The sequence below is a fragment of the Talpa occidentalis genome, unplaced genomic scaffold (assembly GCF_014898055.3).
Source record: "Talpa occidentalis isolate TD23 unplaced genomic scaffold, MPIMG_talOcc4v2.1 talOcc4.3, whole genome shotgun sequence".
NCBI lineage: Eukaryota > Metazoa > Chordata > Mammalia > Eulipotyphla > Talpidae > Talpa > Talpa occidentalis.
In genome coordinates, this window is record NW_023603184.1 from 82,024,927 (window position 1) to 82,097,015 (window position 72,089).

The following is a 72,089-nucleotide window of genomic DNA, read 5'->3' on the forward strand; positions in this document are numbered from 1 at the left end:
GCACCCAACACTAATGATAAAGGACTGATCACAAAAATCTGCAAAGAGCTGATGAGACTCAACAACAACAAAGAAAATAATCCAGTCAAAAAATGGGCAGAAGAGCTAAAAAGAAACTTCTCTGAAGAGGAAATGCAAATGGCCAACAGGCATATGAAAAAATGTTCAACATCACTTGTCATCAGGGAAATGCAAATCAAAACTGCCATGAGATACCATCTTACACCAGTGAGAATGGCACATATTAAAAAAACTAGCAACAACAAATGCTGGCGAGGGTGTGGAGAAAAAGGAACTCTCCTGCACTGTTGGTGGGAGTGCAAACTGGTCCAACCACTGTGGAAAGCTGTGTGGAGATTTCTGGACCTACTAAACATAGAGCTTCCATATGATCCAGCAATTCCACTCCTAGGTATTTACCCAAAGGACACAGAAACATCAATTCCAAAGAACACCTGCACCCCTATGTTTATAGCAGCACTGTTTACAATAGCTAAGCTTTGGAAACAACCCAAATGCCCAAAAATAGATGACTGGATCAAGAAGATGTGGTACATATATACCATGGAATATTACTCAGCATTCAAAAAAGATAAACACATGCAATTTGCAGCAACATGGATGGCGCTGGAAGGGATCATGCTCAGCGAAATAAGCCAAAAAGAAAAAGAAAAATACCGGATGGTCTCACTCATAGCAGGAATCTAGAAAACTTAAATAAGGGACCAGGAAAATGAATAACTATAAGAAAGTGAAAATCAAAATCAACAAAAAACTATGAACCAGAGACACTTTTAGGGGGGCGGGGGCGGGAGGGGAGGGATTGGTGTCAGAATGGGGGGGCTGCAATTGTATGGGGAATATAACAATAAAATTTATTATCTAAAAAAAAAAACCAGTGTATTTCAGTAGATCCACCTATTCTGCTTCCCACTCTGTTTCTGGTGAATCCTCTCACCCTACACCTGGACTTCTGACCTACACCCCAGTTCTTGTATGAATAAATGAATAAAAATAAATCTTAAAAAAGCAATAATTCAAAGTTATTTTTCACAGTTCTAGAGACTGGAAGTTCAAGATCAAGTTGGTGGCATGACTGGTTTCACTTGAGGCCTCTCTGCTTCACTCAGAGACGGTCGCCTCCATGCTGTGCCTACAGGCAGCCTTTCCCTCTGCACACCACATCACAGATATGCACACATATCTCTTCTTAAAAGGATACCAGTCCTATGAGATTAGAGCCCAATCCTTATAACTGTAATTAGCTCTTTAAGGTTCCAATTGGGAAATACAGTAAACAATAAGGACTTGCACATATAAATTTGGTATATATGATTCAGACCATAGTAAACTATAAGTAACTATTTTAAGTAGTCTTATGAAAAGAGGATTTTTTTGTTTCATAGTCATCCATCCCGTAAAATAAGCATCACTAAAATATACATTTTAACTTCTCTCTTATAAAATAAATGTAACTGATTTATCAGGTCACCTGTAGAAAACATATTAGAAAAAAATGCAAATGCCAAATAAGATGTTGACCAAATTAATAATTCTAAGTAGCTGACTTAATATAAAAGCCAAGAACACTGACTATTTTGTTAATACACTGTGGAAATGCTATACCAGTGCAACCAAATCACACTCACTTGTTAGCATAGTGACTTTATTTTATAGTAATATCTTCAAAAAGAAAGACCATAATGCCTACATCAAGCTACTAGGAAAATTACCTGAGATTTGGAAATGGATAGTAGTTTATTGGGTTGTCTTTTAAAGTCTGACATTTCTAATTATACTTCTGTAAAAAGTATTTTTATACTTTTTCTTCCGTAAGAATAAAGGATGACACAGATTTTTGTCAGGTAAAGATACAAATAATTTCTGTCCAATGGAAGAGATAACCCCAAAAGTTACAAATTAGTGTGCTGTAAGATCTTAACCAGCTTTATATCTAATCCCCAAAACTGTACATGATTTTTTTAAAATTACCTATATACCTACCTCATAAACTCTTCTTTGAACCAATTTAACTTTACTGGTTATCATTAGTTAATGAGTTAAGTAGTATTTTGACAAATGTTAATTTTACATTTGGCTCAGAGGCATAAATTTGATTCCTGAAAATACTACTTAAACATAGCCAATACGCATTTATTCATGGAGTAATATCCTACATATTATAATAAACAATCTATCCTGGAAATTGAATCCTTAATAGAGATTATAATATCAAATGATTTATAGTTTAATTTTAAAATTACTTGAGCTTTTAGAGAAAAATGGAGAATTAGAAATTCAAAAAAAGCAACTGGAGCATTTAAAAATTATTTTCTTTCATATCTAGGTTTATTAACTATAAATATACCTAGAAAATATTTATGCACATTCCTATTTTTTCTCATTTCTATTGTTAATATTCAAAAAAGACATGTTGATTAATTCTCTATATGGACATCAGCAGTATTAAGTTTATAGAGATTAAATAGGGGACTGAGTGTGATTTTAACCATGGCAACTTATAGAAAAGCAAAATAGGTCTAGTCTCCTGCAGTTAAACGAACAGATTTGAATTCCCTATTATTTTAACTAGTGTCCTACATTGACTCTAGGTATTTTTCAGGAGAAAATTGTCTGGTGGCTTACCTAAAGAAACTTTTATCCATAAATAACTAGTGTCATGGCAGGTGAAGAATTCACCACCGGATGCAAGATACTGTTTGAACCAGTCCTACTGAAATAATTTTTCTCTCTTCAATATTCAGGGTCATGGGGGCCTTCCTGGTGCCACAGGGGTTAAGTCTCAGCACAATGAAGCTATTGGCAGCCACTGCAGCACAAATTCTATCCCTGGCCAGGAAGCTAACCCACGTGGCACAGCAGACCTCACCTGTCTTGCCTGCTGCTCCCCTCAGGAGTGTATTTCAGTAGATCTGCCTATTCTGCTCCCTACTCTGTCTCTGGTGAATCCTCTCACCTCTCCACACCTTTGTCCTATTCCCCTTGTGTGCAAAAATAGATAAATCTTTAAAAAAAAATCAGGGTCAGGAATCCATTCCATTGGAAAGCCATCCATACCTACGAACTTAGACTGAATTTGATGCCTCTGAATTCCATGTCATTTCTTATTTTTTTAATTTTTATAATGTTGTATTGAGGTAACATTGGTTTACAACACTGTATATAATTCTGAAATATAACAGCCCACCTCTTGAGGTATATTGTTACATATCACACTGTAGGGTGAGTGAAGTGTCAGGCTTTTCTGCCCTTCCAACATTAGGATTGATGATGGATCCCTATGGTCCTGAATGCATGGCTGATGGAGGGCACCTGGAGTAAGGTATGGGCATACATAGGTGGATACACCTGGGCTGAGAGACGGAGCTTATAAGGGTGGCATCATGGAGATGCCAGCAGAGTTAAAGGAGCAGAGAAGCAGAGGCCATGAGAGAATGTCAGAGAGCCCAGAAAAAGTGAAGCTTCACCAGGGGCTAGGAGGCCTGCCAGCTTTCTGGTCCCCATGCACCCCTGCCTGCCATGTAACTGGTAAATAGAAATAAAAGCCTGCAAAGGGCACCAAGGGCTCCAGGACTCCTCCTTACCCTGTCTGCTCCAATCATAGATAACCTGCACAGGCCTTCCTGGCACTACACACACACACTACTAAGGCACACACAATCTTCCATCAAAGTTCACTGGATACCCGCCCCACCATAACATCCTTTAAGTACACCTAATTTTATATATTCATGTCACTTACTTTGTGTTTCTTCCTCCTTCCCTAAAAGCTCAATAGAGAAATTGCTATATTTTAATCAAATAATTTATCACTTATCATTTGTATCTAAATAAATAAAAATGAATAAAATATATTTGATTGGCCAGCTAAAGCAAATTAACCAACATGAAATTTAAACTTCAAAATGACTGCATACTCAACAAATTAAACTATTTTTTTTGTTTTGAAGTTTTATCAGGAGTATAAACACAGTCTGAATCTGAAACTGTCAGAGTCTAACATAAACTGTACATTTTACTAATAATTACTATGATGTAGCTTTCACCACTGTCCCATCATACTCAAGAGTTCATAAAGCATTTGTTTTAAATATTTGGAACTTGCAATCACTAGCATATAAAAGTTACAGAAACATGTTAAATATCCCAAATATCACATCAAGTTTAATTTCAAAGGAAGCTTTGTTTGTACATTTACATTCCTGAAAATAAGGCATATAATAAAGAGTCTTGTAGACTTTTTCCTTTGACAACATCCCTGAAAAGGGCTATAAAATTTGACGGAAACACTGAAAGATTATCTCTAAGGGAGACGCAGAATCCATTTTGTTTTTGAACCGACCCTGAAGATGTGTCAAAGCGTTTGTAATATCCACAATAAAGAGTCAAAGCCATGGCTAGAAGATTTCTTGGGCTGGAAATAAAACATTTCATTTAATGATTCTCCCTATTTCATATGGTTGGTAGAAAACTGATGTAGAAAAAAGAGAAAGGGACTTTCAATTTTCCTTTGTACCTACTAATGGCCACATTTAATGGATCAAAAATATCATGACTAAACTATGCAAAACTATTTTTAACAGCCAGACCAGCATGAGAAAATGACAAAGACCTCCCTTCAGTTATAAAATAAGGAAACACAAAGAGTTCATCTTTTTCAGTGCTCAAAAAAATTCCATCTCAAGCCTATCAATAGCTTATCTGATTTGATTGCTTGCTAACATAAGTTAAAATGTAAGTTATTCTCACACCTCAGCAAGGATGTATTTTAAGAATAGCTATGTGAGATAAAAATATCAATAATATGTTCATTCCTTCTAGGAAGATACAGTCTTTTGCAGTCCAATAATTCAATTAGAAGTTGGTTTATGCAATTCAGGTTTTCTGAACTTCTACCTTCTAAGTTTTAGATGAGGATGTTGGTGCTATAGTCTAGTAGTTACTGCTATTCAGAGAGAGAGCTAAAACTTTACTATTTCTAATTTTTTTTACATTTATTAAGTATATATTATTTTAAGTGATGTGCCTTTTATTGTTCTTAGAAGTCTACCTTAGGAACAATACACCAGTAAAACTGTGACTCAGATATGCAGGGAACTTGTTTCTTATAGGATAAACCATCTTCCAACAATTAGCAAGTGTTATTCTCTTCCCAATCTTATGCCACAATGTCATTCAAAAAGTTTGTTCCCTAGTCAAGAAAACACTTATTTATTGGCACTTATAATTCTGGTATGTTTCAAAGACTTCAGTAGTTGTCTCCTTGTAATATTTCAGCTTTTAAGCTGCTTCCCTGCCTCACTGAGCTCACATAAGATACATCTGAAAGCTTTAGTACAAATTTACTTCGAATAAAGTCTTCAATTCATTTTCATGGCACCAAAAAGACAGCTTTAATAACTGCAATGACAAATAAACTGGAAATCATTCCAGGCCTTTTCACTTAACTGACAAGTAGAACACTCTCATAATGAGCCGCAGGTTTTACGTTTTCTCTTTGACCATAATAGCTTCATTTAAGAGCGTCAGACCCTGACACTTCATCATTTATCTACATTATTTCTCATCTTCTTTCAAATAAATTATGGAATACTAGACTGAGCACATAAAAACAAAGTGACTTGTTATCAGTAAACAGCAAGATAAATTGTCCAGAAGTTCCTCATTTAGTTCCCTTTAAATTTAAGGGCAAGTTATTGGGTACACCTTTTTTAACTTCCAGTGTTTGCATTTTTACAACCATCTTATTTCTCTTGCCACTGGCCCTTGTGCACTCATCCAGAGCCCGATGTGGAAGGCATAAAGTAATCCCATTATCCCAAGGTTGGCCGCTAACGTACAAAGAGGCAGAGGGGAGAAAATCAAATAAAAACTTGGACAGTGATTTCTCCACATCTGTAAAACCCCCCATCCATAGTACATCTTGTCATACTAGGAAATGTGACACTTCCAAAGTAATGAACAGTGCAACTGTAACTAGTTTAGCCCTTGGAAATATAGTACTGATTTTAAATGGATGGGTAAATGCCATCTCTTCTCATTGAATCTTCCCCCACCCTGTTTCTTAACTATTGAGAACTGAATAAAATTAAGTAAAATCATTGTCAGATTATATTTTCTTTTGGAAACTGATGATTATATTTATAAAAATTCTCAAATCACTTCTTACTCTTCTTATGGTTTTGGTATTAATTTTCAGAGACTTACAAAACCATATCAACTTAATAAATATAAATATCAATATTTAAGAAGTCATTGAAACATCAGTTTGTATGCATTTGGTAGCAGCCCTTGAATTGTAAACCATATGTAGAGTCTGCCTCAGAAATAAGAAAAATACGGGCCTCCCCTGGTGGCGCAGCGGTTGAGCACTGGGTTGCGAAGCTGCCCGCGGCCTCTGCGGCGCCAGTTCGATCCCCGGCTGCTCCCCGGCCACTGGAGGAGGGTCCCACGTGGCGTGCAGACCTCTCCTGCCGCCCGCTGCTCCCCTCAGCAGTGTACTTCAGTCCTTCTGCCTACTCTGCTCCCCGCTCTGGCTCTGGTGAATTCTCTCACCCTCCTGCGCTTCTGACTGTACCCAGTGCTTGTATAAATAAATGGATAAATCTTTAAAAAAAAAAAAAAGAAATAAGAAAAATACTAAGAACTTTCTAGTTTAGTGGTGATTTCATTGAGATGCATTTAGTAGCAGATTGCACACAGCAGAAAACAGGATTCGTGAACTCAGATTTCAATAGAAAATATCCAAACAGAAATGCAAACAAAATATATAGGAGGGCCTCCCTGGTGGTGCAAGGGGTTGAGATGCAACCTATGAGGCTATGCCCAGCAGGGAGCTCCCCACATGGCGCAGCAGACCTCTCCTGACTCGCCCGCTGCTCCCCTCAGCACTGTATTTCAGTCATTCTGCCTGTTCTGTTCCCCGCTCTGTCTCTGGTGAATCCTCTCACCCCCCACAACTCTGGCCTGTATCCCATTTCTTGTATGCATAAATAAATATTTAAATTAAAAAAGAAAATATAGGGGAGAAAAATGCGAAACTATAAAGGAGTGGGTGAGACTCAACCAAAAGTTCAAAGAAACTTAAAACATAGTTCTAGAACAAGAGGAGAAAGAGATTGTAGAGAAAAAAATATTTGACATAATAATTCAACTAACAATTCCACCCCACATATTCAAGAATCTCAGAGAATTCCATGGAATACAAATATAGCTACTTACAGACGATTCATAGTCAATTTGCTAAAAACCAAAGATAAAATTCTAAAAGCAACACAAAAAAAACACCTTCATATTACTTTAACTGATGGCTGAATATCAAGTCACGTTTGGTAGCTAGAAAGACAAATAATGACACCATTTAAAGCACTGGATGGGAAAAAAATCTATTATAATTGGAATGTGTTATCCACAGGATATATGTCTTTAAAATGATGGTAAGTTTTAGGCCCAAAACACAAAACCTGATTATTTGTACCCTACACTCCAAGAAACACTAATAAGATGTCATCACAGTGAAGAAATATGATATCAAGTAGAAACCCAAAGCTTTAGCTTCAGATGAAATGATGAGAAAAGAAAAATATACACTAAATGGGAATGAAGGTTAAACTTTTAAAATTATATATGATCTGTGCAGAAAATACTAATTTGAAAATGGAAAAATATCAAATTTATAAATACTTCTAACTACTCAGAGATATTAAGAGAACTTTAATATAGGAATAGAAAATGGGATAATATCCTACTTCTAAGGCTGAGGAAGACTACACAAAGAAGAAACAGACTTGGTAGTCCCCTACTTGCCACTGACACCACCAGGTTGAAGAGCTTAAGGCTAGTCTATTGGATAGTTAAGAAGTTCACTGAGTTCCATGGGACAAAGCTGGTTTATAATATGTGGCATTGGACAGAATTATTAAACAGGAAACTTTCATTTCTGAGCAAGTTCCTTTGCTCTTTCCTGGGGTTGCATCAGCACCCAATAATGCAAAGTGTAACATTCAGCCAATTAGTAAAGCTCCAGCATAAATATACAAGGTGATGCAAGGTAGATTAAAAGCTGAAATACATGAAATTTATAACTGCATATAAAAATACTTTGCAGGACATATAAAATAGGTAATAGTAAAATATATTACTATAATAGCACAAAGGAAGAGAGGAAGATAAAATTTATGTTTCTTCTTTTGTTTGAGAAATGGTAAATTTTAAAATTAAAGCAGACTGAAACATATCAGACATGCATACTTTATAGCTAGATATTAATTAAAGAAGTTACCACTAAAGATTTTTTTTTAAAAAAGGTCAACCAACAGCAAGGATATTTGCTTAAATATTGATAATTATGATAAACAATAGAAATTATTTCCAGTAATGGAGAAAAATTAGATTAACCATATAACTGTGAATAAAGTCCAATCATTTTTAAAAACAGAAGTTGTAAATTAATATCTATAGTTATTATACAGATAAAATGATGAAAGTAGATTTTAAAACAGTAAATAATACCTTATAACAGCTACATTGCTAAGCACTTGTGGAATACCAGGAATGCTGCTACATGCTCTCATCTAATCACTTTGGCAGTCCAATAAAGTATTACCTCCTTTATAATGTAATCTCATTTTCATAAATATACACATATTGGCAGAAAAAATATACTAAAGTTATCTCTTATTGGTGGGATACTATTTTTAAATTAGAATCACTTTTGCTTTAGAATATTATTTTCCCCAGATTGAAGATGTATTAGTACTCGGATAAAAAAAATAAGCATTTTAAATTTATAATGTGCAATTTATCTCAACTATTTACTTCAGCCAGTGTACAACTTAATTTATAAATTTAAGGCACATGCATTGAGCTTATGCACTTTATAAAGCTAAATGCACTTTATAATCTAGTAGCTGATCTAGTTTTCAGATTGTTCTGATTCATTTGTAAAAAGCATCAGTGTAGAAGATTGGACTTTTCATCATTCCTCTATCGTTAACAACAGCGAGTTTTTATTTTCTAATTACTCTGAATTTGAAAACTACAAACATCCCTTTCTAGGGATTAACTAAGGTCTCATAACTTGATCTTTTAATTTAGATACAGGACATAAGGTGTCCACAGATTGTTCACTCAGTTGATCCGTGGCTGGAACTACAAAACATGTATTCTATGTGAAAACAAGAAAAAAATGACATCTATTTTCTGCTCACAAAAGTCAACAATCTTTACTTAAATAGTTCCATGTAATATTAATCAAAGAGGAGACAAGAATTTACTACTAAGCAAGTGAAAATTTTATGCAAGATATGTATCACTCATCTCCCATTCCATGTCATTTAAGCAATACATGAATTACTGAATGAATAAAGGAAAGAATGGATAAACAAAACCATGAACAATAAATGACTACAATTTGAGGACTGGATATCATACCGTATAAAAATACATCACTGGGTTCTAAGATGTTGGTCAATAGAGCACTCCAGAAAGAGGTAGCACTTTTCAAGAATATCCAAACTCTGGAAATAACCAAAATATTCCATAACAGATGAGTGAATCAAGAACACACGGTATACTGGTCCTCCCTGGTGGCGCAGTGGGTTGGGCGTGGCTCTGTGAAGCTGTCACAGCCTCTGCAGCGGGGATTCGATTTCCGGGCAGCCGGGGAGATTCCCACATGACACCGCAGACCTCTCCTGTCTCACCTGCTGCTCCCCCCAAGCAGTGTTTTTGGTCTGTGCCTGTTCTGCTCCCTGCTGTCTCTGGTGAATTCTCTCATCCTCCCACTTCTCTGGCCTGTACCCCACTTATCGTATAAATGAAAAATAAATCTTTAAAAAAAAAGAACATGTCATAGATACACAATGGGGTACTACTCAGTGATCAAAAAAGATAAACTTATGCCACTTGCAGTAAAATAGATGGAGCTGGAAGGAATTATGCTAAGTGAAATTCTTGTTTCACATTCAGCATTAACTCCATCAATTTTGTCCATGCTCACATCTTTGTCTTATTCATCATATATTATACCAACTCTATCCCCACTGGATAGAAAACTCTTCAAGGTAAAGACATATAATCATCTTTGTTCTATTCACATTCCCAGAAGTAATGTCTAGAAAGCTACTTTGCTGATAGTGGGCATTAAATAATAATAAATTCCGTGGAGAGTTTATGTCCCCCTTTTTGTAGTATCAAACATTATATAAGAATATATATTGATTCTACTGCAACAACATTAATGCTCTGTTGCACATCATCCAATGTTACTGCAAGTGGCATAAGTTTCTTTTTTGATCACTGAGTATAATCCATTGTGTATCTATAATACATATTTTTGATCTATTCATCTGTTTTGGAGCATTTCAGTTATTTCCAGAGGTTGGATATTCTTCCATATTAAAATGTTTTTTATTGAAATATAATTGACACATAATATTGTGTAAGTTTAAGGTGCACAATATGATGCTTTGTTACTGTATGTTGCAAAGTGCATGGTACAATAAGATTAGATTAACACATCCTTCATTTCATAATTATCATTTTGTTGTTATTATAGAGAGAATATTTAAAATTTACTCTGATAATGACTTCTAACTTTTATTAAACATAAAATACAAAAATTTAACTAAACTTACTTATTAGTTCTCTGGAAGTTTTTCTTTTTTAAACTGGAGGTGAGCAACATTTCCTCACTGCATCCTACTTCCCCACCTCTAGGCCCTGGGAATCATCAACTCAGTCTTTGCTTCTGAGTAGTTTTTTTCCACATATAAGCAAGATCACAGAGTATTTGTCTTTATTTGTCTAGTTTATTTTCAGTTGGCATAATGTAATCAAAGTCATCCACATTGTAGAAAATGACAGGATTTCCTTCTTTTTATTATATATTATACATTCTATATTACATAATATGTGATATATGTACATACATATTATTTGTCCATTCATTGATTGGCTGATGGTTGGTTTTATATTGTGGTTACTGTGAATAATGTTGCAATGAACATAGTAGCACAGATATCTTTTCGAGATTCTTCAGTTCTCCTTGATACTCAGAAGTGGTATTGCTGTGATATGATAATTCTATTTTTAATTTTTAAAGTAGCCTCCATATTTTTCATAGTAAATGCACAAATTTATTTGTTTTAAGATTTATTTATTCATGCATACAAGAGCCGGGGTACAGGCCAGAGGTGTGGGGGTGAGAGGATTCACCAGAGACAGAGCGGGGAACAGAACAGGCAGATTGACTGAAATACACTGCTGAGGGGAGCAGTGTGTGAGTCAGTAGAAGTCCGCTGTGCCATGTGGGTTCCTCCCTGGCTGCTTTACCAAACTCGTGCTGCAGTGGGTACATATAGCTTCATAGGTTGCGTTTTAACCCCTTGTGCTACCAGGGAGGCCCTGAATGCACAAATTCATATTCCTACCTACAGTGAACAAGGATTCCCAATCTCAACATCCTCACCAGCACTTGCTGTCGTTTCTTGTCATTCTGATACTAATCATTCTAAAAAAGTGTGAGGCCATATCCATCGTGATTCTGTTGTACACACCCCTGTGGATTATGTTGAGAATATTTTCATATGCCTTTTAGAAATTCACATATGTTCTTTGAAAAAAATATCTATTCAGGTATCCAATTTCAAAATTGTATTATTTGGCTACTTTACTATTGAATTGAGTTCATAACATATTTGGAATATTAACCCTTTATCAGATGTATGACTTGCAAATATTTCCTCCCACCCCATAGATTGACTCTTCATTTTGTTGATGATTTTCCTTACTGTGCAGTTTTGTTTTGTTTTTGTTTTTTCTTTAGTTTGGTTTAGTACCACTTGTTTATTTTGCTTTTGATGCTTGTGCTTCTGTGTCATAGCCAAAAAAATCTATGCCAAGACCAATGCCAAGGAGCCTTTCACCTGACTTCTTTGAGAAGTTTTACTGTTTTAAGTCTTATGTTAAAGTCCTTATTCCACTTTAACTTTTGTGAATGCGAATGATTGGACTTCTGCAAAATATTTTATACAGCAGATTATCTCACTTTAAAATGTCTATTACTTACTATAAATATATACATGCTAGAAATCTACTACAGCCTTATGCTTGATTCAGAAGGAATGATAGTATATTTAATAGTATTTATACCTTTTTGAAATCTTGGTTGATAACAAGAATTAAGTATTCAGTAGACTATTTCCCCTGTTGCTTAGGAGAACATTTGTCTCAAAATAGCTTTATTTCATATTGATTATAGATTTAGATGTTTATTGGCCTTAAAATGTTTGGGTTAACTGTTATTTTTCCTCTACCCTTGTTTCCACTGATTCTATTTAGAGGTCATCTAGAATTCTTTATTGTTATTCCACTTAGGTAACTAAATCTTTCTCAAAATGCATTTAAGATCTTTTTCTCTTGGGTTTTCAGCAGTTTTGCTGTGCATTGTGTAAGTGTGAGTTACTGCTTATAATTTTCCTTAACATTTCCTGATTTCTTGACTCTAGGAATAGATTTTTTATGCTTTCAAAAATTGTCAGCTATTGTCACTTAAAATGTGGACTCCAAATAGAATGATGCTAGACCTAACAATTGTACCTTCTCTGTATCTTTTCCTTTTTTTCTATAACATTTTTTTTTGTCTCTCCATAATCCACTCTTAATATTGTATTCTGGTCTCTGTCAGACATCACAGATTCTCTTTATTCATATTTAATCTGTTGTTAAAGCTTTCCATCAAATTCTGTATGTTATTTCTTATAATTTTAAGTTCTAGAATTCATATTTGTTTAAGTCTTCTGTCTATATTTTGCCATTTTAAATTAACTGTTAAGCTTGACAATCTTATGTTTTTTTTTTTTTTTTTTTTTTTTTTTTAATAGAGGCATGCTTTATTTATTTGTTTGCTGGTTTGTTTGTTTGTTTTGGTTATACATGCACTGGGTACAGTCAGAAGCGCGGGAGGGTGAGAGAATTCACCAGAGCCAGAGCGGGGAGCAGAGCAGGCAGAAGGACCAAAGTACATTGCTGAGGGGAGCAGCGGGCGGCAGGAGAGGTCTGCACGCCATGTGGGACCCTCCTCCGGTGGCCGGGGAGCAGCCGGGGATCGAACCGGCGCCACACAGAGGCCGTGGGCAGCTTCTTAACCCAGCGCTCAACCGCTGCGCCACCGGGGAGGCCCTGTTTTTAAAATGACTTTAGATATAGCAAACATTGTTTCTATTTAAGTCTTTACTTGATAGTTCTAATATCATGAGTAGCTTTGGCTCTCTTTCAATTTTCTCTTTTTTTCTATTGATTTTCACTCATTTTCTCCTTGGTTATCTTTGATACCCAAAGTGAATATACAATGATAATTTGAAGTCTAGTGGAAAACAGACACCCTGCACACCTTAATCTATCTTGAGCAGTAAATATGTTATGGGTCACATGAATGACTAGTATGTATGGGCTTAAGCATGTATGAGACTGGATTTGCTTCCAGTTCACCTTTACTTCTGGGATCCCATCTTGGGTCCCCATTCAAAGAAAAGGGGGATATCAGGGTCACTATAATGTGAGTCAACTGTACTAAACAGTGATCCCTGAGAGGATCAAATTAATTACTCAGTTTTTAAGTTACCTCTTTGGGAATTTGTAAAACTTCCCCCAGGGAAAAGCAAGCCATTTCTATAGATATCCATTTTAGATCTAGAACTAAAACATCTCACAATTTTTGGTGATCTGATATCTTCTGGCAGATGTTTCTACTAACTGCCACCCCATATCATCTTTAGTTTCCTCAGTGAGAAGGTTGCTAAGTTATTATGTAATTTGCTACTTTGAAAAGGGAAAGTCTAAACAGACAATTTTAAGGATGTAACTTTGGTTCTTCAGAGGAACAGGAAATGTAAGGAAGGTCAATCATGGATTCAAAAATACAGTGCACAGGAATACAAAATAATTGGTGAAAGTCATTTGGTCTTTGGTGATGGAATATTAAAAAAAAAAAAAAACAACCACTTTTTAAGCTAATTGCAGGCCTCTATGGACTTCAGAATTTTCACCCAGTTTGTGAGGATTAATAGTAACACCATTTCTTCCTGTCAGAGCAACATGTTCTGGTTAGAATGATGAGTGCCTTGCTTAAACCACAAAGCACTCAAGACACAGACAAAATTCTCAGACATTTATTGACCTTAAATATGAGCTGTTTTCAGAATTCAGGAAAGACACAAAGTTGACTTTCAAAGAAAATGGAATTCAGTTCATAACAGTTACATTCATGGATAAATATAACTATTAGGAGCACAAACTTTCTCTTCATCAAAACAAATGATCCAGGTAAAGTATGGCATGGTTTTGATTTCTCTTGAGTTTTAAAGTAGTTTTATTCTAATTTGGGAGGCAAGGTTCTAGTTATTATCTGTTAATACATATGAGACACTGATATATAGCTCCCAGATTTGAAGCATCCGATTTGCATACTTCATTAAATTAAACAAATGATTATCAAATCTTCTCTTTATACTATGTCTGGTTAGCCTTTTACGGATAAAAACTAGAACCGTTTCATACTTTGGTATAGGATAAGATTAAAGCATAAAACCTTAGAGATCTTCAACCCTGGAGTCATATATAAATGTCTGATAAAAATGAAACAAAAAGGATTTTTAGCTTTACTTTATGATTCAGTTTTACTTTATGATTCAAATTTATAACAGCACATATATTAAAGACTACAAAGATTAAACAATAGCATGAATTTTAATGAGATACATCAGTTTTGAAAATATTACTCTGAAACGTATGAGAGATTTTGTTCTACTGATAACACCCAAGCAACTGTAGATAAAACATTTCAGAATAGGGGTGCATTTTACGATTGCAAAAAAATAGAAACAAAAAAACATAGACAATTACGTGCTATTTCTAACTCTTAAAAATGAAATGCAACCTACATATTACATGAGAAATCATTAAAAATGTGCAAAAAACATGTAAGTGAGGAAAGTAATTTGATTTTGAATGTTCACTCTATATCTACATTATAGTAATCTTGAAGAATTATCTATTTGTGATTTAAATTTATCAGAGAATCTCTGTTAAAAAAGGATGTTAGAATGTTAATTCTGATAAGTCTCTGATACAATGTAGAGTAAAAGATACCCTTAAAAGAGTATCTTTATATGCATCTTTTAAGAAAACGTATCCAGGCATGTACGATTTTAAAGAAAATGAACAGAATGATTTCGTGAAACAAATTGCGAGTTACATTAAAAGAGAGTACTTACACTTATGAATATATTAAATCAATTCACAATTTGTACTCTCTATGACTGAAATTATGTAATGTTCAGTTCTGTATGTGTGTGTGTTTTACTTGATTGATACCCAAATGAATGTTGCATTGATTATATATTATCCTTCCTAATCCTTTTAAATCTAAATGTAAAATAACACATACACATACAATTTCTGTGTCTCAGGAGTACCTTGGGGTGTGGAATATTTTCAATTAAATTTGGTAAACAAAGAAACATTCAAAAATGTCTACTTATTTTCTGACTTAACTGCTAGTCATACATGAGATTAAAATGAGCAGTAAGAGGTAATGTAATCAAGCATTGAAGTTATAAAAATCTGTGCATGCATTTCTTTCTATAGCTGACATGTTTCTCCTGCCTCCCCTTTTTTTTTTTGAAACTGCATATGAGCTCAAATTTTCAAAAACAATGAACAGAGTGTGTAGGTCTGTCTTCTGAAGTGATGAGTTAGACAATGTTGCAAGAGTGAGTACTTGCCAAATCACAGTACCGTTATTAATTCAAGCATGATGAAATTGTTCATTTTAACTATAATCATGTAATTCATCAAAATACTACTAGAGCATATCATTCTCAACTATTACTCTGATAAAGCACCTTATTCTATTAGCAAGAAATGTAGAAAATTATTTTTGATGTTTATCTATCATAGAAGTAATTGTTTTGATTCTGGATAGACCTGGCCTTCTATTTTGAGAAAAGGAAAATTTCAACATGTTTTTATGTACTTACTTGAACATAGTTATTTTGTGTTTGAGTAACTCCGTCTATTAAACTTTAAAATATGTCAGGTTTTCTTTTTTAGAACTGAAATTGTATGTTTCCCACATGTCAGTTTCTTCCTTCTTCCTGATGAATACAGAACAAACTTCTATGGTAGATAAGTAAGCATCCCCTTAAGTCATAAATCAACAGAATCATGCAAAACCACAATGTCATCACCCAACAGCTCTTTCTTGAAAGTTTCTTTTGTCGTCAAGACTATAAACTTTTCAAACGTTACTCTGAAAATCAGAATGCACTGGACAAAATACCTATTTATTGCCCTTTATCCCCAAAAGAGGAGACTGAGACACAAAAACATCAATTAGTAACAATTTTACAGTATAATTCACTAAGATACACAATCTTTTTCTTATTGTTCAGTTATTTGTTTGATTAAATAAAAACATTAAGCACTATTGAAACAATTAATTATTACTGATAAATCAAGATTCCATATGGCTAGTGGGGAAAAGTGTTTACCAAAAAAGATTGTAAATATTAAAATCAGTAATCTGGTCATTTTCATGCAAGGTAAATAACATGTATATTTACTCTCTTTCCTATTTAATGTATTTTATTTAAAAAAGTAGGGCCCCCCTGGTGGTGCAAGGGTTTAAGAGTCAGCACTATGAAGCTATCCACAACTACCACAACTTGAGTTTGATCCCCGGCCAGGGAGCTAACTTACAATGGCTCATCAGACCTCTCCTCTCACACCCACTGCTCCCTTCAGCAGTGTATGTTCTGCTCCCCACTCTGTCTCTGGTGAATACTCTAACCCCCATACCTCTGCCCTGTACCCCAGCTCTTACATGCATAAATAAATCTTAAAAAAATAAAATATGATTTTTTTTTAATTTAGTATAGTTTTCAAAATAATTCCAAATTATTGCCTAGCTTATTCTTTCTTAGAGCAGTATTCCTTATTTTTATTTTTCCTGGAGAAAAATGTAAGTTTTTTGCTAAATCATTATTAAAAGTTCCAAGCCACTGGGATATTTTCTTGACAAGTGAATTTCCCCACATAGCATTGACCTCACTTCTCATAACTTTTAGTCTGTTAAATTAATCATTATGAATTTTCTGACTACAGTAAATTTTAAGAATTTTTATCTCAGGGTTTTCATCAGATTAGTCTTTTATCTGCTACCAATTAATGTGCATAGTTTAATTAGTTTGAATTTGGGAATTTGCAGTTAAAAATGCAAAAAGACACAGTTGTATTGCTTTCTGACCACAGTTAAAAAAAAAAAACAAAACAAAAACAACCACCCTCAGGTCACCAGGTATGGTTATTTGATCTTTTTCTCTCAAAATTTAAACACAGATTCTTTTATTTACATTCTATACCATCTATCATAACATATTACTGAATATAAAATGCAATCAGTTGGTACTTTGCACTTTTAAATAATAGAAAAGGGTACAGTGTAATAGTAATGGCATTTCAAACACACACACAAAAAAATAACTTTTATTGACATATAGCGGTTTACTCTATTGAGTAATCATTTATAAAACAGAAGGACTGATGTCATTTGCTAAGCCCCTGGAAGAAATGTTCTACCATATAAGCATTAAAACATTTGATGCACCTAAAAAAGGCATAACAACTAACTAGAAACCATTAAGTGTCAAAAATACTTATGTTTTATGAAAATAATAATTTTTTGAGTACTTAAAATCAAGAGGTATGGCAGAGAGACAATGTTTCTGTGTTCATATTCTATTGGAGAAGTAAACAACAAAACAAATAAGTAACTACCTAAGTAAGATAAGTTCCAGATTCTTCTTAAATTTGCTAGAGCAAATAAATGGGGTGACATGCTAAAGAAACAGCAGAGATGTCCTTACATGGCATTGTCAGAGAAGACTACTCAGACACTAATGCATAATTTGTTAGCTCATAGGTTGAAGATGAGAAGCCACTTATTATATCAGGTGAAATAATCCAGCATATTCTTCCCCATGTGTCAAAGGACTATGACTTTGATAGGTCAATAAAGAATGTATCTGTGAGAAGGATCACTGATATCTTACAGAAATTTAGTAAATTCTATTGTCCAAATAAATCCAGAGTTGATAGTGAAAGATGCCATGGACTTGTGACATAGAATTTCAGAAAAGCAGAGACCAACAAGAATCTATTATGTAGTAAGGTAGAGGTAGATGAAACACTCTTAATAAATCACAAATCATCAGACAAGCAGCTTAGAGAATGCAAAAAATCAGAGTATTTTGTCCTCTAAAGATCTATAGAAATGGTTACTATAGTATGTTGGTTTGAAGGGTGCTACTTATAGGTTAGCCAATTAGAATATACATATTTGAATAGGCATGCTCATAATTATAGTAGAAGAGCTGATAAAGAAAAGGTGTATCACAAAGCAAACTTATGGTATTCAATCAGTTTCTAGAACTATGTGAGTTTTCAGACACCAAGTCCACTGATTAAAAGGTAGTTAGGGCCTTTCCTTGAAAAGATTCTACAATACAAGTGCAGAATATAGAGTATAAATGCAGCACTATAATGCTACCCCCAAAGGAATCTGAATCTATTTACCAGAGAATTTCATACTAAAGAAAAGGGAATACCAAGACTTTTCAAGAACTGTCAGATATAGAATTTGAATTGATGTAATACTGAAGGAAATGAATACCATCAAGGTCCTTCTTTTATTGAGGGACTATAAGAGTATTGGACTGAGTCCATCTTCTATTGACTTCAGTGTATACAGTGACCCACCCTGTAGCTATTCCTTGGTTCTCAAGTGGCCCTCATCCAGAAGCAACTTTCTGATTGCATAGGGAATAATAGTAGACAGAAAAATGAGTTTAAGATTCAAATTTTTGCTCAAATGCCTCTGACAGCACCATCCAAGGACCCAACCCATTGCCATAATTATCAGATACAACATTACTGTAAACAAAGTAACTCTTATTACTACAAAAGCTTAAAGTTAGATAATTGTGATGTGCTCTCCTCTGACAGGTTATACAATTGTCCTTATAGAATAGTGGAATTGCGTATTAAAGACTCAGCTAAGACTCCAGCTCAAGAACAATACAGGGTATGATTCAGTAAATGAGTCTACCTTGTAGATTCAATGACAGTGAGGTTTATGTGCTTAACCAATTGCCAATAAGCAGTATCTAGAACATGAAGGAACAAAGAATGGAAGTAGGAATGGCTCTTCTCATCCTTACTCACAGGAAGACATTTGTGGAATTTATTCTTTTACCACCACAACCTCAAGTTCTACAGAATTGTTAGAGCTGTAAAGTTCTAGTATGTGGAAGGGTGGGAAGAGTTGATGAACATTTCTGAACATTATCCGAAGTGTAACCTATAACTACATACTTTGACTCGTTCTATGATTTGACAATCAGGTAATTAAAAGCACCATTTTACTAACTAGCTAATTGTTCTTGGTTACTATGAGGATCTAGATGTAAAGGCACAATGAGTATAGGGGAAGAGGATGTCTGAAACCCATGGTATTCATTGGATGATCTTTGCTATTTTCATACCAATAATAAGTGTATATATGTAACTGTGACAATCACTCACAAAAGAGAAAAAAGAGGATTAGCACTCAGAACCCCTGAATATGAAAATCTGTAGCACATTACAAGAAGAAATATTCAGACCAGTGGGTTTTCTGTAAAAGGGAAAATAAATCTAGAGCTGGTGACAGAGGAATGAACAATGAAATCTCAGGAGCTACAGTTTAGCGTGCTATTGTACTCTATTTTTAGGAGTTATTAACTAACCACTATCATGAAAAACTGTACTTGTAGCTCTATTTTCTGAGAAAAATAAGGACATCAATTCATTTCACATGATCGGGATATCATAAGAAAGTAAAAAGAGCTCTGAGTGTACTGTTCTAGTTCCAGATTATATATATATATATATATATTTCTTTTTCTTTTTTTTTTAAAGATTTATTTTATTTTATTTTTTTTATTAAATAATAAATTTTATTTTTATATTCCCCCATACAACTGCACATGCCCCATTCTGACCCCAATCCCTCCCCTCCCGGCCCCCACCCCCCAACAAGTGTCTCTGGTTCATAGTTTTTTGTTGATTTTGATTTTCACTTTCTTATAGTTATTCATTTTCCTGATCCCTTATTTAAGTTTTCTAGATTCCTGCTATGAGTGAGACCATCCGGTATTTTTGTTTTTCTTTTTGGCTTATTTCGCTGAGCATGATCCCTTCCAGCGCCATCCATGTGGCTGCAAATTGCATGTGTTTATCTTTTTTGAATGCTGAGTAATATTCCATGGTATATATGTACCACATCTTCTTGATCCAGTCATCTATTTTTGGGCATTTGGGCTGTTTCCAAAGCTTAACTATTGTAAATAGTGCTGCTATAAACAGAGGGGTGCAGGTGTTCTTTGGAATTGATGTTTCTGTGTCCTTTGGGTAAATACCTAGGAGTGGAATTGCTGGATCATATGGAAGCTCTATGTTTAGTAGGTCCAGAAATCTCCACACAGCTCTCCATAGTGGTTGGACCAGTTTGCATTCCCACCAACAGTGCAGGAGAGTTCCTTTTTCTCCACAACCTCGCCAACATTTGTTGTTGCTAGTTTTTTTTAATATGTGCCATTCTCACTGGTGTAAGATGATATCTCATGGTAGTTTTGATTTGCATTTCCCTGATGACAAGTGATGTTGAACATTTTTTCATATGTCTGTTGGCCATTTGCATTTCCTCTTCAGAGAAGTTTCTTTTTAGCTCTTCTGCCCATTTTTTGACTGGGCTATTTTCTTTGTTGTTGTTGAGTTTCATCAGCTCTATTATCGAAACAAAAAAAATCAAATATTTGGGAATAAATCTAACAAAAGAGGTAAAGGACCTATACAAAGAAAATTATAAAACACTGTTAAAAGAAATAGAAGAAGACACAAAGAAATGGAAAGACATCCCCTGCTCATGGATTGGAAGAATAAACATTATTAAAATGGCCATCCTACCAAAAGCAATATACCGATTCAATGCTATTCCAATCAAAATTTCAATGTCATTCTTCAAAGAAATAGAACAATTATTGATGAAATCCAAATGGAATCACCAAAAACCCCGAATAGCCAAAGCTCTCCTGAAAAAAAAAGAAGGGAATGGAGGCATCACACTCCCAGACTTCAAACTTTACTACAAAGCCATAATCATCAAAACTGCATGGTATTGGAACAAGAACAGACATACAGACCAATGGAATCGAATAGAAAATCCAGAAATAAACCCACAGATTTATGGTCAACTAATATTTGACAAAGGAGCAAAGACTATGCATTGGAGCAAAGAAAGTTTGTTCAATAAATGGTGCTGGGAAAACTGGGTCGCTACATGCAAAAGAATGAAGCTTGACCACTACCTCACACCATACACAAAAATCAACTCAAAATGGATTAAAGAACTAGACATAAGACCTGAAACCATAAAATACATAGAAGGAAATATAGGTGAAACACTACGTGATTTGCATATCAAAGACATCTTTACAGACACATCACCCAAAGCAGTGATAGTGAAGGCAAAGATAAACAGCTGGGACTACATCAAATTAAAGAGCTTCTGCACAGCAAAAGAGACAATAACAAAAACAAAGAGAAACCCCACTGACTGGGAGAACATTTTTGCACCCAACACTAATGATAAAGGGCTGATCTTATATATATATATTTTTTTAAACTTTTTTTTAAAGATTTATTTATTTATTTATACAAGCACTGGGTACAGTCAGAAGCACCGGAGGGTGAGAGAATTCACCTGAGCCAGAGCGGGGAGCAGAGCAGGCAGAAGGACCGAAGTACACTGCTGAGGGGAGCAGCGGGCAGCAGGAGAGGTCTGAGCACCATGTGGGACCCTCCTCAGGTAGCTGGGGAGCAGCGGGAGATCAAACCGGCACTGCAGCTTCACAACCCAGCACTCAACCACTGCGCCACCAGGGAGGCCCAGATTATTTTTTTTAAAGATTTATTTATTTATATAGGAACTGGGGTACAGGCTAGAGAAATGGGAGGGTGAGATAATTCACTAGAGACAGAGCAGGGAACAGAACGGGCAAACGGACCGAAGACACTGCTGAGGGGAGCAGCGGGTGAGACAGGAGAGGTCTGCTGCGCCATGTGGGTTGCTCCCTGGCCGGCCAGGAATCGAACCAGCACTGCACAGGCTGCGGACAGCTTCATAACACTGCGCTCAACCCACTGCACCACCAGGGAGGTTCCCAGACTATATATATATTTTTCTAAAGATTTATTTATATATACAAGCACTGGGTACAGTCAGAAGCGCGGGAGGGTGAGAGAATTCACCAGAGCCAGAGCGGGAAACAGAACAGGCAGACTGACGATGCACCGCTAAGGGGAGCTGCGGGTGGCAGGAGAGGTCTGCGCGCCATGTGGGACCCTCGCCTCGTGGCCGGGGATCAAACTGGTGCTAAAGAGGCTGCGGGCAGCGTCGCAACCCAGCGCTCAACCGCTGTGGCACCGCGAAGGCCCCCCCAGACCATATTCTTAATAGCTTGCATTAGAGGAGTAATGGAGAAAACAGAAGTAAATCGTATTTGAAATATAATTTTCAGGTCACATTACATCAAAGGAGTGAGATTAAGAAGAGATAAAATAAAATTCTGAAGTTTGTTGACTTGAGCAACTGTTAAGATATAGCATTACTTATTTAGCTGGACAAGATTAGGAGAGGAATAGATGGTGGTGGGAAATTCAAAATCAATTTTTTTATTCTGGATGTATAATACAAAGCTAGTATGATATCAACTAGACAACTATAATGAAAAGTCTGGAGTATAGAGGAGCATTTTGGAGAGTGAAATGTATACTTAAATGGTATGTAGATGGCATTTCAGATCATAGAAACAGGTTAGATTACTAACGATAGCATAGATAGAAAAGAAGGACAAACTGTAAGCCCCAGGGAATCATAAAAGAGGATTATTTTTTTTAAAAAACAAGAGTTTGGTAAAAAATGACAACTAGAGGGCCTCCCTGGTGGCGCAGGGGATTGAGCACAGCACTGTGAGGCTGCCTGCGGCCTCTGTAGCGCAAGTTCAATCCCTGGCTGGAGAGCTACCCACGTGGCACAGCTGAACTCTCCTGTCTCACCCGCTGCTCCCCTCAGCAGTGTATTTCAGTCAGTCTCCCTGTTCTGTTCCCCACTCTGTCTCTGGTGAATACTCTCACCCTCCCTGTACCTCTGGCCTGTCCCCAGTTCTTATGTGTTTAAATGAATAATTTTTTTTTTTTAAATAAAGACTACTAGATTTTGTGACTTAAAGGGCATAGCCAAAGGGATGGCAAGAACACTACAATGAGAAGTGATAGATTCTATTGTATCGCATGCTCTTGAGAGGTCAAATAAGACTAGGAAGTAAAGTTACCATTATATTTGACCACATGCCACATAATGGTCTTGATATATATATATATATATATATATATATATATATATATTTTAGAAATAATCCATATGGTGATAGTTAGGTTGAAAGATCCTTAGTGAAAGAGAAGAAAATGGTGGTTATAGGAGTGAACAGATACTCAACATGCTTTCCCTTCAAGGGAGTAGAAAAACGGGGTAGCAGCTATAGAAAGATGCAGGTTCAGAATTTTTTGTAGCATAGATAATGTTATAGCATGTTAACAATACTGACCAATTGATCCTAGTTGAGGAGTAGGGGGGTGTTTGGGAGAGGAATGAAGAAGACAGGAGGAGAGAAAAGTGGAGGCCAATGGAGGAAAGAGGGGCAGAAGGAAGCATAGGAGAGAAAGAAGAGAGGAAAACGAACAGGGGAGAGATGAGGGAGGGTGCACAATTGGCTTGCGGAATTATTTTTTTTTCCCCAGAAAATATATGTTACTCTGATGTAGGTTTGGAGAAGCTGATATTTAGGTTTAAACGTGGTTGAGTCACAAGTGTAGATTGTAGAGAGTGGAAAAGTTTTGAGAATATTTTTGAGTGTTCATAACAATAGCTATAGATTCTATGGTGAGTGAGGCAAAAATAGTGTGGAGAAATCCTATGTTGTAATAGATATGGGTAAATGGTTTGAGATCTTGGCAGTTCTACAGTGGGAGTGTTACAGTAAGAAAGTAAGGACTTGGTGGTTAGGAAATAAAATGCTTGAGAACAAAATTTTGCAGGTAAGGTCATCATTGGTGATAATAATGTTAAGAATGTGGATACCTAGAGATGAACAACTGAGGTGGTGTGGTTCAAAAGATCTTACAAACAAGGAAATTCAGGATCTGAGAGGCCAGGAGGTTGCATGCAGCATACGTTTGGATATTATTGAGAAGTATGACAAAGAATAGAGAAGGGAAAATCTGACACCACAGCTAAATTTCAATTACGAGAGAGATTAACAAGCAGAAGGAAATATCACAAAAAAGGACAATGATGGTAGCGATGATTGATGATGATAAAAGCAAGAAAATTGAAGTTTGTCTTATTCTATGTCTTGTGGTATTTGAATAGGAAAAGGGAGATAAGTGCAATGGAAAATACAGAGGTACACACTTAGGGTGATCTTTTATTTTGTTAGCATGTGCCTATCCTAGGTTATGACTGTTAGCACAGTATAACTATAACTAGCATTCATTTTCACTTTCTAAATTGTTCTGATTCAGGCAGTATATTATTTAGTCACTTTACTCTGACCACATTTTTAATTCTTCTACTATATGTGTCTCAAATATTTAGCTAGATTTATTTTCACCTCATGATCTACAGAAATTGGAATTCTTCACAATGCTCATATACTTCCTGGCTAGGCAGACAGGTAAGTATTTGCACTGATAGCCTGCTGACCAAGTAAGACTTGACTACTCGTTGACTCCAAGATCCCACGGGCTGATTGGTATAGGTCTGGTTGCTATACCTAAATCCTTGGGAAGAAATTCCAACTAGCAGACCTACAGCAGGTTCTGAGAAACTTACCTATTTAATGTCTTGAATGTCTTGAATAATTCACAAATACTACAAAGTGTGGGCAGCTCTCAATTTTGACTTTAACAAGCATAAGGGCAATGCATGTGCATGTGCATGTGCATGTTATATGTGTACATACAATGTTGAAAGAGAAATGCTCAATACACCAGCGTAATTTCATATCTACATTCTTTGAATTTTCTTAGCAAAGAATTCTAAAATCAAATACCTGAAGCCTTCACATCAATATGACATAGTCCAAGCCTGTCCTCCTAAATTCCCTTTGACAGATAACCCCAATTAACCCTATTGAGATTACAAGCCATTTGAGATTCTTAAAATCCTATAAAACATTCTGTTATGAAATTTCCACATAGTAAGGATTTAGATAGATAGATGGATAGATAGATAAATGCTAGATAAATGACAGATAGATAAATCAATAATTGATGACTCTGACTAGATTATATGTGGAACTAAACCTTCTGTCAATATTTCTTAAGACCCTGGGCTCCAGTGGAGTTCACTAAGCTATCTTTTCCAGTCTACGGCTGAATACTTGTCTTCCACATCTATGGAGTGAGATTTATGATTCTTCGGACTAGAATTTCTTCCTAGCCTCCACAAAGCGCAGCATGATCTCCAGTTAATATTTTCTCTACTTTTTCTATTGGAAATTTATTAGATTAGTAAGCAATTCAGTGTGGATATGTGTGTCCCTTTATTTTGTACAAGTCGGATACAAGTTTGTAATAAAGGCCCAAAATAAAAGACAATTTTATAAATATTGCACATCTCATTTATTTAATAAGAATTCACTAGATATGAAATCAAAATGCATCATCATCCATTTGAACTCTAACTATCTAATTTTGGCTCGCATTGTAGATAACACAGTAAATGTAATTTGTCATCATAAACGTATTATTATTTAATCATATGAAAGTTTTGGTTTATCTTGAGCAAACTTTATAGTGGTTTTAATACATAGGAGCCATTCCTGACAGATATGATGAAATAGATTTATCACTCTTGACAAATTATATTGCAAAATGTCCTCTCATGACTGCCCACAATAGAGACTGCATTGCCACATTCAACAGGAATGTCACCTGTGATTCTTATTTTACAACCTTGTTCTGAGGCAATCTAAACCTGATTTTCAGTGGGACTGTAGTATACTTAAGATGTGAGATGGTTATAAGAATAATTGTATGAATGAAGGAAACCTGTAGTCCTTTAAATCAAACTAAGTAGTGTTTTATTAAAGTGCTCAGCAAATCAATCTAAATCCAAGGGTAATAAAGCCCTAATCAGGTGGTAGAAAAAATAATAGGTTGTCATGCATGAGAAAAAATAGGCAATCATGGAATGTTTTCTTTAATTAGGTCGTGTAAAGTGGAGGAACTGAGTAGGAACTGGCAAGACATTCATCATGAGCAAGGTGGGAAATTATTTAGATTACTAAGTAAGGAAAATTGAGTGTGATACACTTAGATTTGACTGGACAGAAAATTAAAGGCCTTTTTTTTTTTTTTTTTACTATAAAGTACAACTTTGCTGGTGATAGCTATTGACAGGTGTGGGATTTTTCAAAGCTAAATTCAGCCAGTTAGTCATCTAGTTTGCTAAGTCCATACATGTTAATTGTTTTCTAATGATTTTAATTTCATCGGGGCTCTGGGCCACTAGATGTGCTTCTCTGACACTCGCACTGCACAACTGTCTCTCACCTCCAATGGAATTTAGTTCCTAATAAACTTGAGATTGATTAGTAAGCACTTCTCATTTTCTTCTTAAACTGAAAGGAGTAATTAATACTATCTGGGATTGTTAGTACACTGCTCTGTACAAGAATACTGTTACAAATTACAAACATCACTAGACAGATTTCTTGTTAAACAATGTCGCCTTCACAGCTAAGACTATTAAATAAATACATCTTTTTTTTAAGACTTAATTTAGGGAACGCAGTGACATGATTTCAAATATTTGCAGTATTGTGACAACTACCTCAGACAAAATTATGTTTACCAAATTAAATCTGAGAACTCAGCCTTCACACCCACAAATAGCATCACCAAACAATAGGAACATTGTTGGTCTTTATTCCCTTACGCTGCAAATCATTCCTACATCCCTAGTGATATTGCTAATTAAAGACATCATGGCCATTAACTAGCTCTCCTGCCTGTCCTTTTATGTAAACCAACCATGCAGAGGGAACATATATACCACAGAAAAATCTGATGAGGTTAAGTTTCCATGAATTTCAATGATGAAGTTACAATTAAGGGATTGCAAATACCAGTAGACATATCTAGGCTATCTGGGAAAGTACTTTCATCTGTTAAGATGATATTTGACCTGAGAATATCTTTTGAGTTAACGCTATTGATGAAGTCCCCAAATCTCACCTCAGAAGTCAGTTTGCACTTCCGTGGACATTTCCATATTTGACAGTAGTTTCTACCTCAAACACTTATGTCCCTCTAAGGAACCCGTTAGAACAGTGCACAGAATAGATCAGAAGGGTCAAGTGTTCAAGTACCAAGAGTGTATGAGAAACATGACCTTCATTCATTCAAAGATGATAGTATTAATACCCAAGCACTTACCCTCACAGCCACAATCTGAGCCATATTCTACACATTTAAAGAGGCCAGTTACACTGCATGTGAAATTGAACCCCAATTACCTATAGCAATAACTTCCCATAAACTTACTATTAGCTTTCTTCCTCGCCTTTCTTCATCCGATGAAGAAGATACTTGTCTATAGGTCTACTTGAGACAACTTCTCAACACAGTGCTCTATGCAGTCACTGGCACTGCCTATGACATGGGAATTCTCTGCAATCCAGCAGTGGGTCTTGGAGCATGACATTCTGATTTCTGCCTTCACAACTTTCCCATACTTGATTTTCACTTTAGTAGCTATGAATCTAGCATTGCTTTACTAGTTACTTCCTTCTGCTCTGACAGTCATTTCCTTACAATTAATTACAAGACCAAATTACTTTGAGACTTTTCTTTATCATAGTACAACCCAAGTTATTCCACTTGGGAATTAGTTCAAAGGTACCTTATAAACAAGTAGCCCCCTGCCTATTACAAGCATGTCACTGCTAAAATCACACCTCAGAGAGTAAGTTTTCAAAATGATGAATTTGCCATTACTTTGAATAGGAAAAAAATATTTATTCTTGTTTTCTAAAACTCACAACTGTTTTTAAAAATAGGGAAGTATATTTCATGAGACAATTACTCAAAATCCAATATCATCAAAGTTTTCCCTTAATCATGCTGCTTACTAATTTTGTTAAGTACTTTTGTAGCTATATGGATTTCATACTTAAGATTACACTAAAAAACATGATCAACCCATTTATAAATTCACAGAAATCAATAAATATAAAATAAATCAATAAAGCAATGCATGTGGGGTGACATGATGCACAAAATTGTTATTTCATAGACTAGCAAACCAATACATATTTGCTATTACAGAGATTGTGTCACGAAGTCTCACATGAATAAGAAATCCAAATAGTTTAAAATGTAAAGAAATGCCTCATAAGCCCAAGGTAAGGATAATAAGTCCCATGCACAGTTTAATTCCCATAAACTATATGACTTTTCTAAATGCTAGGATAGGCAGGCTTTCCTGAAACCCACTGACACGGTATACTTGTTCTTGTTATCTACACTATCTGGGCCTAACACACTGGTTCTTAAAGTTTAGATTCTACCAGAATCACCAAGGAAATTTTGTAACTATGCACATTTCCAATAGTTTTCACTAACTACATCTGGACGGGGCCCAGCAACATGCACTTTTGCAAGAAAGCCAAGTGATAGTGATATAAACAATCTGTGGACCACACTTTGTGAAACCTAATCTTGGTTTTTAATAAATGCCTGCTGAATTAAAATTTAAATGTTCAAACACATTAAGTATAGATAATCCTCACCTTGCTGAAGAAGGAAGCATGTAAAATATATTAAGATGTATATATCATATAATGTCTCATGATTATAACACCTTATTGACATTCAGTGGGGTGGGTAGATGAACAATTAAAACTACTTTCTGAAGAGCAGATTTCCATTAGCCTACCTGAGATTTGCAGACAATTTAAATCGCCTGGTTTGGCCTCAGGAATGTGCACTGCATGCCATTACCTTCCGGTAATATTAAACGAAGTTCATACTTGCATAGTTTTCATATTTCCATGTGTTGCCTGACTGCATGTTAGCCTGAGCTTCAGCAAGGTCTGCTTGATTTAGTGGTTCAACAAGCCCGCCAAAGAGGTTCTATTGCCTCTCTCCTACCACTCATGAAGAACCAACCTACAAATCACTTGTCAACAACTTTGATCTACCTTGTTTCAGGTGGTTTACTCTCTGTCTATTATTTCTGCTAAGAGACCCATGAAAATTAAATACAGACCCTGCTGATGCTTGACTGACCCGGTGCTCCATCATAACAGCAGTGTAATAGCAATAAATCATTTCAACTTTAATCTATTGTTATTGATGAATGTACAATTATTTGTCATCTAATATGCTGAAAATGATGACCAAAGAAATAGATCAACTTTTTTTCTTCTTCCAAGTGCGGCATTGATGGATTGTATCCCTAAGCTGTTATTACACTTATAATGTACTCCCCTGCACTGACAGCACAGCCAGTTTTTTAATCATTCCATAGTAATCAACTTAAGACAACATAGCAAGACTCATAACTCATGTTCTTTTCTTTTTTGGCAGTGATGGGAAATGAAAATGTTTTTATTCTTTTGAAATAATTCTTACCTGACTAGGCTGAAGATTGCTTTAAAATTGTAAATAAATGGTTGTTTATTGAGCTGGAACTGAAACGTGACATATTAAAATGTCTCCTTCCAAAGGGGTGGTGGGGGAGATTATTTAGGCCTGAGTGAGACAGCAAAAAAAAAAAAAAAAAAAAAAGCATTTTTCTCCTTTTAACTAATTCATTGCTAACTTTATACCTTTAGGAAATATATTAGCCAATACAATGGCATGGGCAAAAACGTTATAAAGAAAAATGACCAAAAAAAGAAGAAATAATTTCACTGAAAGTTCTTTTATCTCAATCATGCTTCTATTACCAGCTCAGGTAGTTGGTAAGGTTTATGATGAAACTCACAGATCAGAAAGAAACTAGAAAAGTGATCTCATCAACAGTTGACTCAAGATCAGGTTTCCTCTTCATCCAAGAAAAATATACAAAGCTAAGTAAGAGGTTCAACATTTTAGAATAAAAAATAATTAACTTCAATCCCTCTCTTAACTGATTCTCACATCATGAAAAAATATTACTGAAAATTCTTGCTAAATACTAATCTAAAATTTATCTTGCTGCCTTCTACTCAGAGGAATGATTTTCCCACAACCACGAAAAAGACTACCAGTTGCACTGTTGGATCTAAGTGAACAAACTTTTGATGTCCATATAGGACATGACTTTCATTTCTTTATTAAATGAAACCAGTAACTGCTTAGAAAAAGTCACATTATCACATTCTCAAAAAAAAAGACATTTGGGATATGTTATAACTAAGGGATGACTTAATGAAATATTATCTAATGCAGTGATATTCAGAGTGTAAGCTATGGGTTAGCAGCACCAGCAACTCCTGGAAACATTATCAAAAGGTAATTTTGAGCCCCTGACTGGACTGGTGAGACCCTGGGCCCCCATCAGGGAAGGATCCAGAGTGGCCAAAGACTTAAAAAACTTTGATGTGACACCACCATCCCCCACCAAGACCAGCAGAGGCCTCATGACCTCCCACAGGACGCATTCATTGCCTGCACAGACCTGTATACAAAGGCCTTGTGACTTCCCACGAGATCCCCATCAGCACCCACACAGACTGGTGAAACTACCCCAGACCCACATCAGGGAGTGAGTCAGAGTGGCCAGAGGCCACATGATCTCTTGTGAGACCCTATCAGTGGTTTGATCAGATAGGTGAGAACCCTGATCAGTGAAGCGGGTGTTGGGGAGGGGCAATCCAGAGGGAACCCCTCATACAACAGCTGGGGTCCCAAAGCTAATGACGGGCAGAAGGAAAAATCCAGCAAATGGTAACATGAATCCCCAAGCAAATAGTACAACACAGAGAACAAATATCCAGAACTCCTCATCAGAAACATGGAAGTTATGTTCTCCATATCAGATACAGAGTTTAGAATTGCAATGGAAAATAAATTCAATGAAATGGAAGAAAATGATGAAAAACAAATGTCCTTAGAAATTAAATCAGTGAATTGACGACAATACAAAAACGGAGTTTCAGGATATCAAAAGAGAAATACAGATGAAAAACTCAGCATAAAGTCACAGAAGTAGAACAGATAATGTGGAATGAGTCAGTATAACAACTGAAGATGCACAAAAGATAAATATTCGGCCTCCCTGGTGGTGCAGGGATTAAGTATCAACATTATCAGGCTATTGCCAGGCACTGTGGCATGAGTTCAATTGCCCCGACAGGGAGCTAACCCACATGGTACAGCAGACCTCTCCTGTCTTGCCAGCTGTTCCCCTCAACAATGTATTTTAGTAGATCTGCCTGTTCAGCTCCCCACTCTCTCTAGTGAATCCTCTTACTGCCCACACTTCTGGCCTATACCCCAGATGTTGTATGCATAAGAAAATCTTTTAAAAAAGATAAATTTGTATTTTCCAGCACACTGAATCTGTGTATCTGGTGAGGAGGGGGGAGGGGCTTACAATACTGTTTAAAGGAGTCTCCAGATGAGGGTGTCCCTGGTAGCCTAAGGGTTAAGCATCAGCACTATCCCTGCTACAGCCTGAGTTCCATCCCCCTTCAGGGAGCTAACCTACATATAGCATAGCAGACCTCTCCTGTCTAGCCCACTGCTCCCCTTGGCAGTGTATTTCAGTAGATCTGCCTGTTCTGCTTACCACTCTGTCTCTGGTGAATTCTCTCACCTGCCATATCTTGCCTACAACCCAGTTCTTTTTGCAAAAATTGAAAAAAAAAATCTAGTCTCCAGATGATTTTGTTTTTTATGAAATTTAAGAAGCAATGACTGTTTCAAAAAAGATAAACATGCAATTTGCAGCAACATGGATGGTGCTGGAAGGGATCATGCTCAGCGAAATAAGCCAGAAAGAAAAAGAAAAATACCGGATGGTCTCACTCATAGCAGGAATCTAGAAAACTTAAATAAGGGACCAGGAAAAAGAATAACTATAAGAAAGTAAAAATCAAAATCAACAAACAACTATGAACCAGAGACACCCAATGGGGGGAGGGGCGTGGGGAGGGGAGGGATTGGGGTCAAAATAAGGGGGTTGCAATTGTATGGGGAATATAAAAATAAAAAAAATTATATTAAAAAAATTGAAGAATAAGATAACTTCTATTCCAAATGTCCCATTTATATTACATGAAGAAAGCTTACTAGTTTCTGCTCTTTCTTCAAGAGGAAAGTTTTGGTCAGTAAAAAATGAGTTTCCTTCAGCAAGATTCCTCAAATTTGAGATATCTCTTTTTGGATACTTTATTTTGCTTATAACTTAAAATTTTTACTTTTTTTTTTTTTTAAAGTATATGTCATGGTTGGGCCTCCCCTGGTGGTGCAGCAGTTGAGCGCTGGGTTGCAAGGCTGCCCGCAGACTCTGCAGCACCAGTTTGATCCCTGGCCACTGGCAAGGGTCCCACCAAAAAAAAAAAGTATATGTCATGGTTCCCTTCGGGATACACATGGCAGAGTAGTGCCAAGAGAGAATCAGGTGTTGTGTTAGTGTTGATTTCCTTTATGAGGTTACGCAACCACTTGAAATGTTTACTCTATCATCAGTGTGGAGTCACATTTTTTAATATTTTGTTTTTTTCTCCAAATCCAATTTGTTGTTATAGATTTTTTTTGATGTATAACAATATAAACATGTATATACAATGGAAAAAAAAAAAGAAGCAATGACTGAATAAGACTCCCTTTACAGGGTATTACCTGTAACAGTGTTCAAGACAGGTAGAGTAGATGCTTCTACTGTAGACCCATATAAGGTAATCATCCAGAGTACAACTCTACAGCCACATTGTCTAAATCTGCATCTTGGCTTTAAGTTGCCAAACATGGGTCCCAGGGAGAATCACTTTGTTTCTACCTCAGGTTTCCAGTTGGTAAAATGAAAATGAGAATACTGGTTATCCCCATAAGGTAGTTGAGAAGATCAGTTAGCTAAAGATTTCGATTAACACTTAGCAATACAATAAATATTCAATACATACTATTAAGTCTATTTCACCCAAATTTGGACAACAATTTAAAGGAATGAAAGTATCTGAGAGAGGACAGTGACTTGAAAGCGGGCAGTTGGTCATATATATTAAATAATGTGTTGGCTCTTGGAAAGTCCAATTTGTAAATAATGCTTTACAACTCACATATGGTTGAAACTATATAAAAAAATAAAACATAAGTAATAACATTCTCCAGGGAGGCCTGTCAAATTACTGATTTTCACAAGCTAAAGAAAACTGGCATGACTTTTCACTATTAGCTTCCCACAAGATAGTTTACCACATCAGTTAAGGACAACAATATTCCAGTATTAATATTGTCATTACTTATTTGATTCACCTTGCTCTGATATATTTTGTCAGTATAAAATGATTGCCTCAGTAGTAGCAATATAAGTGTTTTAAGAAGTAAACTTTATAGTGAGTTACTATTAATCTACCTTTGGGGCAGAATTCCATGCATGTAAGAAATAGTCAATGCAGTCTCCTGAACTAGGAGTTCACAGTCTTCGTCTCAAAGTATGTGCCTGGTATGGAGGGGAGCAAGAACAAACAAAAGGATTGTGTTCTCAATGGTACAGAGATCTTTAAACTGCCAAAAATTAGAAAACATATTGATTGCTGCAATATAAAAATACAACCAAGAACTCTCATATTAAGCCATGTATTAAATAATAGTCTAAGGCCATAGTTTGCCATACCTGACCTGTTCTCTTACCATATAATGATAAATGTATGAGATGGTGTAGAATCAATGACTTTCTAAAGTTACATTAATGAATCACCCTGCAATATCAAATATTCATTTGCTTTATTCTTTAATGGGTCTATCTCTTTAATCATTGTCACTCCCATTATTATTTTTTGTGATGTTCATAATTTCTGAAATGACAAAAATTTGTTGCCTATGTATTTTCAGAGGCAGCATACAGGATATGAGTGCCTTGATTTAATAAAAAAAATCATATTTCTTCTGTAATCCTAACAGATTACTATAATATTATAATTATTTTTAATATTGTTGACCATATATTTTACCTGCCAAATCATCATGCAACTTTTTCTATGCCTCTTCTCAACTTATTTTTGCTGTTATTAATACTAAATTGTCTGCTACCCTTAGAGTCTTATCAGATTATAATACTTTGCAAATGGAATCCTTTCGGTCATGTTATTCCATAATGGTAATATCTTTATTTGTTTGACTTCATTAGTAAAAGTCACACTGCTTCGTTCATTGTGAGGAAATTTTATTAAGATGGGATCATAAGAATGATCCAAAAAAGAACAAATGCCGTTTCTTCATTGTCACTGCTTCCTGGCACCATTCTTATAATTTTTTAAAATATACAATATTATGTTTATAAGGTAAATGAACACAGATTACGGCATTTTATCTTTTCAATGCCATATATAACCTCCCAATGGCTTTGTATAAAGTACAAAGTTATCTGGAAACAAATTTCATTTAATAATAGATAGAATATTAGAATCCTTTTATCTTCATACTGAAAATATGTTTGGACAGTATAAGAAGGTTCAATATTAAAATGGTGCCAAATAAAATGGCTATTATCTGGGCTAAATTTTTGTTTGATTACATGTGCACCTATTTAAATTTCTTCATAATTTTTTCCCTTAGTGATCAAAATGGAAAATGAATGCACACCACACATCTGAAAAGGGACTAATATCCAAGGTCTATACAAAACTCATAAAAGTCAACAAAGGAAAACAAGTAACCCAATCAAAAAAATGAGCAGAGGAACTACATAGACACTTCTCCAAAAAAGACATACAGATGGTCAACAAGCACATGAAAAAATGCTCATCCCACTTATCAATAGGGAAATGCAATTCAAAAATCACAATTAGATAGCACCTCACACCTGAAGAACAGCCCATATCAAAAAGATCAGAAAAAACAAGTGCTAACAACAATGTGGAGAAAAAGGAGCCATTGTACAATGTTGGCAGGAATTAAGACTGATCCAGCCCCTATTGAAAACAGCATATTACAAATGAATTTATCAAATGATCTAGCAATTTCACTCCTAGGTACATATGTGAAGAATGCAAAAAACGCTGAGGGACATATGCACATCTATGTCAATGCAGATTATTCACAATAGCCAAGTTATGGAAATAACCTACGTGCTTTAAAACATAAGAATGGGTTAAGATGTTGCATATATTCGATATATGTAGAGAGAATATATGTATGCATATATATATATATATATATATATATATATGGAATTCTACTCGGTTATAAAAAAAATAAACTCTTGCCATTTTCAACAACATGGATGGGAAGTGAGGGGAAATATGCTAAGCAAAATAAATCAGGAGAAAGACAAATACCAGATGATGGCACTTATATGTGGAGTTAAGAGAAACAAAACAAAGGGTCAGACAAAGCCAAACCAGTAACAAATCACATAAATCTGATTGTGGAATTGAAACTACAGGGGGAAAGGGGAGAGGAAAGGCAGCACAAAGTAGGGAAGGTGTGCAATGGATGATGGTGGAGGACTATGGGTGCCTTGGTGGTGGGTGTGGTGTGGTAACATACACATGAAAGGATGACCCTATATAGCTCTGAATCATATATGGTGTTGCAAGCATGCTACATCAATAAAATTCTAAAAATAAAGTAAAATTTATTTAAAAAGTGGAAAATCAAGAGCATTATTAGCAAATTATATTTATTATACATCAATTCTTAGATTGATGGCAAAGGTTACAGTGAAAGGAAAGAGATAGCGTGTCAAGGCACATAATTCTCAAATTGCTGAATTCTTACTAAACTACCAGTGTTCTGGTAATGTGCTGGATCGAAACTGTTTCAAGAAATCTTCAAAATGCTGATAAGTGTCATCAGGACACTTAATTTTTTTTTAAAAGATTTATTTATTTATACAAGCACTGGGTACAGTCAGAAGCGCGGGGAGGGTTAAAGAATTCACCAGGGCCAGAGAGGAGAGCAGAGCAGGCAGAAGGACCCAAGTACACTGCTGAGGGGAGCAGCGGGCAGCAGGAGAGGTCTGCGCGCCATGTGGGACCCTCCCTGGTGGCCGGGGATCAAACGGGCGCTGCAGAGGCTGCAGGCAGCTTCGCAACCCAGTGCTCAACCACTGCGCCAACGGGGAGGCCCAGGACACTTAATTTTTTAATCGTCATGTCCTTTTGCAGAATTTACTCTCCAAACTCCTTACTTTCAAAATAAGAGTAACTTATTGATATTTTTTTTTTCTGTGTCTGGTGCTCTTCTGAGAGCTTTGTAGCAATTAGTCATAAAAGCAATTTAATGTATAAGAAATTAACATCTGAGTTATGAACTATTTTCCTAATGTTGCTAAAAGGTAGAAACTGAATTAATTAGTTAATTAATTAAGACTACAGATGTGTATACTTTAACTGCTGTAACAATGAATAAAAAAAAAAAAAAAAAAAAAAAACAAAAACAATGAATAGAGTGTCTGTACCCCAAATACCAAAAACACTTTCCTACCTGTCTGGGACTCTCCTACAATTATACTGAGGACATATGTCTACCTCTGGTTATTGGACTATAAATGGAAGTGATGTCAATTTTCTCCAAGGCAGGTAAGAAACAGTGTGCAACCTCTATTCTCCTAAGTCTACTTTGGAGGTTTCTTTCAGATAGTGAAATTACACAAAGTTTGAAATCTACCCTTATCAGTGTTCTAAGGCTGCCATAACAACAAAGTGTCAACAACAACAAAGTGTGTTCTCACAGTTCTGGAGGCCAGAAATATGCAATCAAGGTGCAAGTTGGATCTTGCTCTCTCTGAAGACTCTAAGGGAGGATTTTTTCCACATTTTTTCCTAGATAATAGTAGCTTCAGGCATTTGTTGGTTTGTTAATAGCCATTTTCTCCCTGTGTCTCATCATACTGTCTCCCCTCTGTGTGTGTCTTTGTGTCCAAATTTTCTTTTTTAATAAAGATTCTGGTTAAATTGTACTAGGACCCGAACTAATGGTTTCATCTTAACTTGAATGCATCTACAGAGAACCTATTCCAAGATATCATATTCTTAGATGGTAGGGGTTAGGTCTTTAACACATCTTTCTGGGGGAGACAATTCAATCTATAAACTACCCAAACTACATTAGACATTCACTTCAACACACTGAAATTTAATATTATTTTGTTTTGACAAGATGGCTTCTGTTCTTAATTTATTTGATGCTATACTGATTAATAAGATCTCTGATCAGTTTTCCTTTCTAGCCTTACCATTCCCTTACATGACTGCTTACCCATATATTAATAATGTAAATATACTTATAAAACTCCATAATCAACCCCAATTTTGTTTCTCTTTCTTTCTTCCTTGAGAAAATGGTTTAAAGTAAATGTACTACTCTATGAAATGTACATTAAAAATGTACATTTTTAAACATATTCAGTCTATGCATGAATATAGAAGGTTCTCCATAAAAAGGCCCTGTACTTTTTTACTTTTCTAGACTTCTCTTTACCTCTTTCCTCTTTATATCTGAAACTGAATAACTGGAAATATTTCACATGAACATTTTTTTTTTCATATTCCCGTGTCTTTGCTCACGTTGTTTCCTACAAATAACTCTTCCACCTTACCTCGATCTTTTCTATATGCATCCCCTGAAAAACCTCATATATAAGAAATCTACTTTGAAGTTTTTCCAAATCTTCAGGAAGAACTGATAGATCAGTTAGGGTTGCATTTGCTGCTTAATAAATTATCCCAAAATGTCAGGGGATTGATATGTTCACTTATTAGTCCAATGACAAACTTCTTGATGAGCAATGATTCAGGAACCCTGGTTCCCTCCATCTTAAGACCTTTGCTAAGATGTTAGTATAGGGGAAGTGGAAAGAAATAAAAGAGAAGGCACATTGATGTAAGAAGGGCTATGAAATGTGACCCTTTGTTCAGAAGACATCATCACTGATAATTTACATTAGTGCTCTGTTACCTATCTCATTCAGCTGGCTTCTAAATCCATTGAGCCCCTCAGCATCCCTTACCATCTCTATAATATCCATTTTAATAAATTTCATTTTGCTTGCTTTCCTTTCCTGTTTTCTCTCAAAATAAATTGTTTTTTAATATTTTATTTTATATAATACTTAAATCATTTTTCATTTTTGCACAATGTATGCATTTTCATTTTGGTTATATTCCCCATACAATTGCACCCCCCCCCGTTATTTTGACCCTAGTCCTTCCTCTCCCCTTCCCTCCCCCCCTGTAGTGTGTCTCTGGTTTATAGTTGCTTGTTCATTTTGATTTTTACTTTGTATTAATTAGTCTTTTTCCTGGTCTCTTATTTAGGTTTTCTACATTCCTGCTATGAGTGAGACCATCCGGTATTTTTCTTTTTCTTTCTGACTTATTTCGCTGAGCATGATCCCTTCCAGCTCCATCCATGTTGCTACAAACTGCATATGTTTATATTTTTTGATTGCTGAGTAATATCCATTGTGTATATGTACCACATCTTCTTGATCCAGTCATCTATTTTTGGGCATTTGGGTTGTTTCCATAGCTTAGCTATTGCAAACAGTGCTGCTATAAACATAGGGGTGAAGGTGCTCTTTGGAATTGATGTTTCTGTGTCCTTTGGGTAAATACCTAGGAGTGGAATTGCTGGAAGCTCTAGGTTTAGTAGGTCCAGAAATCTCCACACAGCTCTTCATAGTGGTTGGACCAGTTTGCACTCCCACCAGCAGTTCAGGAGAGTTCCTTTATCTCCACAACCTCGCCAACATTTGTTGTTGCTAGCTTTTTTAATATGTGCCATTCTCACTGGTGTAAGATGGTATCTCATGGTAGTTTTGATTTGCATTTCCCTGATTACAAGTGATGTTGAACATTTTTTCATATGCCTGTTGGCCATTTGCATTTCCTCTTCGGAGAAGTTTCTTTTTAGCTCATCTGCCCATTTTTTGACTGGATTATTTTCTTTGTTTTTGTTGAGTCTCATCAGCTCTTTGTAGATTTTTGTGATCAGTCCTTTATCATTAGTGTTGTGTGCAAAAATGTTCTCCCATTCGGCGGGATTTCTCATTGTTTTTGTTATTGTCTCTTTTGCTGTGCAGAAGCTCTTTAATTTGATGTAGTCCCAGCTGTTTATCTTTCCCTTTACTATCACTGCTTTGGGTGATGTGTCTGTAAAGAAGTCTTTGAGGTGCATGTCATGTAATGTTTCGCCTATATTTCCTTCTATGTATGTTATGGTTTCAGGTCTTATGTCTAGTTCTTTAATCCATTTTGAATTGGTTTTTGTGCATGGTGTGAGGTAGTAGTCAAGCTTCATTCTTTTGCATGTTGCTATCCAGTTTTCCCAGCACCATTTATTGAACAAACTTTCTTTGCTCCAGTGCATATTCTTTGCTCCTCTGTCAAAGATTAGTTGACTGAAACCCACAGATTTATGGTCAGCTAATCAAAACAGATACTTAATTCATTGTGAGAACAAATAGTGCTTTTATAATTGTATTTTCTAAGAATCCAGAATTTTACCTTCTACATGTTAGAGAAAGTAAATATGTCATTTAATTACTAGATTAAGTAAAATTGCTCATTTCTGGAACTATTAATACTTTCCCTGGTTATGATTTCTGACCTCTTAAAATCAAATGGGATTTAAAAAAGATTCCAACTCATTTGTTATACTTTGATTTTTTGCTAGATCTATACGATATTTAGCTAATATTCATAACTAAGCTTGTTAAGTAGTGGGCCTAAACCTTCTAAATCAAATCTAACATTGCCAGTGGCATCTAATTCCTCAAGTACTCAAATAATAGAATGCTGAAACATGTATTTTGTATTAGCAAAGTCTGATAACATCTAATTTGGTTATTGCTATTTTCAATGACTTGAAACTCACTATTATTTCTAAGAAGTTTATATGATAATGAATTTCTCCTGTTTTACTTATTGCTAAGAATTGTTTGGGCTATGGCATTCACATTGATCATGGAATAACACAAACTAATAAAATATTTGGGGAACTAAATAGGGAGAAGCGATGTATGAATATGCAGCTGCATGAAATCACTCATATTAAATTTTATTTTAAAATTTTATGCTCAGTTTCAATATCATTATGTATGGTTCCACATTTTTATTTCTTTCCACATGTGTTAGCTAAAATGAATTGTTGTAATTAGTACAAATTGCTGTATAAGAGAAATAAAAAAGCGTAAGCTATCTTGAGGCCACTATAGCTCAAAATTTGGTCAGGAATATTCCAATTCCTCTTCTTCACATGCCATCATTAAAACATTACACACTCATAAACAGAACTTTTAAAGAACCTAACAACAAAGTCAATAACATTAATTCTGTATTACAAATCTCATCATAAAAGTGTATCAGGACAGCATATATGTTGTCATTATGCCAATAATATTGAAATACTTGTGAACAGTTGTTTTACAAATTTGTATTATAGCTACCCAACTTTTCTCTTCAATAACCAAAAAAGTGCATTTTTATATGTTTTAAATGCTTTAAATCCCAGTATAAACTTCATAGTCCTTTATATGTATGTATATATTTATATTTACATACGCACACACACACAAACAAAACACCGACGTGGATTTCCAAATCATGTTCATTTCATCTTTTCTTTGACACTCTTTTCTGATTAGTGATAGAAAAATCAATGTAGTCAGCATCATAAAAGCTTTACCGCTACAATATATTTTTTTTTTTTCAGATATTTCAAGCTTAAACTCGGCCAATTAGGATTTCTTCTTTCTCCCTTTCTTTTCCATGAATTGGATAACTCAACTTGAATAACCAGGCTAAGTTACTGATCATAACTTCAAGAGAAAAAGTTTGATCTGAGTAGGTTCCTGTCCATGACCTTGCTCAGCAGCAAACTCTTCTCTGCTTCCCCATGGTCACTGCTTTGCCATGCTGGCAATATTCTCATGGACACAGTCTCCACTGACCTTCAATTACATGCTTCAATCTGATATCTTCTAGGTCCTTGATCTGCTAACTCATACTCTTTCTCACTCCCGGGAAATGTATTCTTTCTCCATTTAATGGATAACAGAAAAATGCCCTGCCTACTCTCCCTGTGTTATACTTAGGAAGAGGATTACATAGACTGTGCTCACAATGCTCAAGACTAACTTCAGGTTTGGTCATACCCATGGAATTCAGTATGGAATACTGAGAATTGAGCCCCTGGACCTCACTATGTTTGCCGACCTATAAATTCTCAGCAGGTAAACTGGCTCTTAGATTTCATTGCATTCAAACTATTTCTATTACTTCATAACAGATGCATTTCTGTTATTATTTATGTAAAACAGAATTAACATATCTAATGAAAGAATGTACCAAACTGGTCATAGGAAGAGAGCTCCAGGTCATCTTGCCAAGGAAGATGTTGCCCAGAACTGGCTGTAAGAATGGATACCTGTCAAGCTAACTCCAGAATCTCATCTGGATCAAATATTACAGCATAAGGCCATTATACATGTGGAGTGTGTAACTAATGATCCTTATGGTGATTTTAGACTCAAGTAAGTTTTTGATTGCCTTCTTAAACAGTACCTGAAAGTACGTGGGTCCTCACCAATTCTATTGAACATAAATACATCAGCATATTTTGTACCTCATGCTCTCAGAGTTTTACGTACATGATTCCACATCTTCAGTTTTAGTTTGTGCCAGCACCATCAAAAGAAAATGGTTTTATTTAGAGTCTATAAGACTAAAAAAGCATGAATTTAGTGAGGAAAACCCTGCTTTCCTGTGCAGGGTTTTTGTCCCAAAGCCCTTTCCTCAGAATTCCACAATATTAAATTTCTGTATCTATAATAGCTATTAATACCCAGGTCTATAAGTTTTTTAAATGAAAACTACAATAGAGCTGCTCAACATTTTTCTTTTACAAAAGATCTTCAATTACATACAGCTCTGGTGTGTTTACCCAATACATGACAAGACTTGTTATTGGCTGCTTTCAAATATTCACCATGATTTGTTATAAAATATTTAAGTGTGCTGAATTTGTGTTCATAAGTGACAGTGTCCTTTTCAGGGAGGCCTAGTCAAACTATACTTGAGCAGTGAGGTTCATGTCACACAGGAGAGTCATTTGATGATAAGAAAAGAAAGAAGTCACTGTTAGGGTGGCAAGAAAAGTCTGAGTGATCTTCCTACCTAGTGCCAGGCAGAAGTCAGTTATTATTGATTCCATAAGCTGAATCACACAGAATTCACTCTCTCTGGGACTTGGCCAGAAACAAGGTTTATTAAGCCTTACATCACTTTATCATCAAGGTTAACTCCTCACTCTAAGGGCCATTAAGAGAGCTTTATTATTAGTTTGTAATTTTGTATGTTTTAAGTGGAATGACATTATTTTGCCCAAGTGAATAAAATGAAGTACAGTAATTGTAATTGCTATTGCCAGACTCCGTAGTGAGCCTCACAGGATTTTCCAAAAGTAAAATGACAATGCATCATCATCAACCTGGCCACTATCCCTCCATGATCATTCCTGGCATATTTCCAACATTCTCAATAATTCTTGGGTGTCCCTGCATAAGATATACGACATGTCAAAGTCCAGATTCATTACCTTTCTACTATTTTTTCTCTTAGTACAAGATAATCCTTCATCATTGACTCATTTTTAAAAGGAGTCCTCCAGTTAAAAATATATCAAGCTCTTACCACAAGATTTCTTGACACTGACTCGTTATTATAGAAAAGAATATGTTCAAGAAAACTAATGGGTGGTATAATGGCCAAGTGACAAAGCACAGCACTATACACATACAAAGATGGATAGCATTGACATAAGATGATAAACTGTAGTACCTGAACGTTCATGGTGATTTAAATTGTATTCAGTTAATAAAAGAGCAGTTGAGAATTAAGGAGAACCAACACATCACAAAGAATCTGAATATAACAAATTCTTAATGCCTTAAGGCCTATGGTACCTGGATCCTGACAGATCATTTCATCACTTCCTGCTCATTCCCCTGCACATTTTACTTCATATTCCCGTAGTTGATAGTGTCTGTAGGCAACAGTGTGTGATGTGTTACTGCATATAACACACACACAAACACACTGTGATCAGCCAGTATGAGCTCTTGACAATTCCTTCACCACTTCATACCTCTGTACATCCCTGGGACTTTTTTTCCTAGTACCTAGTCTCTACTTAAAACTGCTTTGCTTCCTTTATTCTTTCCTCAACTAATGTAGGACCATAGTAGTTCTGGTTCTTCTATAAATTTTCAGTTCAGTTACGATAAACATAGGTGTTAAAATTTGTTATATTCGGATTCTTTTGTGATAAAGATGAAGAGCTCTGATGCTATACCTCCGAATCACAGTGTTGTAAACCAAAGTTATCTCAATTAAAAAAAAATAATCACTCGCTATGTAACAGAAAAATTGAAATATTTGTTTTGAAGCCATTTTGAAATAAAGACTAAACTGGAAGTAACGTAAGATAAAATATGGATGTCACATTTGATAAGGTTACTTCTCACAAAAATGAAGCATAGTCACAAGCGGGGACAAGGCTTAAAATTTGTCTACCAGTTTGATGGGTTATCACTGAGGCAGTTCTAGTTCCCTCAAACATAGTAATGATATTTCAATAAAATCAAACCTAAATTCTGTTTATATTACATTCTGCTGGAAAATCTGTTGCATACAATACTGGAATTAGTACAGATAAATAAGCAATCTTCATAAAAATTGTATTTGCCCATTATTTTTAGAACATGCCTGGAAACTTCTGTATCATTCAACATAATACTCAAAGAGGACTATAAAGAACTCTTTATCTGAATGTGCACAGGTATTGGTACAATAGAAATACCCACTAAATAAAGGAAGGAACAGATAAACTAAGTTAAAAAATGTCTAAATAGTTTACTTTAAACTACAATTGGTTTCCAAAATACTGAAGTAATTAAAGCAATCATGTCACACATCTGATTTGTTTCTTGGAACAGCATGAGAAAATTTAGGCTAGGTGAGTTCAATAAATTATTTAGGTAAAGATACATCTCAAAAGCAATATGAATCTGTAAAGGTACTTGTATTTGCTCAGCAGGCAGAAATTAGGCTCACTAGAGGCAATTATGTAGTTGATACACCACCTGTTGAACACTCTTAGGTTATTTTCTGTATTTAATATGACAATATGTATTTCATAGGATTATTGTGAGATACATATTTAAAATACAATACTACCATTAAGGATCAGTTCAATAACTGGGAAAGAACATGCCCCCTTTCTCTCTAGCCTTCTAGTTAATTCATAGTAGGCTGCATTTTGATACGACACCTGATTTGTGCAGTAGATTAGTGTGCATCATTTCGCATTATTTATCAATTACTTTTATATTTCAATAGAAAATATGGGATATTATTTGAGGGCTATTTATATGTGTGTGTTATGTGAATGTTGTGTTCCCTTCTGTACCTTGTTGTTGTTTTTTTTTAAAGATATATTTATTTATGCATACAAGAACTGGGGTGTAGGCCAGAGATGCAGGGAGTGAGAGGATTCACCAGAGACAGAGTGGGAAACAGAACAGGCAGACTGACTGAAGTACACTGCTGAGGGGAGCAGGAGAGGTCTGCTGCAGCATATGGGTAGCTCCCTGACTGGGGATCGAACTCCTGCTGCAGTGGCCGCGAACAGCTCCATAGGTTGCATCTTAACCCTTTGCACCACCAGGTGCAGATACACAGAGGCCCTGTACCTTGCTATTTTTATTCAGCAGCATGAATTACACAATTTCCACATAGACACATTTGAATTTTTAAATTATGACAGAGTATTTCATAGTATGTATATTCTAAGATTATTTAGTCAGTCCTAGATTTATGGACATTTAGATGATTTTTCAAGATACATGCTCTTACAAATTAAAATCCAACAAACATTTTCATATATATTATTCTGCAAGTTTTTTTTCTTAATTTTTTTTTTTTTTAAGTACATACCAAATTTGAAATTACTGGACCAACGGCAACTTTTTTATTTGTTGTTAGGTAGCAGTTTATTTCAAAATTTCATGATACACACAGCAATTATCAATCAAGATTCTTCTATTATCTTTATTATTTCTCTATTATCTATCTATGTAGACAGAACACAATGCAAATGGCTTATATCTTTACTTCGATATCAAAGGACTGAGCTGTAAGACTTGAGGCAGGAGCTGGATTAATATCTGATGGTCAAGACTAATGATCATCCCCCAGCTGGCCAGAGATGTTAGTAAAGACCCACTTGTGGCCTCTCCTTGGGGCCTAGACTTTGTCACACTATGGCAGCTGGTTTTACTGTGGTCCCAGGGTTGAGGGCTTTGAAATTTCAGGACTAAGTTTGGAATGTACAATTCAAATCAAAAACACAGCTTGGTTTCACGTGGGTTTTACCTAAAGGGAGCAAAGAGGAAGGCCCTAGGGAATGCATGAGACATAAGTGTTTCAATTATACCTCAAAAATTAAAAAAAAAAAAAAAGTAGGGACAAGTTTTGATTTTTTATGAATAAAAGTAGCAACATGATTCTAGGGAAACACGAGAAACACCATGTAGTGATCTTGCAATTCCTGTGTAGTCTAGAGAACAGAAATAATTGTTTATAAAAAGTGGAAAAGGAAGCTTCCATGTGGAGAAGAAAAATGAGAGTTGGAAAGAGAGGGTTTTATGGGCTTTCTGTGGACTTCCAGCTTCTCATTTAACTCCTTTTGAGACCAGTCTGCAGGCATCCCCACAAATTCTAAGACACATTCTGTTTCTTGCAGAACATTTTCATTATCAATCACATTCATATTTCCTTGTTTGTTTGTTTGGCTTAAAGCTAGCATAAAGAGGTCTCTCTTACTTTCAACCCAGAGTATTCAACTAATAAAATAACTATCACATAATCCAGTATATTTAAAGTTACAAAATCAATCCTTTTCTCTCCTGTAGGCAGATCGACAGAGGAAGCCAATCATAATTAGCTTATTTGGTGAATGTAGAAGCAACACAAAATGAGTTAGCTAAATTGAAGTGTTAATCGTGTCTGACTCACATAGCCTTATGCTATAATGTCATAATAGCAAGGCTTGATTTTGCCAGTGGTTTTGAAATAGTCCATATTTTAAGGCTCTATCTGTGGACAGTACTTGAAATAATACTTATTTCCAACATTATCATCTGTGAATAATTACATCTGTCTTCATGACTGATCAATCCCCATTTTGGCACTATTTCTTTATATATCATGATGTACTCTATTAAGTTCAAGTTAAATCTCATGAGAGACTCTGTTCATCTCTCTTCTTATCTAATAAATGCTGATTTAAAAAACTAAAACTTAGAGAAAATAAATTATTCCTCCTATTTTCAACTCTTCAGCAATAGCACACTATTATCCCTAATTACTAATGACAATAATGGCATTATTAGCAGAACTTGTTGCCAGGAATAAATAAGAAAATAAGAAAATTCAGTAAAATCATAACTGGAAGCTCTATTCAAATATGAAATATCATTTAAAATATTCTTGTCTCTTCATTGTTATATGACCTTCCTAATAAGAAATGTGAATATCTTTTCCTTTAGTCACCACTTGTCATTTAGCAACCAATGCTAAAAGGTGGTAGAATAAAATACAGAGATAACTCAAACTGATATTAGCCATGAGTCATGTCACCTCGCTGTGTAACTGAGCTTCTAAATGACCATGTTACACAGTCTCAAATTGGGGTGGATAGAATTTATTCTTATGGTTAGATGAATGGATGAATGGGTGCTTGAATGGATGATGGATGGAGTATTGAAAAATCACTGAGCATTTTGTTTATAGTAAGTAAAATGATAAAGGATAATTTGAGACTGAAAAGGCAAATATCAGTTACAAAGAGATCCAGATATGTATGCTGGAATAATGAATATATACTCCTGGGTTTAAGCGCAAAGCTGCCTGTCAGTAACATGGACAAGTAAGTAAGATGATGTGAGACATGGAGAAACCTCAAATAGAAAGCTAGAGGAGGGAGAAGCAAAGTGAGGAAGGGGAACACTAGACTATGGTACAGGACTTTAGGTGCCTTGGTGGTAGGTGTGGTGTGGTAACATACAATTGATGGCTGTGATCCTACATCTCTAAGTCATATGCAATATTGTAAACCAATCTTGCCTCAGTAACAACTAATTTGGGTACATAAAAATAACAACACCTTCTATATTTGGCCAAGTATGAAGGAGTTAAAAACAACCTAATCTGAAGGATCAAAGAATGTAAAAGTTGGGCCTTTCTGGTGGTGCAAGGGGTAAAGTCTCAGCACTATCAAGCTATGCCCAGTCACTACAGCATGAGTTCAATTCCTGGTCAGGGAGCAACCCACATGGCACAGCAGACCTCTCCTTTCTCGCCCGCTGTTCCCCTCAGCAGTGTTTCAGTAGATCTGCCTATTCTGCTCCCCACTCTGTCCTTGGTGAATTCTCTCATCCCCCACACCTCTAGCCTTTACCCCAGTACTTGTTTGTATAAATAAATAAATCTTTAAAAAAATAATGTAAAAATTAAAATTCATTCTGTAAGACACTTTTGTTTAGGGAACACACCTGGAGCCAGACCTACTGAGCTCTTATCTTCATTCTTTACTGACATCGTGACCTTGGACATAAAACCTATCTCTGTCTCAGATTCCTCATTTATAAAAAATAATATTAATGATATTATTCATATGGTTGTGTTGATTGAAAAGTAAAAAAACTGAAGACACTTACACAAATGTCTACTGTGGTAAAAATTTAATAAGGCTAACTATTATGATTAAAATGTGAATACAACTCTTCATAACACAAACATTATTTTGGAAGATCAGGCCAATGTCTAGGGGACTACTTAAAATTTTTTGGTAGATTTACATCATTTGGATATCTGGGAGAAACATAAAAAGCAGTATGTGTGCTTATTTAAGTCCTTCTTTGCTCCTAACGTTTTCTTTAGTCTTAATTTATTTACTTCACTATGACAGACACTTCCTTGTTTTGTTTGTTTGTTTGTTTGTTTGTTTGTTTGTTTTTTGGACATTTGTGCATCTAATCTTTTATGTGTTTTTTTTAATTTTTTTCCTTTTTTTTTTCAGAAGAGAGCTGGACAACTTTGCTTTAAAAGGATAGTTTTATACATCATCTATCTGAAAGGAAGCTCTTGCCTCTCTAAATATATATTAATAAAACCTGTCTTTATAAAATATTTATTATGAATTGAACACTGTACTAAATTGCTTTTCCTTCCTTTCTTCCCTCCCTCCCTGCCTGCCTGTCTTCCATTCTACCTACCTACCTACCAGCACACTTCATTGTTACAATGAAATAGTTACTGGTATTATCTCTGGAATACAGAAGCACAGATTGAGGGGTGGTAGGCCTCCTTGGTGGCACAAGGGGTTGAGAGCAGCATTGTGAAGCTGTCCACAGCTTCTGCAGCACGAGTTCGATCCCAAACCAGGGAGCTACCCACATATCTCAGCAGACTTCTCCTGATTCGCCTGCTGCTCCCCTCAGGAGCGTACTTCGGTCTATCTCTGCCTGTTCTATTCCCCACTCTATCTCTAGTGAATCCTCTCACCTCCCACATCTCTGGCCTGTACCCAAGTTCTTGCAATCATAAATAAACAAATCTTAAAAAACAAACAAACAAAAAAAAAAACAAATTGAGGGGTGGAGAAAAAGACATGTTTCCACGGTCACCCTTCTAGTAAGAGGTAAAGCCAGAACCTTAATTCAGGCTATCAGGATTTACAGAGATCTTACTAGTTGCCAGGCTCAGAGTCAAGCACTTCATATGAATGCTGCTGAACTTTACCAAATGTCATAAAATACATGTCACTACCCATTAGGACTCAAAGTGTAGTTGGACACTTGAAAGATTCTTTCATCCAACACATTTGTTTTGGAATGTGCTGAATTTCAGGGACCAAAGTAAATGCTACAGACACAATAATAAACAAAACATTTCTTTAACGCAAGCAGAGGTTGAAGTTAGAACCAGATATACGGCAAGTAAGGCATACAGGTTACTGTGTACTCTGCTACCCTTAGCAGATGGCCACACAATAGATTGGGGCCAACACTGAGCAATTTTTTGTGTGTATATGTATTAAATATATATAATTAGTTATTTAAGACAACTATTAAGTTATGGCGTAAAAAAGGAGAAGGAAAATCAGATATTAAGTGGGCACAGTGTTGGCCAAATACATACATGTCGACAAATTATATATATATATATATATATATATATAATTGTATTGTGTGTGTGCATGTCTGTGTGTGTGTGTTGCTGTTTATTGGACACTCAGTAAAGCTATAGAGAAGATCAAAACATGGCCTTAGACTTCAAGGGTGATAAAATTTAATAATTTGATTCCAAACATGATTATAAATCTTAAACTATTTTAATAGGAATATAAAAAACCGCTGATTAGATGATGTCTGAGGAAGAAAAATTATCATGAAAATTAGACTGATTTCACTTCTCCATCAAATAATAACAGGAACAGAAATATAGAAGTTATGATTGTTATTTTATTATGTATCCAAGTAATATTTAGTTTGAACTAAGAATTTCTTGGCTAATTAAAGAGTATCCAAACCACCACACATAATCCCTCTCATTATTTGGTTTACTGGTCAATATACAGTTATTGTGACAACTCCCTCTTCCTTTCTATGCCCATAAATTGCTTTTCACATCAACTTCTTCCATTTTTCTGATTTATGGTGCTACATGAAATCATTTTTCAAAAATTAAGAGAGATAGTTCATGGTTTTCTGTATTCTGCCCATTTCAACTTTAATTCAGATTCCAAACTTGTTCTAGGTAAAACAAAAGGGAAAAAAAATCTCTCTATCCTCATTTTCCAGATTTTTTTTTGACACTTTACTGAACCTGAAATCCTGACTTTGGTAACAGTGTAAAGAAAGCTGTGTTTAAGTGACGATGAAAAACTGCTAGAGTAAAAATGAATTCTACTGTCCAAATAAAAACTTTTGAATGCATAAAAATAGATACAACTGAGCACACAAATAGTTCTGTAAAATTTTCACTTGATAAGGCAAAATGAGAGGGTTCATGGACTTGAGAATCAGATAGATCTAGGTTCAAATTATAGTTATAATTAATCCAGCAAACATTGAACAGTTTACTTCACTCTAGTTAAGTCTCAGGGGTGATAATTAAGTAACAAGTTATTGTGAAGTTAAGTATAGCAAGTTACTTGCTCTATAGGAAATAGGATAAAAAGATAATTTCTTATTATATGTAGATTGGTGAAAAGGGATACAGTTGCTTGTCTTATTTCCTTCAGTAAACATTAATTAACTATTTTTATCAACACTGAGTTTTTAGTGGGACATAATACAAAATGTCTTCCAGTAAAAATGGCCAATACCTCAGATTGCCTGACTGGAGCAAATACTTCCTTCCTTAAAAGTCTGAGTCATATTTATCCCAGGATCACCAGGTGCTAGCTGCCAGCATCCTCAGATAATTTCCTGTCCAGCTGGATTTCTCATGAAAACTATCTGCTGCCTAAGTGCTATCTTTTTATATCCTACATCCAAGATTATTCTCACACCTCTACCCTTAGAATATAGCAGAGCAGTGAGGCTGGGTTCCTGTCCTGGAGGATTACTCCACTAAGTAGTCCCAGTTTGTCTTTCTCTTCATTTAATAGACAACTAGAGACAACTGCCATCCTTTAAATCCTTGACCCTTAAATTATATTTCCCCAATAAAGTCTATCACCCATATTACATGACATTGCAATGTTAGCATTTGCTCACCCTGACACATAAACAAAAAATAAGGCATGACTTCTTTTCTCAGTGACTTAAAATATTTAGATGATATGTTTTATATTATGTCAAAGGCATTGACATATTCTACTTAGAAAAATATTCAATGGCTTAATTTTTAAGAAAAGCCAATGTTTGCTTTTTATAGTGAATCTCAGATTCCCTTGGTAACAAAATAAGTAGTAAGTTGTTGTGGCAGCTGGGAATGGATAAGTTATATGTGATCATGACCAGTATCTCTGCCTGGTTGCTTCAGTCCATTTGGGTTCTGGTATAATTTAGAAAAGACAGAGACCATCCTATGTTTTCAGAATCATAAAAATTAATATTGACCTACTGGTGTCCACTGGTTAATAGGAGTTGGCAGTGCTACATATCAAATCCTGTTCAAAGTTTTAACTTGGACTCAATTGATAAACAAATAAAATGTGATAAAGCCATGCAATAGAATTATTCAGCAATAATAAAAATGAAGTGATGATACATGCTACAACATGGATGAAACTTGAAAACATATCCTAAGTGAGAGAAGCTGCAAAGGACCCACAGCATGTCTGATCCCATTTATGGAAAGTGTCCACAAGAAGAACAGAAAGTGCATTACAGCTTGCAAAAGTCTGCAAATAAGTATGGAATTTATCTTGAAGATGACAAAAATATCCCAAATTTGACTGTAGCCAACTTTGTGAATATATCATTTAAATGGGTAGTTTTTTAAAATTTATATCTTAATAAAGTTGTTTAAAACAGTCAAGGGTGAGATGGGCATTTGGATAAATGACCATGACAGTCTTCCAACTACAATATCAAGTGAGAAGCGAACACAGTGCACTCTCTACAGAGAAACCAAAGGGCCTACTCCTGGGTTTGACCTACATGTTGCTAATCTACTCAGAATTGAACTTGAGCGGTGAAACAATTTTCAGAGAAGATATGTTCAGAGTTGCTAGCTCTGTGAGTGCAAGAGTCTTGTTAAAGGGCTTTATCCAGCCCTTAAGTTGAAAAGAGGACCTCTAGGGTTTTGTTGTTTTTTTTTCTGCTAAGTTGAAGAGTAAAGTATAGAAAATCAAAAGGCTCTAAAATTTTGCCTAAGTCAATTAAATTACACAGGAGCAGTCCTGCCACCAAAGATGGATAAATTGCCACTAGACATGGCAATATGTAAATAATGTTCAGGTAGACATCACGGGAAATATGTATGTTATTATGAAATGGAAGCAGATCTTCTAAATGATCCAACTAGGGTTTATGACATTATTGACAGGGCAGAAAAGATCATTAGCTGTCACTCTATACGGGCCACGCTGGTGGCACTGGAGTCGAGTCTCAGTGCATTCACCACTATCCCAGCCCGGGGAGCTAATCCACATGGCTCAGCAGACCTCTTCTGTCTTGCCCACTGCTCCCTTTATTTATGTATTTCAGTAAATCCATCTGTTCTGCTCCCCACTGTTTCCACCCTACCCCCACCCTGAACCTTTGCCTACACCCCAGTTCTTTCATGAATAAATAAGTAAATAGTCACTTTATAACTATGGGATGGAACTCATCACTGTTAATGGATTTATTTTAAATATAAGGGACTCTGAAGGATCTTGTGAGCACTTGGTATACATACATGAATAAAGTGTACATTATGGAGATGTCTATTATGTAAAATTAGAAAAAAAATCCTCTCCCCTGTAATTTATATAATATGCAGTATGTATTATTTTAAACATGATTCAAAAGATAACAATTATATATTTTCATTACATCAATTACTTTGGAAATAAAGGGGAAGACTTAAAATATATATTTACATACACAAGTCATCAAGGAAGTGTATTGAAATGAGCTAATTAAATGAATACTAAAGGGGACTGATTATAAACATTGAAAAAATTATCAAACAGAGCTTCATCAGGAGAATATACTCAATCTAAAAGGAAAATCTTTCTTTTGTTATTAAGCAAGCTATTGGCAAGATTTAACCATAGCTATTCCAAAGGGAATTGTTGAGAATTGATTATTATTCCACATTACACTTTAAAAGATGACCTGTTTAAACAAAATACACACTCTACCTAAACCAGAATCATGTTTACTTAATTATGTGTGCTGTTTTCTTACGGGGATTTCAATGGTTTTTTAGAAGAAACTAGATTCACTGTGCTCGAAGATATTATCAGTTTTCTAAAGCAGTTCTCATTTTTCTTAAAATCATGACCCATTTGATATCTTAAAAACAGCAACATTAATTTTAATTTGTCATATTGTAGGGTATAAATTGACTAAATGTTAATAGCATTCTTCTTGAGTAATCAGTTCTACATGATTAACCTAAAAATTGCCAAAACATTGTTTACTCTTCATTTGTATCTGAAGGAAAAAAAAGGCATGATGAGTCAGACAGAGTTGAATAATTTACTTTCTGATTTGTATTAAAACTTGCCACGATGATTCATAATCATTTTACTCGATATTTATCCTGACAAAACAGCTTAATTTTGAAAGCAGCTCAATGGAAAATAATTCAGGCCAAAAGATATTCTACTTCATAAGTAAAATTAAGTTGCCAGGAAAATACTACTTTATTTATTTATTTATTTATTAATTATTTATTCATTTGTTTATTTTTGCTTCTTTGTATTTAATGAGAAATGGGAAACACATAACCTCTGAAACCTTGTAAGCACTTTCCTTTGAAGACTTTTTTTTTTTTTAAATAAAATCAAAGTATGTAGCTTGTGGTTTTAACACCATCTAGTGGTCTTTTCTTATGACAGCAAGCAAAAACTAAATAGACAAAGAAACAGGACACAGACCATTGAGCCTTCACATTTGAAACTTTCCATAACTTCCCTTTGAATGCACATATAATCTACAAAGGGGTCCATTACTGAAGAAAGCACCTGGTTATATATTCCAATTAAGAAAAAAATCTTAATTTGCCATCTCCTACTAAAGATGAAGAACTTGAGAGTCACACAAATAGTTTTCACTCTTAAAAATTGTGAGAATGCAAAAAAATAAAGGTCACCTTCAAGGATTAAAATGAAAGTGTTTCCATTAAATAGATAATTCTCACTATAGACTACATTGCAATATAACAGAAAACAATACAGTGAGTTAAATATAATAAAAATTAAAAACTCAAAACTTTAAATTGTTATAAAAAACAATTGTTATAATCTTATAATAGGCCTCCCTGGTGGTGCAAGGGATTAAATACCGCACTATGAAACAATCCACAGCCTCTGCAACACGAGTTTGATCCCCAGCCGGCCAGGGAGCAACCCACATGGCATAGCAGACCTCTCCTGTCTCGCCCACTGCTCCCCTCAGCAGTTTATTTCAGTCAGTCTGCCTGTTCTGCTCCCTACTCTGTCTCTGGTGAATCCTCTCACCCCCCACATCTCTGGCCTATACCCCAGCTCCTGTATGCATAAATAAATCTTTTTTAAAAATCTTTTAATAGGTAACAACTTAAATGTATATGATATAAAACAACTGGATGATTTTAAATACACAGTAGCAAAGTATGGAATGCAGTTAACCTTACATTCTTTCAAAATCATCTGGCATTGAAATGGAAAATTTGGGGGGCTTCCCTGGTGGCACAAGGGGTTAAATCTCAGTACTATCAAGCTATGGCCAGCCACTACAACATGAGTTCAATCCCCAGCCAGGGAGCTAACCCATATTGCACAGCAGACCTCTACTGTCTCGCCCTTTACTCTCCTCAGCAGTGTATTTCAGTCAATCAGCTTGTTCTGCCCACCCCTCTGTCTCTGGTGAATCCTCTCATCCTCACACCTCTGGCCTACACCCCAGTTCTTGTATGCATAAATAAAAATAAATCTTTAAAAATAAATAATGGGAAATTTGGGAACACAGCCTACATATATTCTACACTACCTTTACATATGAACCTTGGTATCATATATATATATATATATATATATATATATATATATATATATATATATACATACACTACACACACACACACACACACACACACCCCCCTCCATATAGTCAAACCTGGCTTACCATGAAGAAATTCTTTGTTTTCAAGTCAAAGGGCTATACCTAGGCTAAAGTAGACTTTAAAGATATAATTGAATTTGTACTTAGTTTACATAAGTATCTATAATCCATTCTAATGAAATAATTTTGTCACATAGTATACATGAACTTCTGTATACTAAATCCAATACTTCTTTTTCACAGATAGTAACACTTAGCTTTGCAAGGCTCACAAAGCCAGAAAAATTGTTACATGACCATTCAGTAGAAGTTTATTAATCCACAAATGAGAAAGGTAAAATGATTTTCCTTTTTACAGATGAGGAAGATGAAACAATTATTACATGAATAAATAAATGACAATCTGAGAAATTCCAAAGCTTATCAAAGTTCTCAAAGCTAGAAAGGGGTGAATGTCCAGGACTCAACTAACCATTGCCATCTGAGAAGACTCCAGGCAAAGAGAGGATGACGGTGTATTTTAATATCATAGGAGGAGATTTTTATTCACTCTTTCAGCAAACATTTAATAACAACTTCCATGCTTACTCATGATTCTAAATGTGTTGCTGTATAAGCCTGGTCTCTATTCTCCATCAATTTATAGCATATTTTTTTAAAGTCATGCACACAAAAACTTATACAATATGGCGACATTTGATAAATTCCATGTGAGCTAATCAGAATTGTGAGGAAGTAGACAATCTTTTGTAGAGCCAACTGGCCAGAAAATGCTTGAACAATCCTGTTGCAGCCTACCCAAGAGCTTTCTAGGCCATTTTCTATATATTCATTTCCTTTGTTAGCAAACATTTGGACTTACACTGTCTTAAGAAGGGTATCACACAGCTAGGTCTAGACTGAATCTTATGGACTGATCTAATAGAAGGTAAGGCAAATTCATATGCCTTGCACCATGTTATGGGAGTTCTGCTACTTCATAATCTTTTAGAAACTAATGGAAAGTAACCTTTCTATTATGATATCCAAGTGAGAAGAAAAAGTGATGACATGTTCTCATTACTGAACATGTTGGCTGTAAGAGACACAAATCACCTCAGGTGAGCACAGTGTTTAATCAGTCATCCTTAAACTTTTGAAACTGTACAAAGAAAATTAACTCTCAGAGGGAAGAAATGATAATGCAGTATCTGATTACAATGTATTGAAGTTTAGTGATTATTAAATCCCTTTGGTTATTTTTTTATGCCTTGAGATTTGATTCCCTTCCTCTCTTCTATGAATAGTTCAATATGGAGGGACTTGAGAAGATTTTCTTTCATTACACCAGCCCATCCTTCAAACCCTTAAAACATCTAATTAAGGAAGGACTCAGAAAAGGTGATGCTTCTACAAATCCTAAAAAAGAATATGATGTTATAGACCAGACTGGTAAAGGGGTGTCTGTCAGACTGAATGTTTTGAATACTCACAAAATTAATGCTACAACCTTATCTCCTTATGATCTTATTTGGAAGAAGTCCTTTTGGAGGTGACTAGTCATGAGGTAGAATCCACATGAATGGGATTAGAGCTCTTATTAAAGTGATCCCACCCCTTACTCCTTCCACCATGTGAGGACACAGAAATATATCCATCACCAGACACTAAATACTCCAGAAACTTATTTTCAGAATACCCAGCCTCCAAAAGCATAAGGGTAAGACATGAACAAAGAGATGAAGATTGAAAATCTCACTGTTTTGGTGGTTTTCCATCAGGTTACATTGAGCCTTTGCTTATTTTTTATAGAAAAAAAATATGGCAGGGCCTCCCTGGTGGCACAGGGGTTAAACACAGTGCTGTCAATATATTACCAACCACTGTTGAGTTCAATTCCCCAGCTTGAGTTCAATTCCCCAGCAGGCCAGGGAGGTGACTCACATGTCATAACAGACCTCAATTGTCTTTCCTGCTACTCCCGTCAAGCAGTACATTTCAGTGGATCTGCCTGTTCTGCTCCCCATTCTACCTCTGGTGAATGCTCTCACACTCCACACCTCTGGCCTGTACCACAGTTCTTGTATGCATAAATAAATAAATCTCAAAAAAATATGGCATGAGTCACATGGCAGAAAGTGTAATAGGTAATATGTATATTTAAGGAATTATAAGGATTTTGAAAATATATCTGTAGGTAATGGTCAGTCCCTCAATTAGGTGTCACATGATCTCAAGTGTATTTTAGCAAATTTGGAGGGAAATTAACTGGCATGGAATTACTGCAAAGGGTAAGACACCAGAGCTAGATAAATGTATTAAATAAATTGCTGAAGTACAATAAGCCTGCTCTAAGTGGTTCATAATTGAAAATAAGGGGAATATTTGGGAATGAAAATGATGCATCTGTGGGGAAAAAAAATCACTGTTGACAACTCTTCCTGAAAGTAAGGGCTAACAAAGGAAAGAGAAACAAAAGGGTTTTAATCATGTATGAACAACTTAAAGATAAAATTAAGAGGAACTGAAATATTAGGAGTAAAATCAAGCTTTGGAGGAAAAAGGGATAAGGATTAACTTATTACTTGATCTTGAGATGCTCAGTGGACATCTATTTGGAAATATTCTTTTAGGAATTTACAATCTCAGAACTAGAATGCAGGGAAGAAAAATCACAAATTATAGCATAAGACTCCTTTTCGGAAAAGAGTAGAAGGATTTTGGCAGAGAACAAAAGGACTATAGTCAGCAAACAAACCGATTAGGAAGTTCAGAGACTGGAAGAGGGTCAAATAGTACCACAAGAGGTTGCTTTCTTCAACACACATGAATCAATATTCATTTAAGTGATATTGTAATTAGATCTTCATGCTTAGAATTTAAATGTTTCTCTAGAACTTTCAATTACCTTTCATTAAAAAATATAGGTAAATGGGTCACTTTAATAAAATAAAATAAACACCCATAATTATTGAAAGAAATTGTGACTTTTACTAACAATGATTTTTTTTTTTTTTTTTGGAAATGAAATGATTCTTTTCAAAATCAGTTTCTTTAAGATTCTAGTTAATCTAGAGCTGAAAGCAATTTATATATACAATGAAAAAATCTATACACTCCATCAAGGGAGAAAATAAAGTTTTTAAAGACATTGATTCTAAACTAAAATTCAAAGCTTATACAAATATCTGCCTTTGAATTAATTTTAACTTATATTGTACCTAAAACAAAACCCTTGGAGAAAACTGATGCAAAGATTTTCAAATCACCTTCCATTCTAGAAAAGTAAAAATATTTTAAAGACCTTGATCTCTCTCAGAGTTACTGAAACATTATTTCAGAGGCATAATACTTTTTAAGTACTGTGAACACTGTTTCAGACACATCACAGATACTACTTTATAGCATATCAGATAATATAGTAATTTCACAATTGAATTTTGCTTTAATCATGTGCTTATCATTCATTCATTCAAAAATACTTATTGAGTACAGGGAATGTTTCAGTGAACAAAATAGACAACAGTTTGCCTTCTCATTAAATGTGGTTGCAGTTCAGACAATGAGGTTGAACCCAAACTAAAACTTAACCCTATAAATGTGGAGCAATTGCTGTTAAATTTATTATTGTATTTATGCTACGTATGTGCAAAAATCATTTTTCCATAAGAAAATCGATGTCTTGTGTGAGAGATACCAAATGAATTTTACTTCTGCCTAGCAATACCTGTACTATTAATCCTCACTAAAATGTCTTATGTTCTACTCCTTAAAAGCAAACATACTTATTTTTCAACTTTGATTATGACAAAAGATAAAAATTTAAATTCCAAATAACTGACCATTGAGATCCTATGTCAACACTTTGTCCTTCCTGGAGGGACCAAAGATTTCGCACCTAATTAAGTGTTGACTGAGCAATGAATTAGTGTTCTCAATGATTTTCTGATTTAGTTGACTAACTGAAAATTTCCACAGGGTAGAGTACAATTTAGTTGTGTGCCCCAATTAGCACTGCTAACTGGGGCACAAAATCGGCATAAAATTGGACCCTGATTTTGTACCAGTTACCATTCAAAGAATGGCAGATAGCCAATAAGACTCAGAGGGAAGTCTTCAGTATCCTTCCTTCTCTTATTTGTAAAACCACATAGTAGTTCGGTGTTAATTTTATAGCAAAGTTTACAGTTTGTATGTTAATGTAGATTGCCAGAAAAAGGGATGTGGTTCATTAAGAAGGATGGGGAGATTGAAAGTCTTACACTGTGTGGAAGATATGAGGGCAATCAAGGTGTTGGGAATTCTTTTTTAGAAGTTCTTGAGGGTTAGGCTAAATCCCAGTAGCAGCTACTTTTGTAGATAGAAACATATTAAAATCTTGAAAGTAATTTTGTACATGACAAAAAAAATATAAACGGTGCCATATTTCCACAGATTATTTGTTTGTGAAACCCATGTAGTCACAAAATGAACTTTCTATCTATGCTTTACAGTTTTTATCTTCCATTTTTTATAGTCTTACAACAGCCCATAGAGTCACATTTAAAGAACAAGATTTTTCAACACATTTGTTTGCCATCTGAAAGCCCAACATTTTCTTTAATCTAATATTGCATTTCCCTGCTATTTATTCATTTAATAAAAAACTTCAATACAAACACATAGTAATGTTACCAAAAGGGCAACTGCAGTAAATAGTCTGATGAAGGAAATTTTGCCAGCTTTTCATAATGCAAATTGGGAATCTTGTTAAAACATGATTGTGCACAGGATCATTTTAGACTAAGAACAACTCTTTCGTAGAAACACATCTTGACTTTTCTTAAATAATGTTAGAGTAAAAAACCAACTATGACTTTGTTTTTATTGGCCTCTACCCTATAATGTCTCCTTGCTGTGGATTATCACAGGAACAAAGGTGAGTGGAGCTTGTGAAGGCAGTTAGAGCAAAAATGAAGCACTCAGTTTAAAACTTCAGGTAGGAAAACATACCATTACGGTTAAGTCATGGCCTCTAAAACTGAACAATCATTTTACACAACTGTGAAATTAACATCCTACCTCCACACTGGTAGAACATGAGTTCTGTCTCTTCACCAGTAGTTCAATTGATGTTCTACAAGCATACTCTATCGTAATTTGCCATCACTCACATTTTTGTATTATACTTGTTCTGATAACTATCAGTCCTATCTTTAATTGCCATTAAGATATTATATTAAAAAAAAACATTTAGAACACTTTGAAAAGTAGTCACTTCAGGTTTCTATAAGCCACAAATACAAATTAGTTTAAGAAAGACTTAGATCAATTCAAGGTAAGACTAAGAAGATTCATTATGTTCAACTACTACTCTAATAATGATTGTGAAGAGGATAATAACTTTTTTTCCCTGCCAAGAAAGTGAAAATAGATTCAATAAAGAAAAAGGTAAGTATATAGCCAATATCAAAATACTGCAATATCGTCATACAGCGGTGTTAACTACTTAATTATAGTATAAAGGTTAAAGAATGGCATTATTAATATTATTGAAAATAATTTTTAATGCAGATGTAAATTAAGAAATATATGGTGATATCAAAAATAAGAACTGGAGGGAAATCAAAGGGAATAATTTTCATATATGAATGATGTTATCAATCAAAAATAGACTTACAGTATTTCCTGTAACCCCAGGCTATAAACATAAAGTAAAAACCTATAGTAGATATATACAAAATATAAAGAGATAGGGATTAAAGTATACCACTACAGAAAATCATCAGAAAACAATAATATTGCATTAGTAAGTCCTTGCCTATTAATAATTACTCTAAACATAAATTGATTAAGTTGTCCTATGAAAAGGCATAGAACAGCTGAATAGATAAACAAGTCCCAACTATAGGTTGCCTAGAAGATGCCAACTTCCACTTTTAGGACACATAGAGTCTCAAAGTGAAGGATGGAAAAGTATCAATATATTCTCGGCAAATGGAAAACAAGAGAGAATAGGGGTAGCTCTAGTTATATAGGACAAAATAGGCTTTAATTGAAAAACTATAATAAGATATAAGGTCAATATAAAATGATAAATTCATCCATACATAACAACTGGAGATATATATATATACATATATATATCAAATAGGTGTATGTGTATATCTTAACAACATTGAGGTGCCAAATATAATAAATAATAACAGATAAATAAGGAGAAACAGACAACAGAGTAATAGCAGAGAATGTCAATACTCTGCATTTAACAATTACTTAGATCATCCACAGAAAATCCATAAGGAAACAATGAACTTATACTATATACTGAACAGACCTATATAATATATATGGAACATTCCATCCAACAGCAGCAAAATATTCACCCTTTCTCAAATGTATATGGAGTGTACTCCAGGACAGATCATGTGTTAAATTATATGTAAGTCTTAGGAAATTTAGAAAGATTGAAGTCATACCAATTATCTTTTTTTTTCTTTTTTTAATAGACACTGATTTCTTTAGTTGAACAACCTGTAATAAAACATATGCTTTAAGATAATTTTAAGGAATTTAGTTCTGAAGAGTTTTTATGAACCTACTATTTGTTTTTTAGACAATAGTCAATTGAGTTTCTTTTAAGTTTCCTTCTCCCAGTTATGCAGTGAGAACCAAGAAAAGTGTGATGAATCTTGTGACTCTTTCCAAAGCCACTGTTCTTGTTACCTGCAGGTGTCAGCACTCATGTTCCTGTGCATGTGGACTAGTTTGGAGATTCAACGAGTATCATGATTTCTTCTGATAGTTTATGCAATGGACCAATGAGGATAACCTCAAAAAAAATTCGCATGGACTGCTGGTGGGAGTGCACTATGGAGAGCTGTGTGGAGATTTCTGGACCTACTAAACATAGACCTTCCATATGATCCAGCAATTCCACTCCTAGGTATTTACCCAAAGGACACAGAAACATCAATTCCAAAGAGCACCTACACCCCTATGTTTATAGCAGCACTGTTTACAATAGCTAAGCTTTGGAAACAGCCCAAATGCCCAGAAATAGATGACTGGATCAAGAAGATGTGGTACATATACACCATGGAATATTACTCAGCATTCAAAAAAGATAAACACATGCAATTTGCAGCAACATGGATGGCACTGGAAGGGATCATGCTCAGCGAAATAAGCCAGAAAGAAAAAGAAAAATACCGGATGGTCTCACTCATAGCAGGAATCTAGAAAACTTAAATAAGGGACCAGGAAAATGAATAACTATAAGAAAGTGAAAATCAAAATCAATGAAAAACTATGAACCAGAGACACATTTTGGGGGGTGGGGGCAGAAGGGGAAGGATTGGGATCAAAATGGGGGGTTGCAATTGTATGGGGAATATAAAAATAAAATTTATTATTTAAAAAAAATTAAAAAATAAAATTGTAAATAAATAAATAAATAAATAAATAAAGAGCTGTAAGTAAAAAAAAAAAAAAAATTTTGCATGGAATCTTCACCAACCCAGTAAGAATTTTGGCGTCTCAGGTACTCACAGTGGCTCCCAACACAGAAACAGACTGAAGGCTTCAAGTAAACTAGCTGGTTAACATCATGATAGGCAGGCTTGCTATAGGCTGCATTCTTAGGAACTGAATGTTTACAACCACATAACTTGGGTATAAGATATAACTACACTTAGCTTTATATCCTAGCCTGAAGGCTTTATTAGGCAATGTTGGGTAAGGAGGTGGGATAGGTACTCTAAGCAAAGAGAGCTGACAGTACTGCCAGCAGATTACCTAGAAGAAGCCCTTCCTGTAGAACTGCTTCCTTCTCCATAGCTCCTGGATATACTTCAAGCACACATATTAACTTGCTTTACGGCTGCTGCCAGATGGAAAACCCAAGTAACTTTTCTAAGCACAGCAATTTGAAAATAAAAATCAATAAGGGGTAAAAACTGGAAAATTAACTTATATGTATAAATTGAACAACAAACTCGTGGGAAAAAAAAAAACAATGGGTTGAAGAAGAAAACTTTAAAAATGTATTGAAATAAATGAAAATGGAAAGACACCATAATGAAAGTTATTGCAAACTAAAAAAGCAGTGCTAATAAGAAAGTCTATGGTATAAAAAAAAAGAGAGAGAGAGAGGAAAAGAAAAAGAAAGTCTATGGTGATGAATGCCCAGGTTAAAACATAAAAAGAGTAAAGAACAATATCAAACAGGCTTACTTTTTATTTCACAGTGCTACAAAAAGAACAAACTGACCTCAAAATTAGAATAAGTGCATAAAGATTACAGAAAAAAATGAAATAGAGAAACATTAGAAAAAATTCAACAATACTAAGAATTGGATTTTTTTAAAACAAAGTTGACATTTAACTAGACTTAACAAGAAAAAAGAGAGAGGACAGAAACAAATTGAAAGAAGAAATTCTGCAATTAATATGCAGAAATGCAAAGGGCCATAAGAGACTACTAAAAACAATGACAGGTCAATAATTTAATGCCTAGAAGAAATGAATATATTACTAGAAGTATACCATAAGCTAAGACTAAATCATGAAGAAATTGAAAATGAGACTAGACTAATAATGATTAAAGAGATTGAATCAGTAATCAAAAATCTCCCAACAAGGAAGAGCCCAAGGCCAGATGACTTCATTGGTAAATTCTACAAAGCATGGAAGAAGAATTAATGCTGCTCCATCTCAAAAGCTGAAGAGTTGGGGACCTTTCAAAGTTTATTTAATAAGGCTAGGATTAACTCAATCCAAAAACAAATAAGGATATTACATGGAACTACAGGCTAATATCTCTGATGAAGAAAGATGTAAAATCATCAACAAAATACTAGGAAACCAAATTTAATGGCATATTAAAAGGATGATATTCTATGATCAAGTGGGATATATTCCCAAGAAGCAAAGATAGTGAAAGATAATCAAATCAATAAGTACATTAATAGGAAAAAAGACAGGTATTACATGGCCATAGAATATGAATATATAAAAAATATTGACAAAATTTAACATGCTTGTACAACACAAACTGTCAACACAGGAATGGAAGTCCTAACCAGAATGATCAGGCAAGAAAAATAAATAAATGCATCCAAGTCAGAATGGAAAAAGTAAAACTCTATTACTAAATGACATATTTTGTATATAATGCAAAATATTAAAAACTGTTAAATATGTTAAAATTATGCTTGCCTTGGTAGTGGGTGTAGTGTGTTAATACATTACATGAAGGGGTAGGATCCTATATTTCCAAATCATATATAATATTGTAAACCACTTTTACATTAATAAAAACATTAAAAAAACTAATAATTCAGTGAAGTTTCAGGATACAAAATCTGCATGTAGAAATCAGAAACATTTCTATACATGAACAATGAAACAGCTGATAAAGAAACTTGAAAATTTCATACTGTAACGGCATAAAAAACAGCAAAATAAATTTAAGCAAGAAAGTGAAAACTAAGACATTGATTAAAGAAATTTAAGAAGCCACAAATAAATGAAACAATAGTCCATGTTAATGGATTAGAAGAGGTACTATTGTTAAAATGTCTATACTACCCAAAACTACGTACAGATTTAATGCAATATTGTTTAATGTTCAATAGCATTTTCAAAGCAATAGATAAACATTCCCAAAAATTGTATAAAACCACAAAAGACTGCAAACAGCCAAAGTAATATTGAGAACAAAGCTGGAGGCATCACATTTCCTATTTCAAACTATATTACAAAGCTGTAATAATTAAAAAGTATGATATTTGCATAAAAGCAGACATATAGCTCAATGGAACCAAATAGAAAGCCCAGAAAGAAATCTACACATATACTATTAGGTAATATTTGACAAGGCATTCAAGAAAATTCAACTGGGAAAGAAGAGTCTTACCAAGAAATGGTGCTAGGAAAATTGGATAGCAACATGCAAAAGAATGGCGCTAAACCACTATTTTATAACACTCACAAAAATTAACTTGAAACAATTTAAGAACATTAATGTAAGACCTAAAACCATAAAATCTGTAGTAGAAATCAAAAATTGGAAGTACCTTGATGTCTCACAGTAACAATTTTTGTATAAGATGCCAAATGTACAAGCAACGAAACCAAAAAATAAACAAGTGGGACCACATATCAAAACCACAATCAAAAGAGGGATAACATCCAAAATATGTAAATAACTTATACAACTCAAAAGCATAAAAACAAACAATTCAACTGAAAACTGGGTAGGAGATATGAACAGATATTTTTTCAAAGAAGCCATACAGATGGTTAACAAGTACATGAAAAGATGCTCAACACCACTAATTTTCAGGGAAGTACAAAGCAAGATCACAATGAGATACCATGTCTAACCTGTTAGAATAGATATTATCAAAAAGAAAAAGATACACAATGCCAGCAGACTGTTGATGGAATATAAATTGATGGAACCACCATGGGAGACAGTTTGGATGTCCTTCAATAAAAATAAAACAACCATATGATCCCACAACCCCAAGTCTGCATATTATTTCCAGAGAAACTGAAATCAGGATCGCAATTTTGAAGAGACATCTGCACTCCCATGTTCACTGCAACATTATTTACAATATCCCAAATACAGAAACAACCTAAGTGGCACTGATAGATGAATGATAAAGATGAATGTACAAAGATGAATAATGGAATATTATTATTAAGCAGAGGAAAGAAAGACATCCTCTTATTTATGACACCATAAATCGATCTTGAAGGCAATATGCTAAATATTATACATTAGACAGGCAAAGACAAATGTGTATGATATCATTTATATATGAAACCTACAAAAATAGCTCAATCCATAGAAGCAGAATGTAAGAAAGTGGTTTCCAGGGGTTTGGGTTGGAGGAAGAAAAGGAGACATTAGTCGAAGTGTACAAACTTCTAGTTATATGAGGAATAAGTTTTGGGAAACTAATATACAGCACAGTCACTAGAGTTAAAAAATGTATCGAGTTACTGTGAAAGTGAATTTCAAATTTTCTCAACAAAGCAACAACAAAATGATAAGTATGTGAGATGAAAGATGGTTAAATTCATTTTGGTAAATATTTTATACCATGTAACTATATCAATTGATCACATTTTACACCTTATTTTTTTGTGAAAGATTTATTTATTTATGCATACAAGAATGGGGTACAGGCCAGAGGTGCAGGGGTAAGAGGATTCACCAGAGACAGAGTGGGGAACACAACAGGCAGACTGACTGAAATACACTGCTGAGGGGAGCAGAGGGCAAGACAGGAGAGGTCTGCTTCGCCATGTGGTTTCTCCCTGGCCGGCAGGGGATCAAACTTGTACTGCAGAGGCTGTGGATAGCTTCATAGTGCGTTGCTTAACCCCTTGTGTCACGAGGGAGGCCAACACATTAAATTTACACAATGGTATTTGTCAAATGTATCTCAAACAGTCTGAGAAAAGAATGCTGACAAACTTTGGCTTCTTTGATCATGGAAGGGGTTAAGTCTCAGCACTATGAAGTCATCTGCAGCCACTACAGCACTAGTTCAATCCCCATCCATGGGGCTGACACACATGGCACAGCAGACCTCTCCTGTGTCACCCTCTCCTGCCCTCAGCAGTGTATTTCAGTAGATCTGCCAGTTCTGCTCCCCACTCTGTCTCTGGAGAATCCTCTCACCCCCCCACAACTCCGGCCTACACCCCAGCTCTTGTATGCATAAATATTTTAGAAAAACAAGAGCCCAAATATAAGGGTTAGGTATATCCATATGTAAAAATGCATATATATAAACACTCATGCAAATTTATAAATACAAAAATAAACATCCATGCTTTTCATCTTAATTTCCCACAAATAAATGTTTTCTGAAATTAATTATATCCATGAAAATCACAGAATTGCACTTTCTCATCCCTTTCATAGGTGAGATTATTTCGAAGTCTATTTAACATTTATCATGATGCCCTAGGAAACGGGTCATGTCATCTTCCCTATTGAAAATAATAGCAGAATACTCTCCCCTCCAAATAACAATTAACCATAATAATAATGGTTATGTGAGAGCCAGTGTAAGCTATAATGATACCCTATATGAAATGAAGATTTGCCATCCTCTCTATCACTGCATTCAGCCAGCTTGCTAATCAAATACTGGCGCAATGAACTGGAATTTAAGTAGCATCATTATGATGATTTAAATGTAAGTTTTTGTGAAGAGTGACAACCTTGGAAAGTAAAGTCATCCATTTATCCACAAAATAGGCAGAGCTCTTGAATGACAATGTTTGCTTCCCCTTCACTGACCTGCCAAGCAATTTGAACTCTTTTCCAAAAGACCACATCTGGTGAGAAGGCAGTCTTGCCCATTAGGGAGCAAGTGCCCACCATAGGAATTAGGTTCTCCTTTAGTTGGGATAAATGTCAACTACACACACACACTACTAAAACTGATTCTCTTTTTGAGCCCTTTGTGACAGATTATCCTACGTGTCTTTCTTTTATCAATTCATTCAATTCTCAAATGTAAGCTGAATATAGTATCTCCATTCTACTGATGATAAAACTGAAATTCCATCATGGTGAAAGTAATTGATGGAGACTATCTGTAGATACAGTCATGTTCTGACTCCTTTCTCCCCAACAATTTAAGCTATATAAAATCAAGTTCATTATATACCCAGTATTGCATGAACTGCTATCAAATTCCATTTGACTCAAAGTTAGGTTCAAGTGAAATAGATTTTTAACCATTAGGCAAATATTTCCATAGTCAGGATCTCCATTTTGGTACTATGTGACTTCTCCAAATCCACTTCAGGCATGTATTTGATCAATGACTAAAACCTAGGGGAATTCCTCAAGAATCATTATTTCAAAAATGCCATTTTATATCTGGTATGTAAGTAATATGAAAAAATAACAATAAATCTACATAGGATAAGTCATAGAAAATCTAAAAAGGTATGTTCCATGTGTAATTAATAGCTAGCTCTCTACGACCTAATATTTCATGAACTATTTCATCTTTTTCAAACAAAACCAAAATCCATCAATGACAGCATTAAACCCAAAACTATCCATGGTAAATACTGATAATTGATTGTATTGGTCTTACCCATCAAGCTGTTGTAGGGCATTAGAACCATTCCTTATGCAAATTCTTGATGCAGCAACCCTGGGGTCAGATTATAAGATGAAATATATCCCACATATATCCAGAGAAAATAAGAATACCTTACTGTTCATTTAGTGGCAAAGGTATCAATATACAATCCCAGATATAGAAAAATAAATGACAATTAATTTTACTTGGCTGTGTCTATTTCCAAAATCATCTGTGAAAATTAACTATCTGGCTAGGAAGAAGTGTCATCAGTTACTGTCCTGTCACTATGCTTCTCATTCACTTGGTTGAAAAAAATCGTTAATGTCAAGTTTGTAGCCATGTTCATCTGTTAATTAACTTTTATTTATTTAAATTTTTATAGGTCTTTCTGTATTTTTCCCCCTGTAGAAGACAATATGTTCATTTTCATTGAATAAATCTGCCAGCTTTATTTTGCAAAGAACAAGCTCCCTTTTGGAGATCTGCATTAAACCGAAAGAAAACCTATGAAGCTGAGTTCCGAAAGTAGCCTGCCTCTAGCTGCAGGAAAACAAAGAGTTTGCTTGTACTCAAAACATTATATGTGGGAAGCAAATCTTAAGCATGTTCAATACCACTGTTTTATAAAATAAGTAGTTGTGATGAGTCCCAGGGCAAGTTAGGGTTAGGCAGCTTCAGGAACAGTGCAGGTAGGGACTACGCAGGTATTCACCTACGGAGAGTTAAAGGGGCCTCTAAGATATGAATAGTCCATTCTAAAAAGTGCTAACCAAAAAATACTCCAGAGATGAGGTCAGAAAGTCCAGGAGGGCTACACAAAACAGTACAACTTGAAAAGTTGAGAAAGTAAGATCTTGGACGGGGAGGTAAACTCTAAGATAAGAGCTGGAAAAATGGGTACATCTGCCCAGAGGAGTATAGTCATTAAGAGAAAGAGCCAATCACAAAGTAGATGTGAGATTTTAGAAAAGAGAAAAAAGGTTTAAATACTCCTAGGCAACAGCTTCCTTGCCCCTGCCAGGTAGAGCACCTGGGAGTCCTTACTTTCTTCCTTTAAATAATTTTTTCTTTATTTTCTTAAAGTTTGTTTCTCCCTGCTTACTTTATCTAAAATGTCTGTGAATTCCTTTTTTATGGCTTCATGGGACAAGAACCTGTGACGGTTCAAGGGTTCAATTACCAGTGCACATCAGTGTGACCATAAAAATCTAAAACTATTTCCCATAGGGATCAAAGGAAAAATATCTCGAAGTTAATTCATATTTGTTAAAATGCTATATATGTTGAATGAAAAAAGTTGCCAATGACTCTTAAGTAATGCTTTGCCCTAATGTCATAAGACCTAATATCTTTCTAAGAATTTTATAACTTTTCATATGGTGTGGATTGGATTTGAACCAATTATATAGGACTAATCATTGTTCTGAGAGGCCTTTTTTAAAGTTAATTACTCTTACAAGAGCGTAATATGAAGCTTCAATATTTGTTCAGTCTTGATTTATGTTTTCCTTCTCATAAGGAACTAGATACATTTCCCTACCCTAATTGAAAATAAGAGTGGTAGGACTTGTAGGACAGTATGAGGATTGAAAATGAGTCTTAACATTTCCTTTATCAACAAACAAACGCCTTTTCTCCTACCTTTCCCTTTAAATTTTAATTACATTATTTTTACTACATTATATAGTAAATAGATCAGGGTGAACAGTGATTTTTTTTTTCTCAAACAACATAGTAATTTGGGATTACTGGGTAGGAGATTCAAGTATCTCTATGCATTTTCTTATTCAAAGGATTTTAAATGGCAAGATTTTGCAGAGTATCTCAATAAGCCACTACTAAAGAAACTGAGCAATTAAGATGAGGGCTCTCTGCAACATCACACAAGTAAGGTTACTATTTCAGTATTATTTTCAATACCTCATACTTTCTTTGAAGTAATGTATATCTTTTATTTGTATTAGGTTTGTTGACTTCTACTCTTTATTATGGTTTTTTTTTTCACTTTTCTCAAACAATTTCCAAAAATCTGAGTACTCATTCACTCATCAAATGGAGTCCTTATAGAATATGGCATTTCAGATCGTGAAGACAGAGATGTAAAACAAAACCCTGAAACAAGCTCTGAAAACAACATTTTCTCCTGAAGAATCACATAATTTTAAGCCATGGAAACATTAGCAGAACTATTGTATAGTCAATCCAGAGAGTTTTGCCTTTTAGAAATCCATGGGGGCTCTGTTAAGTTGTTTCTTTTTTTTTTTTTTTTTTTTTTTTTTTGGTGGGACCCTCACTGGTGGCCTGGGATCAAACTGGTGCTGCAGAGGCTGCGGGCAGCCTCGCAACCCATCGCTCAACCACTGAGCCACCAAGGGAGGCCCTCTGCTAAGCTTTTCTTAATTAACAGAAATCTCATGTTGATAACAGGATTTCTTCACTCCATCTGAGTGTGTGGTGACTTCAGTTCTATCTTGTGCAACTTGAATTCTGAGCCTCACCAAGAACTGCCTGGTTCAAAACCGAGTGTGTTCGTTTAGACTACTTCCTTACTCACCTTTCAGATATTCTACCCCAAAGTACTGATGTTTATTTTTTTTTTTAAGATTTATTTATACTTTTCTTGCCCAGGCCTTATTTATCTTAAATAATTCACATCTCATGTTCTTCAAACATTTTGAAACATTCTATACTTATGGATATTTACTTATTATATGATAACATATTTATAAATTATACTGCTAATGATCTGTGCATTGTAAAATATATGTAGTATGCCAACATTTTTAAAGGATGGAATGATGACAATGTAACCAGTATATGATTTCTATTCTAATTTTCTTTGAACAGTATATGTTTTGTGTCCTCACAAAAACTATATTACTAAGTAACCCTATTTTAGTGAGTGTAATGCAACTCAATTCATTTTTTGTTAAAGTATTTTTAATACTTTTATGACATAGTACTTCTTGATCCAGTTTATCTCAATCATTAGATTTAATAGCACTCATAGCTTAAAAGCATATTTTCTATGTAGATAGACATAGAAAAGTATCAGTATTTGCACTTTCTAATTAATTATACACATTTTTCAATCTTAATTGCCAATTATACAAACATTATTTGTTTAAATTTATTTAGCAAATTTGCACTTGCCCTGATGTCACTCATTTCTCCCTCTCAAATTAATTTGAATTTGTAGCACTTTTATATTATAAAAATATGTTCAATATTCATTATAATTCTTTACTTGGCAGGGTTTAAAATGTGGTAAATTTCCAAGTATTTAATAACAATCATCATCATAACCAATAGTAATTGAAAACTACCCAATTGTCAGGCAGTCTTAACTTTTTGTATTTTAACCCCATTTATTCCTCATAGCAGCTTTATGAAATGAGTACTATTTCTGATATCTGTTTGCACATGTAAGAGTTTCTATAATATTAGAGCATTTCCCCCAGCATTTTCTAATAATTCTGCAAGTTATCAGTTTTATTTGAAAGTTGCTGCTTTCTTCGTCATGTACTGTAATATGAAATAACAGTAAAGCGTGAGAGTGCTTGTGGGTGCATGTGTAAATGTGTGTTTTATGTGCATGTAAAGATATTTACTACATCCTAAAGTACTGAAAACCATCTCAGAAAATATGTTAGAAAACCCTAGTGATTTCAGTGCACTTTCTCCACTGTAAACTGAACATTAGCTTTGAAAATACTTTCACACATTTGATCACAAAGTAATGAAGAACTTCGGGATACAATAAAGATTTC

General features: G+C 34.9%; 1 long non-coding RNA gene across 1 annotated transcript; it reads left to right on the forward strand.

Moving 5' to 3' along the window:
• Positions 1-19,383: 19,383 nt before the first annotated feature.
• LOC119254749 (uncharacterized) lies at positions 19,384-48,634 on the forward strand. Its single transcript, XR_005127342.2, has 5 exons — positions 19,384-19,484; positions 26,452-26,507; positions 41,723-41,935; positions 44,162-44,241; positions 48,544-48,634. It is a non-coding gene; the product is annotated as an uncharacterized LOC119254749 (long non-coding RNA).
• The last annotated feature ends 23,455 nt before the right edge of the window (positions 48,635-72,089 follow it).